Source organism: Amphiura filiformis, chromosome 9, assembly GCF_039555335.1.
Source record: "Amphiura filiformis chromosome 9, Afil_fr2py, whole genome shotgun sequence".
NCBI classification, from domain to species: Eukaryota; Metazoa; Echinodermata; class Ophiuroidea; order Amphilepidida; family Amphiuridae; genus Amphiura; species Amphiura filiformis.
This window is the reverse complement of record NC_092636.1, coordinates 9,148,751-9,220,839: the sequence shown is the minus strand read 5'-3', so window position 1 is coordinate 9,220,839 and position 72,089 is coordinate 9,148,751. Positions and strand designations below refer to the sequence as shown.

The following is a 72,089-nucleotide window of genomic DNA, read 5'->3' as shown; positions in this document are numbered from 1 at the left end:
TAATTCGCCGAATGTTACTCTTTTCCTTAGAGGTATTTTGTGATTCTGGCATGCTCTTGAATGAATGAAAGGCTAATTTTTACAAGAATTTCATTTAATTGGGACGTGGAAGTACAAAAGAGTCGCACAGTGCACGTATTTGAAAGGTTTGATACTTACCCGCTTCTTCTGTTAACATTCAAACTGCAGCTGACGCTAATATCTACACACAGCGATGTTGTGAATGTAGGTCTCAAAATTTGAATGAGAGTGATGTTTTTTGTACAGAATAATGTTAACATGCATTTGCGTAAGGGTATAAAAATGACTACTTCAAACGGTCCCAAGACAATATCACTTTAAATTGTCTCTTCTCTCATAAAATAGTTCAAAATCAAATCCCGTTAGCCCTCTTCATAAAATATATTGTTCATACGAGTATTGATGCTCTGAACGGGAGATTAGATCTCGGAACAAACAAAAGAATTTGCCGCTTTGCTGTATGTCCTGAATCAAAATCGGAGAACACAACTCGATGAAGTCAGCAGAAGCCGGGACATACTTGTCAGTTCTAACATCGTGTGATCAGATTGTATCTCTGTATCATAAAGATGATGGCAGTTTCATGCATGTGCTAACGAAAATTTTATATAAAAATGTCCTATCGCTTCTTTGCACGACTCTCCTCTTGTTGTGAAGATTTTGAAGCCAAATATAGTTTTATCTCAAGAGGAAAGAAGCTATATGGCTAATGCAGAATTGCGTTATAATGTGCAAATTTTCACTTGATTAAACTGTTGGGGTAATGACATATGCCACCATACTGCTACTTGAACGCGTGGTAATGGATGTTCGAAAATCATTCATACCTTCTGTGAAGATGGCTACGTCTTACACAATGACTACGTCTTACCAGACTAGTGAAATAAAATAATATGATATAATATTTTTGAAATGCAGTGAGTGTTATTGCTTTCGTTCATTTTCCAGTCTCTGGGTATTTTAGTACAGCCGCTAATATCCCATACTAGGCGCTACTGTGCACTTTCTGTTAGAAGCATGAGAGTTTCTACACATTATGCCAGTGTCCATAAACATGCAGTCATTATTGGATTGACCTCTGGTGACCGCTAAAAGTTAAATACCAAGGCAGTTAAGCGAATGCCCTGGTGCCGTGTGTCATTACTGCTCATGCACTGATTAACCACACGATAAAAAGATTCGGGAAGCACCGTAAGAAAACTTAGCAAGTGGTGGCAAGAAAGTTTCGCACCACGTACGTCGAAGTTCACTTTTCAAAGGGTCAACTGTTCAGGTCTACTAAATGACCTCAAAAGGTCAAATCTTCTCATTTCGTCTGTGAAAAATAAAATGACGAAATTGCAACAGTGACTGTCACCCTTACGAGTGAAAATACAGCTTATTTAGCCAGTGTCAACATGGGGTCATCGGTTTGAATATTTTCCTAACATATTGGACTAACTCTATAGCTATATGGTTTTTCACAATATAACAGTAAAACTGAAAACTGAAATTGTTCGTCATTTTTCGGCACAAATATTGTTGGCAAAAAATGACGTCACGGACATAAACAACAATCTCTTAATTAGCATAATACTCGCCATTCCTCCAGCTAGCTCGTCCTGTGATTGGTCCTTAGTTATCTGGTTTTTATTCTATATCGCTGGTTAAATACCGCTAATAGGCCTGGGCGATGCATGGAAATACGATCTTGAACTATTTGTTTGTGTGGCATCTGAAAAAGCTATTTTAAAATCGCTGAAATTGACCAAGTTTTACAGCCAAGCAAGCATTTTGGGTTTTTGCCTAGTTGACATCACTGTGTGAAAAATAACCGGCCAATGTGTTTTGTACTCTCTGAAATTCTAGAACTATAGTTTTGTAACAGGTCCTAAATATTTAGCTAGATGTTTGGAAATATTCGCACTTTGGTGATTTAGTAAGGAAGGGCCTGCAAAATTCCCAGTGTAAATCGAATGCAACTTCTACTCACTTGTGGACCGCTCTCTTCCGAAGGGCATTAAAGCTAAACCACTTGACGGATATTTTTTGTACTTGATGTCAATCAAGAATAATATATATAGTACATGTAGGCTAAAAACTGAGTAGGTGGGGCATCTGCAAATGTTCGCACTTCCCTGATATGTAAGTGACAAATAACAGCAAAAACAACTCCCATATCTGTCCATAACTTTGGTCAGTGGAGCGAGTCAGAGAATTTAAAGCATGTCAAGTGGGTGATTATTGATTGGCAAGTGCCATATTTGGGCATAAGTACAGTCCACCATTCAATGTGGAGGATGGGCTAGACTTTATCGATTGATTTTGCTGGAGTAATTTCCTGTTAGCCAGGTTTAAGTACTGCAAAGGTCGAATCATGTTTGATGTGCAGAATAACTGCACTATGCATAATAATCTGTTAATCCAATTGCGACGTCAAAGTGGCCATAACGCATCCGCCACCACCTGATGTTTACGGTTCACTGCGTTACATCAAGAAAAGTCAACCAATGTTGAGTTTTTGATCATTTGACATCTAAATCATCTAGTTTTACCTGATATTGGTTGCGTTTAACTGTGCGAGTTCTGAATATGAGAAAAGTCCACACGTCAACAAGATCGTAGCATTTTCAATCAAATATCAAGTATATATGACCTCCCGTAACCTTAAGCAATCACCAGGGTCAAACCCAAAATGGCTCAAGATTAAAATAATCTAGTGCGCAATACTTCAGGAAAACATCTGTACTGTAACGCGGCTGGGCCGCGGTGGTGAATACTGAGAATCCGGAACCTGGAACGACTGGACAAAAAGACAAACTGTACGAAATGCCATCTAAAATGGTGAACTATTCTTATTGAGCGAATTTCACTGGTTCTTAAAAATATTACTCATGGCGGGAGCTTTCGACTGATGCCAGCTTGTCTATCAGTTTGGCAATTGAGCAATTTAGGCCAATCAGAAGTCAGATTTCTTTGTGATATAAAAATCAATAAATAAATCAGAAAAATAATAGGCTTCAGCCTATTTAATTACTTTTGAAGTCACTGGCAGATTTTCCACGTACTTTCCTTGATTCTGAAAGATAGAACTGCACGATTGATAGAATAAACAGGAAGTTCCTTTTTAATTCATAAAACGACGAGTGTGCCTTTAATTCATAACACCTAAATTAATTCAGAGCCACCATCTGCATGGCATGCATGCACATCATAATGCAAGGCTAAGCTTAGCCTTTCTTGAAGACTAGGAACTTCCCCTTTTATATTCTATCGTAATTAAATTAAGATCATTAAACCATTGTTTTATCAGTCACGATGAACCAAGATGTCCAAGAGAAGCAGAAGGCCCAAGAGCCTAAGCATGTAAGTAAGCTTAAACTTTCCAGGCCACCTACAGGCGCTAAAAGTCGCAAGGCAGCAGCCTAGGCCACCTAAGCTTACCGATTTATGACGATTTGTGACTGTAAAGATGCTGAAAATGGTGCAGTTCTATAGGCCTATCTTCGAGGGAGACCAAAAATGGGAACCAAAAATTATTAAACTACGAAGTGGAGAAAGCTAGGCTAGCCTTGAAAAAGGCTCGAAGATGACAACCCACTTTACACTGCTGACATGGCTGCATGTCGTCTGCTACATTTTGACCATCATTTTTGGCTGAAAGTTCCCATAAATTGCATTAGGGCCTAAATGTCTTCCACATCGAAGCTGAAATTTAGTGAACCAATGTCAAGGAAAGCGAGGCTACGGCAGTGAGTGGCAATCACTTCCAATGCCCGATGAGTCTCATTTCAAATCTGCTGTGACAGAGCTGACCAGGGGCGTGACTGCCCCTGGCAGCGTCAAACCAAAAAGTGAGCAATTTTGGCGAGCAGCCGCTTTTATAGTGAGCAATTTATCGCGAAAACACGCACAAAACGAGAGTTGAGTGAGCAGAAAAATCACTTTCTTGCTCGCGAGCAATTTATCGTGCTTTCTCGTGAGCAAGAAAACAGCACATTCTGCTCACGAGAACTCACTCACCGAAAAGGTTTCTGATTGACTGAAAAACATGAAAAACAAACGCGGCGCAAACCCAAGCGAGAATCCGACCGTAGACATCCCCAGACGGGGTCGATCTCCAGAATGAAAAGCGAGTTGCCAGGGCCGCAAAATTTGACAGAATCTTTACTAGATTCAGAGAATTAAGCCCAAATCGACAAAGAACTGGCAACATGTAAACAAATAAAAACTTTCCTAGATCGAAAATATGCACGAAACACATCATTTTAAATCAATTAATTTGAGCTGAAATTCAATTCAGATTTCAATAAAAGTAATTTTGATAGTATTTTCACCTGTGCTTTGCTATAAACTTTGATTAATTTGAACAATAACAGAATTTGGATCATAAAAATCTGGTGACAAAATCAGTGACTGGTGAGTAATACAATACTCTTCATTCAGTAAGCTTATAAAAATGCATGACCAGAACATCGAAATCGAGGACTCATCAAAATTGATTATAAAAATCATGATAACTAGTCCAACAGAGATAGGTACGTGTAACAATACAAAAATAAGACCATAAGCCTCACACGAGCTCAAATAACCAATTTTTAGAGAATGAGCGAAAATCCATTTTCGTTACAGTACTACCCAGCAAACACAAAACGTTTTCGACATCATTCGCAAAAGGTTATAAAAGGTTGTCAGAAAACGTTTAAATGTCGGGTTGTATAAAGGTATACATTAATGGTATAAAACGTTTTCATAACATTAAAAAACATTTGTTGGTAATTTACTGCACAGCAAACACAAATGTTTTACAGAAAACATTTAAATGTCGGGTTATATAAAGGGTATAAAAACGTTTACATAACATTCAAAAAACATTTTTGAAATCTTGGTACAAATCATTCTAAACAGAATGTTATTTTGGGGTTGAAAAAAATATTTTGCAAAAAATATTTGCCCAAAATATTTACAATAACGTTTTTTTAATGTTTTCACGACCTTTATATAACCCGACATTTAAATGTTATTAAAACGTTTTGTAAAAATAAATTCAAGAACATTTCTTTGTTTGCTGGGTGCAAATATTTTAACATAATGTTATTTAAGTGTTGACAAAATATTTGGCCAAAAATGTTTGCAAAAATAGTTTACAACGACATATCGAAAACATTTTAAAAATATTGTTGTAGTGTGTTTTCATATAAAACGTTTAAAACCCGACATTTTAATGTATTATAACGTTTTACCTAAACCAAAACCCAAAATATAACTTATTTAAAACGTTTTAAAAACGTTTTTGTGTTTGCTGGGAGATTACAAAAACTTAAGTACTTAAGGGATGGGGTATGAACGTTTGGACCGTATTTATTGTGTGACATTCGAGCACATCAGAAATATCGAATTACATTCTGAATACGAAGAATGTCCTTCTGATATCAAATAATTTTGATTTTTTGAAATTCGCAATGTAATACACATTTTATGGAAATGATTAAAATTGATATTTTGATATTAACAGTACTCAAGTAAACTTTATTGTACTCTGATGATTTATACTTAAAGTGTATGTATGTGGGATGAACAGCCGACTATCAATTGAAAATTTTGTCCATTCGTATTGAAGTTATGGATTTTTTCGCCAATACACCAAAAAGAATTAGGTCTTTTGGGAAAAAAAATCCATATCTTCAATATGAAAGGTCAAAATTTTCAATTGATCGTCGGCTTTTCCTCCCAGCTACATACACTTTAAGAATATATCATTAGATTTATAAAAATTTACTTCAAGGACTATTATATATCAAAAATTTGAAAAATATCATATTTTAATAATTTGTCATAAAATTTGTATTATATCGTGAATTTCAAAAAACGAAAATTATTTGTTATCAGAAAGACATTCTTCGTATTCAGAATGCAATTCGATATGTCTAATGTGCTCTCATGTCCCACACAAAATACTGTCGAAACGCTCAAAACGCTCATTCCAGATCCCTTAACGAAAAGATTTTTACATTTTTCTGCCATTTAATTGATTGATGGGCACCACTTGAAAGCTACACGCTGTAAATATAAATACACACACAATGCAATCAGCGTAACGTAAATTGACAGGTAATGCGCAATTGACACTACTTGAAAGCTACAAGCTGAAAACAAATTTGAAGTGGACATCGGTCGGTAAAATCTTTATACACCATCGACTGATGAAATTTGTTGAAAATCCTTTTACATAACCTGTTAGCTACACGCTGTAAATAATAATAGAACTTTTGTATAGATCCTTTGCACGGTCAGTATCGATTTTTTCCGTCCGCCATTTGTACGGGGCTCGCCGCAGAGCTCTGTCGACTGCTGTTTTACTACGTTTACAATTACACCGGTCGGTAAATGAACTTACATATCACGTGACCGCGATGCCGTACTTTTTTTACTTTTTTCCCTTTATTTGCAAGTAAAAACACATGTTAGACATCAAAATCATTACAATAATATAAAAAACAAATTTACATGTGTACAATAACGCAATTTATGTTGAATTATACAAGAAATAGAAAATATTGACAGCGCGAACTGAACGTTACTCCGGCATATTTCGCGTCCTTTTAAACTTCCGTGTTTACAATTAGAACTGCGTGTGTGAAAAAGCTACAGTAAAACTCCAATTTCTCGCCATGATTTACTCAGAATATTTTAAATCCAAGCTCAAAGGGACCGCCAAAACTCGTTACATTGAAAAAATGAAAAAATGTGGACTGACAACGGACCCGTATTGCCTGAAAGACGATGCTTGGGATGCTAGACCGGAGACAATTCCCAATATCCGACCATGGGATATTTCAGTGTACATGATACATACGCCAAGTCCGTACACCAAAGAAGCAACAAAGGTAAAGAAACAAACATCTTACATTAATTAAATAATATTAATAACTAGCCTGAATTTGCACGAAATCTGAATAGAATTAGGGAAGGAGAAATAATGCTACGACACGCACATTTTTAATTTTACAACATAAATCATGTCACTGTCATGATCATGAGTGTCAGCTCAGATGACATGGACATCACATGATGGATGCACTTGCTAAAGTTACAACCTGAACTGAAGTTGAACATATTACAATTTACATGTTGAAACTTACATGTAACATGATAAGCTTACATTAACTGTCAATGGTCACTACAAGCAGTCCAGTGCAGGGTGATATTAGATAATTAGGTCGGACAACAGCATTATTTCTACTGACCACCTTATATATGCAATGCAAGGATTATTAAGTAAACATCGCAAACATTATACATTTTAGATCTGAGAAGGAGTGGCTTCAAAATATCAACCCTGACAACTGATAACAACAATAGTGTCCTGAGCCTTTCACCATTCTTATTCATGTTTTATCTTCACAGGCGTTCAAGGGGTGTATTGGAGCTGACAATTTTGTCGAGGCAGGTTGGGTGAGGTCCTTCGTCTTCATCAATATGGTGATCGGTTCCTTGTGTCAGCGAGAGTGCGCCATTCTATGGCAGTAAGAGCAACCCTTACCAGTGTGTGGTTTGTGGCAGAGGCAAGCGGTGAAATCATGGCGGCTCACTGTGATTGTATGGCTGGGTAAGCTACATTATTTTGATGCGTTGACCTACAGTGAAAAGTGTGTGTTCTGATGACCAGAGACTTGTGGCAAAAGTGCAGGTTACCTGCAATTGCGACATTTTTATGAATCATACGCGCCTAATCGCATTTTGGACTTTCACCACGAGCCTCAGAAGAAATCAAGCAAGCAGTGTATTTAATATTCTTCCTAAATAATAATTTGTCCAAAAGCAAATTGAACCACAGACAATCAAATGAAATTAAATAATGATCGGGTCCGACACAGCAACTGAATGTTTCAATTATTGTTTTTTAAAAACTTGCCATTTTAGCAATTCCTGTATGATGGAAGCAGTTGGTTAAAAAAATAATAGTAATTTATATTGAACAAACTGACCAAATAATAGTTACTGCACAGTAGTCGGTACCGGTACATTTAATTGTCACTTACGTCTACATGCTAGTTTTTTGTTTATTAGGCCGAAAAAGATATCATTTTAACATTAATGTTTGTTTTGAATTCCAGACTTGGTGAAACTTGTTCGCATGTTGCATGTGCAATGTCAGCTGTTGCCCGGCTGTATTCATTCGGAAGCAAAGTGGATTAGATGCATGCACATCTCAGAAGTGTGAATGGCTTCCACCAACACAAGAGGTGAGTTTTTTATTTTTATTTTTTAATAGTAAACATACAAGCTTGTTCTCAATGTACATGTGTTTGCCCATAATCCTGGCATGCCTTTTAGAATTGAAAATGTATTATTTAAAAAAATAAAATTAAAAAAAATGTATAAAAATAAAATAAACAAATAAATTTAATTATCATTCCTTTAGACATTGTATTACCTTGTACTGCAAAAATGGCTTTGAACAGACCATTACTTTATTTTGCCTTCAAATGCCTTGCAATGTGTCTAATTAAAGGTGTGTGAATAACAAGATCATTTAATGGAGTTTATGTGTTTACTTTATTTTTAGGTATCTGCTGCAATGGTTAGAGATATCGCTTTTGTTCGGCCAAGCACAAAGAAGAAGAAGGCATTAGCATCATCTCCATCCACCCCAGCAAGCAAGCTCCCACGCACCGCCATGACCTCTCCAAATCAGCAGAGGAATAGCGACGCCTTTTCATCTCCATCCACCCCAACTAGGAAGCTCCCACATACCTCCATGACCTCTCCAAATCAGCAGAGGAATAGCGACGCCTTTTCATCTCCTCCAACTACCCCATCGGCAAGGCTAAACTTAAATCCATTCCCCGCCAACTAAAGCTGAACTGGGACGAGTGTTATGCGTCACTGGACAGATGCGAGCAGAAGCCTGCTATTCTACGGGTCTTGGATGACTATGCAAAGAACTTTATTCCTGTAAGCCGTGACTCAAGGTTTCCCGAGCCCTCGGATACCTGTACAACCCAGATACGCTGGAACTTGGCTACTTAGATCTACTGACAGAGTGTGAAAGGGTGTATTCGACTGTGCAGGTAAATAATTTTCTTTGTTGAAAAGTGTGTTTCTAATATTGCATCATGCTTAAGATAAGTATCTACTGTGATGGAGCATTTTGCATAATACCTGGCTTGGTAAAGCAAACAAAAAAGGAACACAGGCAAAATAGTTGTCTTGAAAGTTTTCGCCTGTCGTGATCAGAGTTGTAACTGGGGTTGTAACACACTTATTTATCTACTATATGTGCTATTAACCATTAACCCAAGAGCTGAATTAGTGTAAAACATTTGAATATATCATGCCTGGCAGAATAGTTTAACCATGGCAGGCAATAATGTTCTGCGCCGGTTCTGCGCCACGCCGCCATATTACTGCGTGGCACACTTGTCAATGGTAGAACACACAAAATTATTCTGCCTGGCAAATACAATGCTCTCATCACAATCACCTGTGATGGGAGACTATGAAATTACATGTTCATGTATTTGAATGTGCTGCTATCCTTATCTATTTACAGGTAACAGATGAACAGATCGAGTTGGTGGAGAAAAGCTCCAGGGACCAGGCAAATTGTCATCTATGGTTTCATCAGAGAACTGGACGTGTAACAGCTTCCATCTTTAAGGCAGCATGTTGTACCAACCCAGCCATGCCGGCGCAGAGCCTTGTAAAGCGCATTTGTTATCCAGAAGCACATCGCTTTTCTTCTGCAGCAACTAGGTTGGTATTATTTTAATGTAAATTTACAGTATATGTTGCTGTACTTGACAAAAATCTATTGCATTGTTCTTGGAAAATACTGTGTTTCCCTCAAGTGGTCATTTTGGGTAGGGCAATTATTTGACCACTTTCAAACACCACAACCCCCCCCCCCTCCCCCATGGCAGCAAAACCTTCATTCCTTGCTACTGTAAAACACTTTAATTTAGCAAGGGAATTAAATTTCTCGAATTTGAAATTTGGTACACTGTAAACATTGCAAAATTTTAATTCTGCGGATTCTTGCCTACAGCGAAATTCACGAAATTAAATTGCCCGCAAAATTAACTTGTTTTACAGTATTCGTGCAATACTTGGTATCTTTGAAGTGGCCCCTCAACGTGTATTATGTACTCGGATATGAATCGTGAATGGACTGGTCAAGCGTACTTTTTACCTAAGTATGGCTAGTCAAATGATTACAACAGAATGAGCTCGTATCCATTATAATGGTACCTCTATCAGTGGAATTAAGGCATGTTTATTAACATGTTTTTTTGTTCTTTTCTACTTAGGTACGGTTGTGAACATGAAGATAAAGCAAGAAAGGCTTTCATCGAGAAGCGACTCGCACAGCTGCACGAAAACTTCACCTGTAGAGAAGCAGGTTTACACCTCAGCGCAGAACATCCATTCATAGCAGCCAGCCCAGATGGCATTATAAGTTGTGATTGCTGTGGGGAAGGACTTCTAGAGGTAAAATGCCCCTTTACTTACTGCGACAAGGATCTCCCAAACAAGGAGAACTATGATCATGAGGCGATGAAGACTTTTTGCATGGCACCAGACACCGACTCAGATACTCTAGAATTGAAGCATAACCACCCATACTATTACCAAGTGCAAGCCCAAATGAACGTTTGCAAAAAGCCATATTGCGATTTTGTGATTTGGAATCACAAAGATCTTATCATTAGACGGATTTATCGGGACACTGATTTCTTCGCAGACCAAATCCCTCAGGTGGAACATTTTATCAAATACGGCGTTCTGCCAGAACTGGTTGGCAAATGGCTAACGAGGCAGGTAGTGGCAGGGCATGATGGGATTGTTCTGAAAGATGTAGTTAACCACGAGGAACCAGCTGATAATGACACAGAGGATACTATGGGTAAGCTGGTGTGCTACTGCAACATGCCAGCCCATGATGAGGAGTGCATGCTGAAGTGTGCAAACAAAGACTGTGCAATTAAGTACTTCCACATGGAATGTCTGAGAATACGATGTCCACCCAAGGGAAAGTGGTACTGCCCATATTGCAGAACTTTGCCAAAGTTTAAGAGGGGAAAACAAAACAAAAAGTGACTGTTACAACTCTCTTGAACATTAAAAGACTGGACTCAGGGCAGATGCATAGTTTGTTTTCTCTAATGCATGATATTGAATAGATTCGGTTGGCAGCTGGAACTTCCTTCCTAAACCATTTACTTTTCAGGACTAGAAATTCAACGAGAATCAAGGAATTGAATCGTGCGAGTCACGACGATTCTCTCGACGATCAGATATGAGAATAAATTTCCCTCATTGCATTGTACAGTACATTGACCAATTTTTGTTAAATTTGAATCTCGCATAAAGTGAGGTAATTTCTAGCCCTGCTTTTTGTATGATTTCACAGAAATGTTAACATACACATAGTCCTACTGCCAACATGGTTGATGTTACTAGTATCTGTCATGTACAAATAATAAAATAACATCAGTCAAGTTAGCAGTAGACCTCTAGTGTATATCACAATTAATGAATTTCTGAAATGTTACTATAGGCCTACAATTTTGTTTGATGCAAATTCACACATGGAAACATTGGTGGTTTATTTTCTTCTGGTATTTTATTAATACAGGTCTCTCAAAACTCATTCAATTTATTTCTTCTCAGAAAAATGTTTATCACAGTTTGTACAAGTATTTATAATGCAGAAAATATGAACAATTTGTTATGTGTAAAGTAAATTGAAATAGAACAATTTCAAATATCACAAAGATTTAAGAATAATTGTGTACATTATTTGCTCATCAGGTTTCACAACTTTGTTAAATGTTTTTCAGTGCAGCAATCTGTACACAAGAATACCACAAATAATTTGATTACATTTTCAATTCATCCAATTTGTATTATTACAAATGGATACATGTTCATGTAGCTCTTATGTGTTTGTAAAATAAGAACAAGCTGAGCCTTCGTGTGAGGACTGCATTGAAATTACCATGGTCATAAGCCCATGTTTCTGCCATCCTTCCTCTATAGTTTGCTTTTGTTCATGCTCTTTTTTCAATTTTGCTCAACTAAAATCCTTAAAACCTTATCACAATCAAATTACATGAACATGATGATGAAGGATAGTGGAACATTCAGCTATCACCATGGTAACTTGTCCTTAGTTATAATATAAGCAAGTTTAAATTTCAATAGCATGCAGATTTCTGTGAAAAAAAAAAAGACATTTCAATTTGAATGCCAGTCTGTGAATAAAGATATTAAAGATATTGCAAAACTGAAAATGTTGTTTTAATGCATGATCTTTTCATCATTCCCACCTTTATAATGGTAGTAACTAGTAAGTAAACTACAATAAAATGTCAAGTCACTAGTTCAGCAACATTGAACAAAAATGTTAGAGGAACAATGATATACTGTAAAACACTTTAATTTGAAGGATGTTTCTTTCGTGAATTGAAAATCAGTGACAATTTTTGCGGGAATATAATTTCGCGATTTTGAAATTTGGTACACTGTAAACATTGCAAAATGTTTATTTTATGGATTTTGCCTACCGCTGAAATAAATTCGATGAAATTAACTCAAGTGTTTTACAGTAACAATTTCAACAAGCTGCATGTACAAATGATAACCAGTGTTATCAGAATGAATGCAACTGATCATCTCCAATCCCAATTTATCAATTGATATTATTTCACCAATTTTTTTTTGCCTTATATAAAAGTTTTTCACTATAAGTTTTCATTTTACAAAGTTCTAATGTCTCTAGTCCATTGGCACTATTGGAGGGCAGAGGTTGGTGAGTGCACAGCATACTTTCACAAGTTTATCAATAGGGGCATCACCATTTCCTAACATATCAATACCACCAACCATTGAGAGTGGAAGAGTTCCTTGAAGAATTGAATATTTCTGTTTCACAAGCCCGATCACACGTTCCACATGAATGCGAACAATTGAAAGTTCTCTCGACCAGTCAACCTCCTTCTTTGTTAATTGCGCTTTGGCCCTCGTAAATGGTGGAATTACAATTTAGCACATTGCAAGTCGACAGTAATCGCTCACAGTAAATCCACGGTCAGCTATGATGACGTCTCCTGCTTCTAAATAGTTCAATAGTCCACTTGTCTCGGTGATTTCCTTGTCAGATACCCGCCCTCCCCAACATCTACTTATGAAAGAAACAGTTCCTTGTGGGGTGATGCCAATTAAAAACTTAATGGTGTTGTGGTGCTTATAATTTGACCACGTTTGGGCTCGGGCTAAAAAAAGTCGCTTGGGGTTTCAATAAACACTTCTGTGCAGTCAATAATAACACAAGCCTTTTGTAAAATTTCAAAAATGCAGTAGGCATGCTTGTCCTCAGAGCAAGTCGAGACGGCCAATGTATTAAGTGTCCAAGTCTTACTGACATAGCATCAAGCACACGGTGATAGGTTCTGGAAACTGTAGAAGTACTAACATGAAAGCGATACGCTAAGTCTAGATGTCCAAAATTATGAGTGATTTTCATAAGGAACACTATCATCTGCTCAAATGGTGTCAACTTGCAGTTCGCATTTTTTTCTGGCAAGAATGGTGAGATTAGATTAAACACAGTCATTAAAGTTATCCATGATGGTAATCCAGTATAGTATACCAGCTTTTCCGAATCATCTCTTAATGCCTCTTCAGTCAGAGACATTGACTTGATCACTTTATCCTTCTGTTGCACTGTTCGGGCGCAGCTCTTCACTATCCGCGACTAACTGTCTAAGTTCCTTATCCCACTCAAGGTCAGTCTGGGTTTCTTGCTCCTTTGTCGGCTCTTCCGGTACTTCTGGCGGCGCTTGAGGTGGTTCCTGCTGATGAAAATCGATGAGGGCACATGCAGCTTCATTAGTTTGGATCTGCTTTTTCCTTTTCTTTATTCGCTCATGTCTTTCCACTGCACGCTTTTCCTCCTGACACCGAAGCACTGTTGTGGCCCATGTTGACGGTTGGAATCCAGTCTGGGTGAGTCTTGGATAAGCGGTAGGATGGCTTTCCTGTAAAAACAAAAATTAAACAATAAATTTTAAGTAATTGCTGATTACAGAACTCATCAGTTACGGTATAGAATCTATAGATATGTAGCAAGTTGCACTTTCCGTTATTTATGATCAGTGTGTATCTTTTTACAAGACGCTTCTCTATACAAATGTTGGCAAATGGTCAGGTTACCCAGCCAGAATCACATGAAAGTATCATGGTTGAAGCTTTTTTTAGTCATACATGTTCATGTTGTCATATTCATGTTGTTCACAATTGACAACAAACTTTTTTGCATCGGATCATCATCGCCATCATGATGATCATCTAGTGCCGATACTATTACGCTGACTTTCGTGATTCGGCGAGGAGGACGATTTCGACCTCCTGGTTTGTTTACAAACAGAGAGGTAGACAAAAAACCGTTCCGCGTGTCCAAACACTCAAGTATCAGAAGGATGGTCCACAATATAGGTAACCTAGGCAAACCTTAGTTAACACATTTACTAGTCAGCGAATTCGCCGAGACCGGGCCCCAACACAATGCATATTTACATAGAAATTTGAATTTTTTCGAGAATAGGTGGGTGAAGGAAACCTACATAAATATGTTTTCTATACTTCACTTGACCCAAATATATGATTTTTTATGGTGATAATCAAGTCGCACATGGAATTTTAGAGGATTTTGATAGCAGTTCCATTAAAAAAAGCTGCTATCGCCATGAGACTAAGATCTAGAAACACCCCGAAATGCCGTTTTGGGGAATTTTGCTAGCTGAATCTTTTTGATGAAAGTCAATCTTTGACAAGATGTAACTTTGCTACGGAAAGTGCTATGAAATAAAGGTTTTCAGTTTTGGCTTAGTTTACTCAAGGGCTTTAATTTGATATATAAAATGATGTAATTTGATGGCAAATTTGAATTCACCTAGCATACCTACACAATAGCGTGATTCACGTAACCTGAATAGGGATTAAAAAGCTGTCACGTAGAACCATGTGCTTCTATTGTCCAATTTGCCATCAAGATTTCATATGGAAACAGTTCAGACCCAGTACAAGATCATGTCAGAAATTAATATTTTGTTCTGGGTCTGATTATTCGGACTAATGATCATCATGATGATGATCATCATGATCATGGCTGGGTGACAGGCAAAGGGCTGAAACTAATTTGAACTACATTTTACCTGAATGAAAGTGTACTGAACACACTTTACTGTGTTTAGAAGGTTCCCATGGTTTGTTAGTAGAGGTATTCTTCTCTCGTTTGATGGCAGAAATCCAAGCGGTGCGCCTCTCCGTTGTTATTGCACGTTCATCATCTGCCTGTCTGATGGCTGGTATGGAATAGAAGCTTATCTTTTTCCCACTTTCGTCGACATCTCCGCCCTCATTTGAGCAGCCAATAACACAACAAAAATCAGGCATACTGTAAGTTTATGCTCAACTTAAAATAAGAAGCAAAACTTGTTTGAAAAAGCACCGTTTTATAATTAAAATGAGGAAGATTCTATCGTATTGCGTGTGTGTGTTGACGAAAATCAGCAGATCGAATGGACTTTAAACAACGTGCTGTTCGTGCACTTTGATTTATGTAATCGCGGCGTGGAAAAATACTCATTTTTATTCAAAATGAAAATTAAATAATAAGTCAAGGCTCTTAATATAGTTTTTAATTATTATTATTACATCTGTGTTGATAACAATTTTATTTTGAACGTTTTATTGATAAAAACATTGTTATTTGATTTGCTCAAAGTAACAGACTTCTTCATCAACTATACGGAAAATACTGCTACATGTCTGTGTTTGGAAAACAATACAATATCGTGCATACACAGCGTCCCGTACAAATGGCGGACAGGTGCAAGATCGATACCGTGTGACGTCACGTGCAAGTGATGTATTTCAACTCACAATTGAAATATCACTTCAATTTTACAAAGCAATGAAAAATAATTGCTTTTAATGCATTTTATACTTTTAACGTAATCTTGAAAATACTCGTTTATTCAAATTATTGTGGATATACCATGTATAGACCACTTGGCATGTGACGTCATTGCCCGGCAGTATGCGCGCGCGAATTATGGCAATTTCAATTGTTCTTTTCCTGCAGTGTGCGTAGGCATCGTAGTTTGCTAAGCTAGGCACGTGCATTTTAAATCGCCCGCCACATTTCATATAGCACAAGAAAGCCACTGAACAGTGTAGCGGCTCGTTCAAGCATATCGATAGACCAGTCCCTCGCCTTTGTTGATAAACAGTGATGTCAAGTGGTTTACACAGGGGAAAGAAGAACCACGCATTGCACACCAGCCCACTAACTTGTATTTACAATGGAAACAGGCAAAAAATCCGGACTTCCCTGCCTGTGCGACTAAATCCATATTCGTAATCAGTCTATATGAGATTGAATACTTCAGGGTTACTTAGTATACGGCAGTAAATGGTGCCCTCTGTTTTAGATTAAAGTTAGTGTCCCAATCACACCTGCACAAAATATGCTTCCCATCCGCCTATATTTTATTGCTTCCGCTGCGACTGGACTGCTCTTCTTCTCGTCTTCTTTGTGGTGAGATGTATCCCTCAGTGGCCCAGTATTATCACATTCATGAAGCAAGTGCGGTGCAGAAAAACACAAAAGGTGCAGGAAATAGATGAAGGTGCTGTACATTGCGGCTAAAAACTCCAATGATGCTTAAGGGATGATGTTGGACAGGCCTCCGGAATGCCTCACAGGATGGAGCGGTGACCAAGGAAGCTGGAAGAGCATTCCACATCCGGATGGTATTGGGGGGAGAATACATGTTGGTACACCAAGATGGAGGCTCGATGGATCACAAATCTTAGGTTGTGACTTCTTGTACGTGATGCTAGCAGCACAAGGTGGCATGGTGGCACTGGTATGTCAACAAGACCATAATAGCTCTTATACAACATCACAAGCTTGGACGTGTCTCTGCGTTGCTGGAGAGTTGGCCAGTTAAGCTGACTGAGCATGTTTGATACACTGCTCATGCGGCGATAGTCCCTCATCACAAAACGGACTACACGCCTCTGAACTGATTCCAGCTTATTGATGTCGAATTTATGATGCACAGTGTCAACACTCTGTATTATAAATTTTTTTCCATACAGCTCAATACTCCGTTGAAATCAATATTCTATTATTGACACAGATAAAGAAAGTTTACATATGCATTGTGTTATAGGACGTGCACCTGGAACTTAACTAAATAGGCTAAACGCGTTCCTTTATAGAGGTTGTTAACTTACTTTCAACTTCTTTGGATCCCTCATTGTAAAGGAAGGAGGCAGCTCCCAGGAAATCAAAAGACGCTTGGCTATGGCAAGAACATCATGCTGCCATTGCACTCACAGACATCTGGAAAGATAGAGGAATCTCCAGAACAACAAAGATGAACATCATGGATGCCCGCCCTGGTCTTCCCGATTGCCACATATGGGTCTGAAACATGGGCTATTGGAAGAGCAGATAGATCTAGAATCCAAGCTTTGGAACAGTGGTGCTGGAGGAAAATGTTGAGAATTTACAAAACAAATGAATTTGTCAGAAGCCAGATAGGAGATCACACCTCATTATGCCAGACGATTGACCGGAACAAACTTCAATATTTTGGCCATGTTTCTAGAAGAAACGGAGATTGCTTGGAGAAGATCATTGTTCAAGGTCATGTTGAAGGACATCGCGGAAGAGGTAGACAGAAGACACGTTGGTTGTATGGAATCAAAGAGTGTACAGGACTATCTCCTACTGCAGCCTATAGTCTTGCACAAGACAGAAATAGCTGGAATGACATCATCAAAAGGGTTACAATTTGAAACCCCATTTCTTTTCAATTTTGCCTCATTTTAGGTAGTTACTTTGTACTTGTGTCCACCAAAAGGGTTCATGACCTTTTCACAAATAGAGTGGGACGGTCCATTCTCAACTTAGGGCATATAGACCTTATCGAATTTAACAAAACAAAAATGTCCACCAAGACAAGAGGCCTACACTGGGTAATTTGCATGAAAAAAGTTTTAAAAAAAGTTTTAAAAATATACCTGTTATGAAAGGTTGTGGAATCTGTCCCTCTTACAAACTGCTATTTCAGTTGTCATACCGTTCCAGTTATTGAATAGATCTATGAGTATAGCCTACTGATTCCAGGGAGGTACGGTAATTAAGAATAATTTACTGGGTGGACAATTTAATTTATTTTTGCCCTCAAATTGGGGAAAACAATTTACTGGGTGGGCACTGGCATAATAACACAGACCCTAATGTTGCACAAAATAATAAAAACCCATGTAGAATCACAGTCGAAAATTTCTGTCAACATCTAAAGTTAAGATTGATTGCAGGAAATTATTTTCATAATTAGTATTACCTATTACCTATTTATGCATGCTTAAAGACTTGAAATGAGCAATGTATAAGTATCTGACTGAAGTTCAAGTCTATTTAAAAAAACACGTCTCATTCAAGAACCAAAATTTAGGAGCTCAATGAATTCTTTCAGGTTTTGTGTGGAAATTGCTCAACATATATATTAGTTTTTAGCTTCCTAGACCTATATACCATTGCGTACTGAATGATATTTATTCCTACTTCGAAGCTGTAAACATGGTAAATGAATAAATTAACAGATGTTAAAAAATAGATACATCATTTTCATTATTTAACATCACTTTTAAAATGCAAGTTGATTTCAAAAGATGCACCATGGTAGGGCCTACTAGTTTTATGATAATTATTATATGGTGCCCAATTTTTTGTGGGCAAAATAATTTACTTGGTGGGCACTTTTGGGCAATGGGCAAGTTGAATTTACTGGGTGGGCAAAATAATTTACTGGGTGGTGGGCAAATGGCCACCCAGTTAACATGTTATTTACCTCGCTGACTGATTCATAGCATTTATATTCCGGGACAGTGACATTATTAAAATTATGGATTTCGTTCTTATTTCATTTGTTTGTTTGTTTGTTTGTTTCAACTGGTTTCATCGATACTGTAAATTGAGTTTTGTTTAATTATACCATAATTCCTTCCCAAGAATATCAGCATTCGCTTGAAATTTTCAGATACAGTGACTTTACAAGAATTGTTCTCTGTAACCTAAGTCATTGTTTTAAATAGGGGACTTAATATTTTCTTGTACAAAAGTTCTTTTATTTCCAAATATCCTTCTCATAGTTTGTATTCAAGAAACAAAATAAATGTGTAATTTTATAACAGGCCTACAGGCCTAAGACCCACCCACACTATCAAGAATTAAAATTGTGACCCTCCTAAGGGGGGGGGGGGGGGCTGAAAAAAATGACCACACATTTTCCTGGAAAAATTGAGTTTAGGCCTATACCGTAAAACCTCGTCTACAAGCATATAGAGTGTTTTTGATGAAAGTTAATTAATTACGAGGCAGCCGTAAATATTCAAATACAATAGATTGGTTTTACAATAGTAGGCCTACTTGTTTTGTATATAGGCCTATGCCTTAAGCGGTAATGTACAGTATTTGCTCAAACTCCATAAAGTTATAAATTATTTTGAACTACAATCTAGGCAACTGGACTTACGTTTTTGAGTGGGAAATTTTCACGTTCTATCCTGAACGCATCATCAGCCGACTGATCTTCTGGCGGTAAAAGTTCATTGACCTGCGAAGCGTATGTTGTAGTATCACAGGTCACCTTCGAGTTCAACCTGAGAGGATCTTCCTAATCGCTGAACTGTAGGCCCCGGCCAGAAGTTGTGACGTAGGCCGCCTCCCCTGTTCAGTGAAGGCTCCTCCCGTTTCACGTAAATTGCTTCTTTGACTCCTCTCTCGTACCATTTGCTTTCTCTGTCCAAGATCATAACATCCTTGTTGTCAAAGGAATGTTTGGAACTGTCCAAGTGTGTATAGACGGCTGAGTCTCCACAACCAGTGCTGGCTCGTCTATGTTGGTACATGCGTTTTGCAAGCGTTTGTTTTGTCTCACCAATATACAGTTCTTCACAACCGCTGTCTTGACATTGGATCGCGTAAACAATATTGCTCTGCTTATCCTTGGGTTGTTTGTCTTTAGGGTGGACTAGCGCTTGACGTAGCGTGTTCTTGGGCTTGAAAGACACCGGTACCCCTTTGTCTCGAAAAATCCGGCGGAGTTTTTCTGACAGTCCAGAGACGTAGGGGATGGTGATGTTCTTACCACGTTTGGACAGAGAAAGCAAATGGTACGAGAGAGGAGTCAAAGAAGCAATTTACGTGAAACGGGAGGAGCCTTCACTGAACAGGGGAGGCGGCCTACGTCACAACTTGGCCGGGGCCTACAGTTCAGCGATTAGGAAGATCCCTCTCAGGTTGAACTCGAAGGTGACCTGTGATACTACAACATCCGTTTCACAGGTCAATGAACTTTTACCGCCAGAAGATCAGTCGGGCTGATGATGCGTTCAGGATAGAACGTGAAAATTTCCCACTCAAAAACGTAAGTCCAGTTGCCTAGATTGTAGTTCAAAATAATTTATTATTTACTACCTGGATGAATGATAATCTTCACAAACGTATTCCATAAAGTTATAATTTTATTGAATGATGGCGCCTGGATTAAGTTAGCCTTCATCAAAAGCACTCTATATGCTTGTAGACGAGGTTTTACGGTATGCTTTTCTATGGGGTTGTCAAAAAAAAGGGGGGGCCTGAAATTTTTGATGTCTGAAAAATTTTCTTGCATCAGGCCGCCCCTAACAAGTGTTTGTGAACAGTCCCTAAGGCTGTGCTTTTTTTCTTTGATGACTTTGACCACAGTAGCCTATTATTTATTTTTTCAAATAGGCCTATCTTTAAAAAACAAGAATCAGTTGAACAGACAGTATTAAATACCGGTAGGGCCTATTCAGATAAAAATGGAAAAAAAAATGCAGAATACACAATTTTGTAGTGTTAGAAGTACATTTAACCATATAATTTAAATCAGGAATCAAAATTATAAGAAAAATTAAAAAAAATTCAGTTTCCCGTGCCGGGAATCGAACCCGGGCCGCGTGGGTGAAAACCACGAATCCTAACCACTAGACCACACGGGATCTCTTATCACATTGCCGACATTTTTGTATTATATACTTTTTTTAATGAACCAATGCCTTCAAATGTTGATGATCAAGTTTATTTAAAGGGTGTTTTTCATCTTTATTTCCAATACTCAACTTTTTGTTGTCAGTAAAGAAATATCATCTGTTTCCATTTAAAAATATAGTTAAATTTTGCAAGTCACACTGTGTCAGTGCGCCCTCTAACGGGAATCACCCTGTCAGGTTTTTATTAGTCTCTGGTACATGCTTACCTGACTCATGTTTCTGTATAGCAAACAACAACACCGTTCCGCACATTGTATTTTACAAAAGGCTAGTCTAAACTGGCTTAGGATAAGTGTACTTCTAAAGAGAATACGCAACTAATCCCAAGCCACGTCGCTAACCATTTCGTACAGAGAGGTCTGTATGACTCAGGCTAAAAGTTGTCCAGAAGGCTTTTCGATCGGTAGTGTCATGATGTAGCTAAAAACTGTCGAAATTGTATGTCAAAACTTCAATATTTTACCCAGAATTACGTGATAAAGGACATCAGCGACTTATCTGTAAGTAATAGACATATTGGTGCATAAAATGTTAGCTTCATAATGTGCTTAATTGGTATTGATCACTTATTATGATACATACAATTATGCCTAGAGATGACTGATGAAAGCTTACAAAATTATTATTCTAGTTCATTTAAAAGGGCATGTAGGATACACTGAAAGAAAATATTTTCAAAAAAGTAATCAACATTTTGTGTGTGAAGTTATGTATATTTTCACACCCTGTATCACCACCAGGCTTCCCGTTAGTGTGCGTCATTGCGTCCAGGCGCGTATTTTACAAATTTGGACGCAAGTTAACATGTCATGGCTAATCAAGTATTTTGCGTCCATGTCACATGCATGTGGATTTTGTGGACGCAGACAAAACTTCGAAATTTTATCATTAATTGATGATAAAAATAAGAAATTTTTTTCTTTTATATTTTTAAGATAATAAAAGCCCCAAAATTTTGACCCACCTGCTGAGAATTGAAGTAAATTCTGCAATATTTGTAAATGCAACGTCAGGAAATCGTGCACTTTTTGCATGCTTTCCGAGCGATCCCTGTTTGATGGCTTGGGAAGTCCCGATTGATTTGTTTACATGCAAGCACGTGCCGCTAACGTGCGGTTAATGTTTATTGAATTATTTATCACAACCTGACAATATTCAATTTTATGGTAGTTTCCATTGTTCTTTGCCCTGCAGTGTGCGTACGCATCGTAGTTTGCTAAGGGCACGTGCATTTTAAATCGCCCGCCACATTTCATATCGTACAAGAAAGCCATTGAACATTGTAGCGGCTCGTTCGAAAGCATATCGATAGACGAGTCCCTCGCCTTTATTGATAAACAGTGATGTCAAGTGGACAAGTGGTCTATATTTTCTTACGCACCCTGTATCACCAATTTCATTTTTGCATAGTTGGATTCCTTGGAACATAAGCTTTCCAAAAATGTATAGGTTTGTTGGTGTGAGATGTATAGTTTTAGACATGTAACAATTTAAGTGAAAAGGAGGACAAATGATCAAAACCAGTGCTTGTAATGCAAATGTGCCCCACCATATGACACATGACCTTATGTCTCGTAGAAAAGCACTGCACACTTCACATCATTGATATATCTTTATATTTTAATTTACAGATATTAACAGACTACATGATACTGTATATAACAGTGTCATAAAACTGAGTGGTCCTCATCTCATATGGTATTATCAAGTGCTCCACATGCCAACACAGAGTTTAGAAACACCATGCCTTCCCAGACCAACGAGCCGGTGATAGTTGATGTTTGGCAGAATAATCTAGAGGAGGTTTTCCGGAAGATCAGGGTGATCGTACAGAAGTATAATTATGTTGCTATGGTAAGAAAGAGAATCAGTCAAATGGAATTGACAAACCAGTAATTGAATACGGTACCATTGATGACCCCTGTGCAGAGTGTGCTTCCATAGGTCAGGACTAAATAAAACCAACTTTTCATCTACCATATTTACTCTAACACCCCCTTTTATTAAACGCCAATGTGTTTCTTCAAAGAAAAGGTGATGTACATGTAAGCATCGTAAGTAAGCTTATCGATTCTAACTTGCATATTTTTCATCCAATTCATCGCCACATTATAGTAGAATATTCGTAAGTTTAACTAAAAAATAAATCACATTATGCACTTGCAGATCTAATTTTGTATTATTTTCATATATACAGTAGGGTAATATGTGGTCCCTGTATGTGCCCAGCCATGTTGAATTTCAAACCGGAAATTGTATTTCTCATTTTTCATTGCGATATCACTTCTAAATTATCCCCCGTTTCGAAAATACAATGCGCCTGGGGCATTTAATAGAGTAAAAATGGTACATGTATGTGTACCTGTAGGTGGTCCTAAAACTCATTCATAAAAGCTGGCAAGATAGTATCCAAAATAGTTGTAAAAGGGAACATAAAAATTCAAATTCTTAACAAGTGAGTATGAAACAGTGGGATGTACAAAAATGTATGTTCATACAAGGGGCCGTATGTACATGTATGTGCCATTTCTGTTGGTTATTAATTTTTTGGCATTCTGTTCAAAATACAGGTAAGCAGGATTGCTGGTGAATATTATACCTAGCTACTAATTTATTACAATCCAAATAACACTCCTTAAAATTTGATTTCACCATTCATTTGTAATTTCCTTTATGTAGGACACCGAGTTTCCTGGTATAGTTGCGCGACCAATCGGAGAGTTCCGCAGTAATTCAGAGTACCAGTATCAGTTACATCGTTGCAATGTGGACCTGCTGAAAATCATCCAGCTAGGGATCACATTTTGTGATGAGCACGGGAACTTTCCGTCTGGTGCAGGAGTATTTCAGTTCAATTTCAAATTTAATTTAACGTAAGTAATGCGTTCTGTTGTCCTACATATACTTCATATAAGATTTAAGGGAAGAGGGTGGCGCATTGGTTAGGATATTCGCCTCTGATGGATTGAGGACATAGAATTAAGAATTGACTGTGTACATGCAGTGGAGACAATTGTGCCAAAGTTAGAAGTGGCTTGAAGTTTTAAACTCGCACACAAGTGGCCAGTGTGTTTTCAAGGTCCTCGGAGGTCCAACTGACAAAGTAGGTAAGATTATCAGTAGACTGGCTCTGGCAATCAGTGGCAGCGCCAGGAATGTTTTTCGGGGGTGGGGCATTAGGGGGGGGCAAAGTGAATTTCAGGGGGGGGCAAAATCAACAAATTTTGTGCAAAATTACTGCAAAAAGTGGAAATTTCCGTAATTTTTGTTTTTTCTGGGGGGGCAAGAGTTCTGACTGGGGAGCATTTCCCCCATGCCCCCTGTGGTGCCGCCACTGCTAGCAATGTACTCTTCTTATATTTGTATGTTGCTGGCATTGCGTTTCAAGAACAACCTTCTATTGATTCGGTATAATTCTAACTGAGTTAAATTTAGAACATATCTCTGATAATTAATATAAACAATTTTGATACCTTGAAAATGTTAATACTGAATTCTTTGCACATCTACAGGGAAGACATGTATGCACAGGATTCAATAGACCTGTTAGCCAATTCAGGTATCCTGTTCAAGAAACATGAAGATGAAGGCATAGAGGTGAGCCATTTTGCTGAGCTGCTCATGATGTCTGGTATCATTCTTAGTGACAAAGTCAAGTGGATCACATTTCACAGGTGAGTGTACACCAGAGTTAAAACTGGATAGAATTTAGGGGCGTGATTTTCGGGTAATTTTGTGCCCGGGTACCAGCGCATTTTTAGGCGGGTAACGGGTACCGAAATTGCAAAAAAAAAAAAAAAAAAAAAAATTTTTAAATTTTTTTTCAAAGTTTTTTTCGGTTTTGTAGTGTCTCTGGACCTAGACCTAAATGCTAGGATCATTCATGGTTGACCAGTTGACCTAAAAAAAAAAAAAAAAAATTGAACTAAAAAAAATTTCCGCATTTCTTTTTTTAATCTGAAAATTGATACATAGTTTTCATGTCATATTCTAATAGAATTACATTATATATATTTTTTTTTTTTGGTTTGCAAGAAAAGAGTGGAAATGTCCCAAGCGCCTTGTTCAACAGCCAAAAGTTTGCTTCAAACATGCTGTCTTTTAGATGACCACTCTCATGTAAAGATATATCTTTTTTTCATGCGATTTGCATACAAGACTCCCTCTCTGGGCCCAGGCTGTATACCCACAGGCTGGGTATTATCAAAGACAGAGATAAAAAGATTTTATCGCGTCTCTGACGTCGTCTGTCAATCAAACTCGAGCATGGTTTGTTTACAAGTGTCGTGATGATGACTTGCTGAACGCGACGGTATAACCGGGCGCCTTATTGTTAATTTTGCACCTTCAAACACACAAACCATCTCAAAAGTTAGGTCTTTATAGTAGGAAACTTTCTTTTGCGAAGGCACCATGTCAACAATGCCTAGAAATGTTGTTTTTTGCCTGGTAAAAGTGCATAATTTTTCGCCATTTACTGCTATTCCTTCTCTCCGATCGGCATCACATAAATCGGCCTTCCTTTTACGCGCTATTAACCAATCAAGGATCGTAATCGACAGTAACGTCAGACGCGATAAAATCTTTTTATCTCTGTCTTTGATAATAGACGATAGCGGTCCTATACTCTTAGCGGTCCTAGAAGAATCTTAGTTTAATATCTTATTACATCGACATGAGTGCTTTGGTGTGTCGCAACATCTGTTTGAGCCCCAAGCAGTTATCTGAGCTTGTTCTTCTTAAACAAGCTACAATCCCGGTCATAATTGTTAGAACACTTTGACATGGGTACATCAAATATGCCCCCATTCCCCCGATCAATGTTTTTGGTTGTTTTGGTTTTTTGGTCATGCACCCTAGAAACATCCAACATTGATTGGTGGGGCAGGGGAGGGTTGTAGTAGTAGGAAATGGTTCAGAATTCATGTCAAAGAAAGCGAAATTTTTATATGTCAAGTATATCAGAAATACGGTCCTACTTTGACACAAGTGTTCGAACTATTTAAGTCTTGCGGATTGTAGGTTTATATTCTTCTGAATACATTCTGTGTAAAGTACTACTGCATGTCCATATTATAACAATTCAGGGAATATATCCTAGGTGTGATGGTTATTGTGTTGAAAGCTGATAAGGGTACTGCATAATGTTCCTGCTCAATGATGCCAAAATGGTTTGTAGAGTGGCTTTGGTCACCGAAACATGCTGTATAAATGAAAAGAGCCGTTCACTGAAGCCCGCCCCTTGTCAACAGAGAAAAGGTAATATGTGGTGGCTCTGAAAAGAGCTATTCACTGAGCCAAGTATACTGAACCTGAGTGTGGATTGGGCATAGCACACTACAATTTGCCTATAAAATGGTGTGAGTTGCGAAAACAACTCATTCACTGTACATGTATAACTTTGTGTGTGCTATCAAACAAACTGTTTCATCATTTGCCATCCATGAATTAACAGTAAAAACAGTTTATGGTGAAAGAAATGTTTAGGTAGATGGGTTTTTGATGGCATACTTTTAAACTACATTGTGACTTACCATCCCTTTCCATTATTTTCTTTTTGATGCACTCCCAGTGGTTATGACTTTGCATACTTGTTAAAAGTACTGACAGCTCAAAATCTACCATCAGATGAAACAGAATTCTTTGAGTTACTGCGAATCTATTTTTTCTGCATTTACGATGTCAAGTATCTTATGAAGAGCTGTAAGGATCTCAAGGGAGGTCTCCAAGAAGTAGCAGACATCTTACAAGTAAGTCACTTTTACTTTCACTGGTGCTTAATTTAAAGAAGGTGTAACACTTTGCTCTCACGCAGGATGATTTAAGAACTTCCCATAATGCATTGCAAATGTTTATTGTCAGGATTTCGGGCTCAGAAATCCTCCGCGAATCAATTCGAGCAAAGATTCTCGTAATACTTCCAACTGGGCGAGTCCATGTGGCAGTTTGATAGTTTACAGAAAGAAAAAAGATGTACTCGTGAAGCGCAGCATTTAACTCCCAGTTTGACTACTTATGTCATTTTTTAAGCAACTGAACCCCCAAAATGACAAATTCTAGCCCAATTTACTTCAATCATTAATATATTTTACAATAATACTGATTTTAAGGGGGCATTTTAACAGCAAAAACAGCCATAAGTCAGGTATGATTGGTTTTGGTGGTATTGAATTACCAATTAAGACCCAGCAACTGCTTTTAAATTGGCTAACTTAAAATATAAAATGAAATATGAAATTTTCAATGTTTTACTTTTTTATTAGTATTATTAAAGTTATTTTATTTGTTTGTATTCCAACAGATTCAAAGGATTGGTCCTCAACATCAAGCAGGTAGTGATAGTCTTCTCACAATGATGACATTTCTCAAGATGAGAGAGGTAAGGCAGATTATAATACTTTTTTTTTAACCTGAATTCCTTTTGAAACATCAGTGATGTCTTGCTGTGAACCAAATTTACACATGGTCAGAATTTTGGTGAGAATCAATTCTCGCAAAGATTCTTGTAAACAGATTCTTGTGAATCAAAGTTGATTCTCGCGAACTTTTGTAGTTTACACAGAAGGTGATTGGTACGAATCAAATGATTCCAGCAAGTTTATTCTGCAAGAATCAGGATTGATTCTGATCATGTTTGCATGTTTGCAACTGTATGGTTGCACAACTAAATTGTCTTTCAACAACTCTTCCTATACCTTTGTACAGGAGCCAAGCGTTGTTAATCCGTGATGAATCCACAGTTCAGTAGCGTTTACGCGAATGCAAGGTTACGCGTGTTACGCATAAAATTTGTCATGCCCGGAACGTATGCGTAAACATGAACTCTCTTATGTTGGCCGTAACAGCTAAATATGACAGCTTTATTCTTTAGTTTTATTGCTGATAACAACAGGTAAATACCGCGATCTTCTTGTAAGGTTGAGTGGCAATGACAAACGGACATTCCGAATGAATGAATCATGTGAATTAGACATTGTTTCGTTTTTGAAAGGGATTCAATCATGTTTCCCCGTTGTTCATCACCGATTAACAACTCGCACCAAGTTTATTTGTCAGCAGACTGTAAGTGCATTTTGTGCATAAAAAAATAAAATTACATTACAAACAAAACCTTAGTTGCCATAATGACACAGCTTGAATCTATATTCACACATTTTGGGATTTTGACCCCAAATAGTTGTCATAATCGTGAGTATTTTGCTGCTAAATAATTGACTACTAAAAAATTTGACTAATAATAATATTCATACTAAAATTACATCTTTCAAACTGATGACCTTAAAATTAGTCACTCAGAGTACCGTAGTTGATATGTTTTCCCATAATTTGTGTCTTTACAGAGTTACTTTGAAGACAACATCGATGACGATAAGTACTGTGGTCATCTTTATGGGTTAGGGTCGGCATACGTTCAGAACGGGACAGCGTTTAGTGAAGAAAACAATGCAACAACGTAATACCGGCCCAGAATTGTTTATATATATATTTTTGTCAATATTTTTCATTCATGTTTTGTGTGTTTGTTTTTTGATTCAAAGCAAATGCTTGGTTTTATTTCCTGTCTTTATGATAATGTGTCTGGTAAGAGAAGAAAACATGGTAGAAATGTTAACGCTCTTATGAAGATTCACCACTGTTAAAAGAACTGAAAAATGATCTGTCATCCAGTTATGTCGATGTTAAGGTCCGTTCATACTACCACCGCATTTGCGATGAGGTGCTCTGCGATCGCGAAGAAACGCATCGCAAATGCGGTGGTAGTATGAACAGACCTTTAGGCAGAGGTGTAAAAGGTCCGAAATGTCCAAAATGGATGAGATTACTACAGTGGATCCACTTCAAATGACTTGATCTTTAGCGTAAAAATGCAAATAACTGGTGATGCCACCTATTGTGACTAAATAAGTAGAAATTACATTTGATGCAAGTTGTTTGATTTTAAAAAGGTGGAATCATGTTCTTTTAGATTATTATATCGATCCTTTCATTGGTCAATGAAATCATTGTAATGTCATTTATCAGTTGAGTTAAATCATGCATGATGCACTCCATGACAACAGGCTGTTGAGTTACTACATTGAGGGCATAAATATTTTGTTTCTTTTCAAGTCAAATTTCAGATCAGGATTTGTGAGTTTGAAGATTTTTTTTCTTAAGTGACCAATGAAAGTACCATTTCCCAATTTAACATTTCCGCAAGTTCAGCAGCTTGTGACTATATCACAAAGTCGCAGACTCTGTCCAATAGAGGCCGTCATCCTTTTCCGCGGGATCCGCCATCTTGTGGGTACTGCCGTTCTTCATGTTATGCGTTAGACATTACACCCCTGATTACGCGGAAGTCGCATCGCGTGACGCACCTCTTCAGTCAAGCGTCAACGCAGTGATCTTAGCAACAAGGCACTCCGTACCCACAAGATGGAGGCGTTGACGTCACAATGACTACCTCTATGGGCTGTTCCAGTTGAAATCCATACACCTCTGTGGAAGATGTGACCTTAATGTCCAAAACAGGAGGTGTAGATTTCAAATGGTAACCCCATTTGAAATTTACACTCCCTGTGTAGGAGATTAAGGTTATGTCTTCCATAGGGGATGTATGGATTTAAACTGTAAGAGCCCAATGCCAGCTTGTTGTAGATGAGGCTTATACAGTGAAAGACCTTGCATGAAAAAATGTGTGAAATTGTGGAACTTGATTGATAAGCAGCCACAGATGGTTTGCAGATTTCTTGTCTACCTCAAGGCTTAAATGTTAAACTATATTAGCCAAAGAGAAGACCTGTCTCTTATTTGAAATAAATAACTAGACAAGAAAATGAAATTTTCATTATGTGCTAGCTAAGCTTTGGAAGAAGATGTAATTATGTACAGGACAATTGTAGGATCACAAAGGAAGATAAAGGGTAAAAAATTGATACATATCTCTCACATTCCAATTCAAAACTACACCTTCTTCATCAATTTTAATACATTTAAATGTAATAAAGACAGATCATTCTTCAGTTCGAGTTGGTCGTTAAAAAATTATTGTTCTTAGCGTGGTGAAACCTCATGTTGTAGTTATATGGCTTGTGTTAATCAGCAAAATCTTGTTATTTTCATCAAGAAGACTAAAAAAATCACACAAATATTAGGTACATGTATCACACATTAAAAAAACTTGACCGTGCTGCATGGAAATTAACACGTCAAAATAAGGTCAAATGCTCTTGACAGTGGTGTTTACAAATTCAGTGTAGACAACAAAATGTAAGAGACTTGGTGGTGCTTGTGTGTTGTAAGTGCAATGTATTCAAATGTGTTATGCAACTGAAATTTTCCAAAAGTCTTAAATATCTGAAATTTTTTTCAGATGATGGGGCTCAATCGGTATCATCTTGAATATTTTTAAAGTAGCTATCATAAGTTTCAGATTCGGTGTATCTATGAACATGAGGCATGATTGTGTTTTTAAGGGACTACTTGGGTTAGAGCTTTGAAAATTGCTGAACTATAAATCTCTCTTCTGAGGCTTTGTATGTTCTGGATTACTTGTTAGTGGTTAGAAGAGTTCTAATTCACTCTCCTCAGCAAATTTGTCTTGAGGTGAACCAGTCACCTTTAGTTTTTGGAGATCTTTTAATTGCCCTCCCTAATAGGCCTGGAAAAATGTTATTTCCCCGGAATGTGGAAAAATTTCCCTCTAACATAGCAACTTAATTTCCCTCCAGATTACCAAATTTCCAGGCCTCAAGCCCTATGGCAAGTTTTACTCACTATTCGGCCAACAATAGCTCTTGATTTCAGAAGCTTATATTTCAGTAGCTTATAACTTCATTATAAGCACAAGGGACTGGATCAAATGTGACAGCAGCTAGCAAAATGGGTCATTTGACCCCCTGAGCACTACCTGCCAATCTAACATTGCCTCTGATTGGTCAATTACGCTATATCTTCACTTTATTCACCAATCAGAATGGAGCTTTGCAAATAATTCACCCAAATTTTTTTGCGTGGTGAACAATATTGCTGATTGGTCCAATTGATAATGAAAACTTTTTTGGGGCCAATCGGCAGGTAGTTCTCATAGGGTTAAGCCAAATCAATTTGTTGTTTGTGTGAAAATTCTTGAATGGTTAATAACAGGACTCTTGACTTTGAAACACGGACCAGCCAAAATGCAATTTTGCACTCTATGGAGGCTGAAAATTAAATGCTGCAAATTGCACATTTGTACATGCATAGACGCTGACATCGGGGTACTGACAAACGTCAAATCGCCACCACCCCTGAAAGCGTCCAGCATCGTAACTTTGGAATCGGCAACAAATGACTTATTTTGCTTTTTTGCATCACATTTGTATTCGGTACCTAGAGAAAGTATGATGTAAATGCAAATGTTAATCATGATCTTTTGTTTGTGTAGTTATGCACAGTGAATTCTTGCCTGTTTGCACATCAAATCGCAGTACTTTGAATTCTCACTTGTTTTAAATGGTAAATAACATTAAGTTTTTAAAAGATATGGTAAAAATGATATTCCGTCTTCAAATTTCACCTAAGAAATAAGCAGTGTCAGTAATATGCAGTATCATCCATGACATCCATTCAAATGGTTTAGTTGTAAAATGGGTCCATGATCATAGTGGTGTTTGTAACCTCTGCATATATCGGTGACCATCATGTTAGGAGGTATTCAATTGTTATGTTACTGTTCCAATATCTGTGCTACTACAGACTAACCACAAACAGGAAAAGTCTCAACATCACCTGATAATGAGGGCTGATTGTTCCATAAAGTGCGACATGTGAAACTGCTACTCGCATACTGTGTATTTTTATGGTCTTTTGCGTAAAAGCAAAGACATGCAGCGCTCTAGCGAAGGTATGCAACACTGGTGCGATTGTTAGAAATGCATGATCGAACAATCAGCCCACTTGAATATGGGAATAGATTGATAGTCTGTAGTCGTCTGTAGGGTCACAGGTTAAAATGGAATGGCTGTTTGTTATTCCATAAACCTTCATTGGTCCAGGGATGGTTATTGTTAAGTAAGAAGGGAAACATTTTGTTCCTTCGAATTTATGGTTTAGTAGTGCAATAGAATTGAAAGTACCGTATTTGATGTAATTTAGCGCTGAAGTCGGTCATTTTCGGGGGCGCTTCTTAAAATTATGAAGTGAAAGTTACAAATGGGAATTTAACATTCAAAATAAAGTAACCTGGAAGTGGAAGGTTTAGAAGGTCATTTTATTCAGACATTTGATGGAATTTAGCTTTATAGGTGCCTTGAAAAGGGGGTGATTAGACAATTTTTGTGAAGGGTGCGTATTAGGGCAAATATGGTACATGTAATGTTGGTTAGGCTAATTGATAATGGTACTATTATAGCTGTACATTGTCTGGAGAGTGTTCTTAAGAAATTTAATAGCTCTGCCATGTGGATTATTTTCGCTTATAATGAAAGACAGAAATAAAAAGACAAAATTGCGTCTGCCGTGATTGGTTGCCGATCTGCGCAGTACGGCATTTTCTGTCTAGTTGTCAGAATTTCAGATGCGAACTAGTCTTTTTATCTCTGTCTTTCATTATAACTTGCAATGTTTGGGTTCTGGTATAAGTATGTGTGCTGCAATAGCAAAGCAAAGTTCCCAAGGCAGCTATGGAATTGTTAAATGACTGTCTTTTTGGCACTTGCATGACAATATCCTTCAAAATTACCATATGTCTATAATTTGAATGAGTGTGTGTGTTGTAGCAATGGGATGAAGTGCATATAATGCAAAATCACTAATTTTAATATTAATATTTCTCTGGTTACCAATAATTCTGTCAGGATAAAAAATGGTAATGTAAACTATTGCACATCTTTTTCTCTCTGTACAAATAGTATTAAAGGCACTCTCAGTGATTGGTAAATCAGGAAATCTAAAAAAAAAATCATCAAAAATTAGAAATTGACATATTGGTAGAGTGTAAGTGTGCTAACATACTCTTGTGAGTGATTATGTAATACTTAGCAAGGGTTTTTATTTTCATGCTTGTCATGGTTAAATTTTAGATCCGCTAATGTAAAAGCCCACAAAACTATTTTGTACTAATTTTGTATTAATGTGTGACTGTTTGTAATCGCAAATATAAGCATCTGCTCCAAACAATTCACTTCAACTATAGCTACACACAGTGAAATAGAGCTTCACATTTTTCAACACTGCTGCTTTTGTCCTGTTCAATTTTTTCTCTAAAACCCACCAACATGATTTCATAGATTTATCCAAGTACTTTTAAAGCTATTTCTATAAATGTCAAATATTTGTACCCTTTCGCTGGAATCGCTGATGGTGCCTTTAATGGTGTCAGTTCAGGGCATGTTTTGGGAGCAAGAAGTTCAAAGTTAAGATTATTATGCAGTTTATTGTTCCATCCATACTGTTCAAAGATTTCAGGACAAAACAAGTCAATGTTCAACTTGTGTAATAGACTAGAGGTTGCAATTCAGAACTTGACCGTCAGCATTTCAAGTTGCCAAAGGTGCCAAATTTGAGCCCTGACCACACATGTAGAGATTATACCCTAGAGTACCGACTCTGCCATGTTTGTGTGTCACTCATGGTAGGGCAAGATGTGTGATTAATATGTAGGGCTACACATGCCCCAGCTACACACTCAAACCATTGTAACACTCAAGCTTAAAGATGCAAATATGTGACCCGTTACAGCAAAAGGTACCTTAAGTCGGGAGCTACATATGCCTTATTTTGCTAGTAACAAATGCATTCTAAACCAATCATTAATCCTATTGTTGTAGAGGATAATAAGCTTGTACCTGTCTATAGAACTGTTTGTTATACAGCTCTAGTCTTTATTTGATATGGCTAATCCCTGTTCAAGTAGCATGAGTGGTGGGTTACAAAAGCATTGTATTGTATTTGTATAGGTATGTATTAGCCACCCACTAACAATGAGAGGACATTCCTGAACCTCGTTGACTTGTAGATGATTTGAAATGACCGCCACTTCAGATTGTCATTATTGTTTGATATTTTCTGCCATCATTGGGGAAAAAGAGACACTTGTAGCAGCCGACATAAGGTACCTTTCGCTGTAACGGGTCACATATTCATTCACTTTCAGGTTTTTGGTCTCCAAGTATAACAAACCAAAAATATATGGTGGATTTACCGTAGCATTATACAATTCTCAGCATAATTCGTAGCATTACAGGCAATTCTCAGCGAGTTGATACTCTTCAGGGTTGTAGCTACAGTGGGCGGTGGTGGACTGCAGAGCACACCACTCAGTTTTGGAGCCCACCACTCAGCTGCAATTTTAGCATTGGAGCCCACCACTCAAGAGTCCAAAATTACACAATTTTGTTGAATTAGTTAAGAATTTGATCAACACAAATGGTCATTTATGCAAGATTTTCATCAAATGCCACCCAGCACTAAAAATGTCCTAGCTACAACCCTGGTACTCTTTGACACAAAACTGCTTGCTTGTTTTACATACTTTCATGGAGCTGTTCCAAATCCAGTTCAGAATCTAGTCCATTTGGCAAGGGTAATTTACATTAAGAGATTTACTAGTGTGCTATCAGTACTTTACTATTACAATGTAAAATTTGGTATGATTTTTAACAAGTTAATAATTATTGTGTATCATTTTTTCAGACGTGACTTGTATTTCTGTGTGACTGATTCCAATTGATAAAAATGAAGAAGGGCTACATTTTCATTTTTCTGTTACGGGAATCAATTTGTTTTTATACAGTAAAACCTCATTATAACGAAATCTGATACCCAAAATACAAAATTCTTTTGTTATTTATTGTTTTTACAACCCTGATAATAACGAAATTTGGATATAAAGAACTAATTTCTCTGTCCCTGACAACTTCGTTATAATGAGTTTCCACTGGACTTTCATGTTCACAATCCGTGCAACAGATTTGACCATCTGCTTCAGTTACGATAACATGCATTGTTTTCCATTATCAAGAGACATCTCTGCTTTCTAAAAGAAAAGATCACTGCCAGGTATTCAAGAGTCCCTGTTCTTACAGCATACAATCTGTATCCACCTTATTGAGATTTTTGAAGTTGATAAAACTAGACCTGTCAATTCAAAATCACCTTTTCTGTCATTCTGGCGATTCACAATACAATGCACCGCCAGCAGTTGCTCTGGTCAGTTCAACTTTTGACCTTCATGGTCGACATCGCCGTTCTAGCCACCATTGGAATTTCACGCGATTGTGATAATAATAATGTTGAAAACAGCTCCACAAAGGATTCCGTGTAATCAATAGATAGAAAATGGATCTACTATAATTGTAAATTACTGTTTTACTGCACATTTGCATGTAACATATTGACATTTAAAACATGTGGGCTTTGGATGTTGACATTTTCCCATTATGCACTGCATATTTTGATCTCTTCCCCATCATATTATGAATAGACCAAATTACTGACAAAATCAGATGTTACTGGTCCATTAGAGAAATCATGAAATCATAGGATAATAACTTTTGAAAAATTGGCTCATCTACAGATAAAAGAACAAAGTTTGAACAGTATTAATCCCAATTACTGCATATCCAAAATAATCGAATAGAATGTGTTGTGTAGAATTGACCAACAGGCGTTTGAGTTGTTGGGCTGTGCCAGGCTCAATTGTCCCTTTGTTAGTTCTAATACAATTTCATAGGTTTTTATTGCGAGCTTTTTGATTTATTTGTATTTGTTACATAAATGTGTGTGAAAAGATTGGAAATTTATGTTCTGTAACTTAAGGGCTGGGGTATGAACGTTTGGACAGTATTTATTTTGGGACATTAGAGCACATCAGACTTACCGAATTGCATTCTGAATACGAAGAATGTCATTCTGATATCAAATAATTTTGATTTTTTGAAATTACGCAATTTAATACACATTTTATGGCAAATCATTAAAAATTGATATTTTTGATATTTAACAGTACAAGTAAACTTTATAAATCTGATGATTTATACTTAAAGTGTATGTAGGTGGGGTGAAAAGCCGACGATCAATTGAAAATTTTGACCTTTCGTATTGAAGATATGGATTTTTTTCCCCAAAACACCAAAAAAAATAGGTCTTTTGGGAAAAAAATCCATATCTTCAATATGAAAGGTCAAAATTTTCAATTGACCGTCGGCTTTTCCTCCCTGCTACATACACTTTAAGAATATATCATTAGATTTATATAATTACTTCGAGGACTGTTATATATCAAAATTTGAAAAATATCAAATTTTTATAATTTGTCATAAAATTTGTATTATATTGTAATTTTCAAAAATGAAAATTATTTGATATCAGAAAGACATGCTTCAGTATTCAGAATGCAATTCGATAGGTCTGAGATACTGCATATGTCCCACAAAAAATACTGTCGAAGCATAATAAACGCTCATTTTAGATCCCTTAAGATTTCTGAAAGGTGGTAAAATATTTGTCTACCATTGTGTAACCCTCTGTGTTAGTGGTTGCATGGGTTGTTTTTTATAGGCTGGCAAATATTTATATCATCTTTCGGCAGCGATTGAAAATTTTGAGCACTCAAAATATGTAGCAGTGTTGAATTGATGAAGCTAACCCCTAAAGCCCTTATTATTTTGTTTATTTTCAAGAAAATCAATTTTTATATGAACAAAACGAATATTAATTTTGTGTTTGTATCTTCATGGTTAAACTAATAATGGGAGTGCAAGAAACTGGTATTGTGCAATGACTGTTGTATGTTGGATTTTCAAATTGCATAACAAAATATCAACAACAAAAATTTTGAATGTTCGTGGCCATTGTATTGTATGGCTGAGGTGCTCCAGAAAGGATCTATGCCCCAGCATGCAGTACCGAGTAGTGATACAAGCCAGGGATACAAGGCGGCAGTCCTTGGAGATACAGATTTCTTGCACATACGATATAATGTTACTTGACAACTCGCTCTCAAGCATTTCAAATCGGAAATCAACGCTTCGCTTTGTGCAATAATTTATTTGGGCCAAAAGCTGTAAATGTGACAATTTTGTGGACCACATTACTGCTAAACTTATAGCATACAGTAGTAGCTGTTTTACCAAGTGACATGCATTATACATGGTAGATTTTAAAATGTTCTTAGTTGAAACAATGTGCAACTGGCATTTGGTAGATAAATAATAGTTGAATAACACACCACAAAATATCAAATTTGCTGAAAATAAGTGGTGTATCTTGGCATTTCTCAAGACAGGAAATAAGCTGATCTAACCTGTAGTTATGTGTATTGTAAGATGACCTATGACCTTGATTATCATCTAAGGTCAAAGGTCATGTTATGTTTAGTTACATAATTGTAGAGTGTACTTGTTTTATGCCCTGTAAATAAATTCCCCTTGGTAATGAAAGAAAATAATGTTTCCCGAGCTTCATTTGTGTACTTCTTCCAGCTGGTTCAAAACAAAAACCCGTAGTACTATAGACAATGTGCGCCTTGACAGTGACAAACTTGGTTATATTTGCATTGTTGATGAAGAACTCAGTTATTCGATATTCAGATTAATCATCCAGAAGTTCAAACATTATTTTGTAAATTAAATCTGATACTGGAACTAAAATTTTACAACTCATTTTGCTCACAGCTGCTTTGCCGTATTAGATTTAATCACAGATTTTACCAAATAATGTTTTGCCTTTGGGAATTACCAAACTGGTTTATTGGATCTTGAGAATGTGGGGAACAGGCCTCAAATTTAATTTTTAGTGGCACTCATTTTCAAGGCTACTGGGCAAAGACAATGAAGGGAAACAAGGCCAACAAGTTGACAAAAGTTCAAGGGCACTAAGGCCAAAACTGAAAAAGGGCAGGTAATGGCCTCGGTAGCATCCCTGAAATAATTGATTAGGATATAGTAATAGATTCCCAATTTGCCAGCGAACCCTGATAACTGGATCAGGCACCTTTTAGAATTGGTAGTACATGCCATAGACTTTGTGTTGCGATTATTTCGATCGTAGTGCATAACTCAAAAGCGTGATCCAGTTGACATTGTGATAATCGGATTAAACGTAACACTTCGCTGGCATATTCAGTGTTGGAAAAGACAATTGATGCTTCACCATCAATACAAGCAATGTGTGTCCAGTCCACAGATTATAAATCAGACATGAGAATTTTAGGGTTTTGGAATTCAGGCTATTTTGTTGTCCAAATTTACACACATTTATTTTTGTTCTGCCCTGTACATTCCGCAGAAATTAGGGATATTTTGATGCAAACCCTAAATTGATTTCCATTTAAAGGTAAAGGATACTTTAAATTTTGCATTTAAAATAAAAATAAAAAAAGATACATTTCTTTGTTTTTGACGATAAATAATTGTTTTTCTAACAATCAAGCCAAAGGTAGAAAAATAGTTTATTTACAATCAATCACCATAAAATTGTTAAGGAAACTTAACGTAAGGACACAAAAAAATAATTGTTTGTTTGTCCTCCACAGCTTTGAAAGAGGACGTGCGGGCGGGCGGGCGGATTTTTTTTTTTTTTTTTTTGGATTTGGCGTATTCCTGGACCTAGCTAGAGCTAATTGCTACAATCATTCATGGTGACTTAAAAAAACCAACACTTTGTTTCTTTAATATGAAGTTAAAGCTATAATTTGTGTTCATGTCATAATCTTTTAATGATTTCAAATCCAATGTATTTTGAAATCACTCAAAATAATAGACTATGACATGAACACAAGTTATAATTTTGCATATTGAAGACACAAAATGTTTTTGGGGGCTTTTTTTTTCTTTTAACCATGAAAGATCTTAGTATTTAGCTCTAGCTAGGTCCAGAGATACTCAAATCTGAAAAAAAATTGAATTTTACTTATTTTTATTTAAAAAAAAAAAAATTAAAAAAAAAAAAATATTGGTCGGGCCTTAATCTGAGGAGCGGGCAGTGGAGGACAAACAAACAACTTTTTTTTTTGGCCTAATGGTATATATGGGGACAGCTACAGAGGGGTTGATTTGAATGCATATGGTAGATAAAGGCAAGTTACAAGTTAGAAGCTCTGCATTCTGATAAAAAAAACACGAGGATACTAATAGTGCAAGAAGGCTCCATCTGCAATAGCTGCTACATGTATGTGTCATAGTTTTAGATGTGTTCAAACTTCAATATAGAATGCAGAAATTGTCAAATATCAGGGCAGCTATTTGAGATAGGGCCTTCATACACCAACCCCTTGATAATATACTCAGACACTGTATAAGCCGATGAAGACTGATAGTTAAGTAGTACTGGTAGGTGTTTATTAATAGGGGGCACATTGCCCAACCAACAATGATTTGAAGCTATCAATGTGATCAATTTGATACTTGGCCTCACTATTGAAGTAGCCTTTCAACAAGGCTCTGCCTGGACCACCGTAGTGGGAGCGTCGCGGCTTCGCTGCTCCGTAGGCGCCGCTCGCCCCCCCCCCCAGGATCGCGAGGTCTTTGACAAAGACTACTATTGAAGTATGTACAGTTCTTATGCAAGGTTCTTTCTTAAAACGACACACATGCCCTGTTTATCTTTCAAAAAGAAATGGGTCACATGATGCTATGTGCATTGTTCAGCACAAGAGGTGCCGACATTTTATAATGTGATTCAATAAGCCAATCATGAGCCACTAGCTTACTTACACAATGCACATGTTACATCTGCAAGAAGATGTGTGAAAGAACTCTCACCAATGGTATATAGTGTTTTCATAAAGTCTCTTTCAATATAACAGTATGAGTCAAGCTCTACTTTCATGAGTATAAATTGACAAGTTGTTTACAGAAATGATGCAATGGAAAGCCCATAACATTGTAGTAATCGCCATGGATACCACTAACAAATGTTCCTCCTAATGCTTGGATGCCATAACCACCAGCTTTGTCCCTGAAGGAGAAAATACAAATATAAACACATGAGAAAATACAAATATAAACACATTACTCATTGCAGCAAATTCTGTAACACCAACACACTAAATCCTAAATCCTGAATGATACATAAATGATAGAAGCAAGGCAATAGCCAGAGGCGTATCTTTAGGGTGTCCAATATGGTCAAAAATACCTTATTCTACGAAATCGGGGTGTCCACTTCCTATTCACTCCATTATAAAAATCAGAATTGTAGGGTGTCCAAATTGAAAACAGGATGTCCAAATGACACCTGGACACCCCTCTGCCAAATGCCTTGTATAGAAGACCCTACCAAAATTCTTAGATTGAGTGTCCCATGCATGATATTCCTACAATAGATGAACACCAAAAACATGAAAAAAAATGTGGATATCATACAATTAGCCCACTGCAAAAAGGGTAAATGCTCTCTCTTCTTACCAGGGCTATATTGTGCATTTTAATCATTTCATAATTGAAACCAAGAAGATCCAGATAAATACTTTGAGGAGATGGTAATTCTATTTGTTTAGTCTGAAAGTAGATATCTTGAGAATGATACAAATGGCTTATGAGATTTGGTGTATTTTGGTGGCTATTTGGGTGGCTATTTGGGTGTAGTGAAAAGTATGTGTCAGTGTTCTCTTTAAGGATTTTTAGCTTAGGCCAAATTGGTAATTTTGCCCTAAAATTGGCCCAATGAGTTACAAAATAAAATCTTATTGTTTTTATCTCATATTCTTTAATTTTAACTTAAAAGGTCAATTGAGTTCTAATATGGCCATAGAGGAGGCACTGATCTGCCCTGGTCCTTCAAGAGGCCTTGGCTGAAGATAAAAACTATGTGTAGTGAGGCTGCAGCTTTCAGCCTTGCTTTTTCGGCCTCGCTACTCGGCTTTGCCACTCCGCCAATACCAGGGGTCCTTGAAGGACTAGTCTGCCCTAATACGTCCATTGACTGATTATGTTTCATTTAATTCATAATGACAGCTTATAATATTTGAAAAGGCATGCCCAGAAGTTCTTGAATTCCCAAGCAGGGTAGGTATAAATTTTTCATCAGGTTCGCCGTCGCAAATAATAAAGGAGACAAGTAGCTCGAGATACTCTAGCTAAAATACAGGTTTACATTTACTATCTTACATTATCTTGCTGTATTTCAGCTAGAGCTCCAAACGACAAGCTTCCGGGTTTTTTTGGAAAACAATACTGTTACGTAAGATGAAGAAGAAACCCGCCTCGGAGCCCGCCCTACTCATTATTTCATTGTACTTATTGCAATTTGCCTCTACACATTACGTAATCAACACAAAGCTTTTTTGAGGATTAGTGAGTGGATAAGAAATTGACAGTGGAGGATACGAAGGACACGCCGATTGTTAGTTGTCAATCATGAATTGCCGCAACGTATTAATATTTTACTGCATGGCATTCCGCAAACACCAAGACAAATTATGCCGTATTTTTCCAAAGATCATCTCATATGAAGTAAGCTGAATGCGATCTGTACTTTTGTAACATTCCGATCGCTTTTGATCACCTATTATCGGCGAATTTGCTTGAAAACACGTGAGTTCATGTTGTGTAAACATAATTAGCATAGACACAAATGAAATTACGATGCAATACAATGCAATTTGAATGCGCAGCAGATCTATAGAAATAACGTTGCCCGGTTTTATGCAGAATTAGACCCTGTCTGGAGACAAGTAGAAAAAGTTTTATATAATTCCTGTCGATCACGCCACTGTTTTTCCGTATAGTCCCAAATATGCTAATGAGGAATATAGATTCATTCCGTTGTTGAGTACCAGTGTTACATGTGTGTTAGAGCATGACATTGTATTCATAATCCTCATTAGCATATTTGCGACTTCTATATGAAGCAACAACCCCAAGGAGGTATCTTACTTACATGGGTTCACCAGTGTCAATGTAGCCATTGATGACATCGGTTGACAACTCTGCAAAAGTGACTTCAGTTGACTCATAAAACTGGACAATTTTGAATGGGTCACTGCTACTCTCTGATAAAATAAAATGCAGAATATAGGAAACATAATTTCATTGTGCTGATGATGATGCTAAACCATCCAGAATTTCATGATCAGTGTATTCCTTTGGGATTATAAATATGGCACATAGAGAAACCATTAATTTCACACCCTTTAAGATTTTGGAAAAATGAAATGAGCAGGTGGCATTTATATTGATTTTTATCCCTCCTCCAAGCCGTGTTTTCCAGTGGTTTGGATAATCATGAATAAGCTTAACTGCCAGAGTACAATGTGGTTCAAGAAATTAATCATTTGCACCTGTTTTTATAATAAATATTCACCTGTAGATTTTGAGTGGACTGACTTTCAGTGCCATGTGGACATGTGGGAAACTTAGATACTCCTGACAAGATCTTACCACTGAAGGTAAACTGTCATGCTTGGTGGATCCAACTGTCATGTGCAAATATTCCATTAAATTTTGGATACTTGGTGACACAAGCACTAAAACAACATTGCTATGTGGTACATGTAAATATGTTCTGCAAACCTAACATGGATGCATTACATAGAGTATTTCACAATATTCTTTGATGGAGATGTATCTAATATCCGAGAATTACCTTGTGTGTGATATCGTGTGAGCAGTACAACTCCTGTATGGACCATGTGAGTCTTGCCACTCAGATTACTCAATATCTCAAAGGCATGTCTGGTGCTGTTTGGTTTTTCTAATATCTGATTGCCAAGTGCCTGGAATTACAACAATGATGTCATTATAAATCAATGGGGGGTCCAGGGAGAGTGGATGGGATACTAGTAAAGCTTAGTTAACCCCAGCCCTCCCATCAAATCTTCAAAAACAGCATATTCCAGCCAAGCATCATATCCCATCCTGGCAAATTATCATAAATAAATTATTTAAAAGTAGTTTTTTTGTTTGATACAGGTTTGAGGTCTTGGACTTCTGATACAGTAAATCTGTGTTTTTCCAATGACTTCATCTGATGCCTCCTAGTTTTAATCATCACCACAGCAAATTTACTGAATTTGTTTGTTCTTTATTTCAAGACAGAGATGAAAGTGCAATGTTTGAATCAGGGCCTTAGCTAGGATTTGGCAAGTGCCTATAGATCATTTTCACCAAAACTACCTGTCAAAAATGTGACCATGAAAACATACATGTAAACCAGACCTCTGTCCCTTCTGGGGTGGTCTTGTTTTGGGGTCACAGAACTTCTTATTCAAGCATTACTTTTAGAATTTTGCATGTCACAGGCATTAATTTTGCCTGTCCCAGGAGCAAACTGCCTGTTTTTGGGTGGCCAAGCCTTGAAATAAACATGCGCCAGGAGCAGCTTTGCCCTCGTGAGGCCATCAATTGCTCCTGATCCTTGGTAAAATTTACATGAAGCAGGAGCAATTTTCTAAAACAAATTGCTCCTGGTTCCTGTTTTGAACTTGATGCAGTAGTGCTGGTATGCTGTATTGTGTGTGAAAATTGCTCCTGTTTCTTCAGAAATTGCTCCTGGTTCTTGTAAAATCCCAGTGATCCATAAGCAATGTTGTTGGCAAATCTGGTTGACTACATTGAATCTTATCTCTCAAAAGCAATGCATCACTTTACAAAACCAAAGTGATCAAATTTATAAATTTAGGATATAACACCTTAATACTCACCACAACTGTATCTGCTCCAATAATTAAATCTGGTCTTTGTGGCTGAAATTAGATGAACAAAAGAATATTTTATCTTCTCAGCTTCAGTACTGTGATAATACAAGGCCTGTGGTTGCTTAAAGTTGCTGAAATGTTTAATAGTATTCAAAATTAGACAATACTCATCTTCCCAATTGTATACAATCTGAAACCTATGACTATAGGAGTACATAATGATTCATTGTGTGCATAAACATTCTAGCAGATTCTGTTGTTTGACAAAGATATTTTTTGGCTGTCAATTATGCGTAACATACAAATTCAATGTCCAAATTAAATGAAATTTTGAAAATAGGCTTTTAGGATGCAAACACAAAATATGCCTCTTTAAATGCTCAAACATTAAAAATATTTTTTCAAACGAACTATAAAATCAAAGCATCATTTTCCCAATTAGAAAATTGTGGCCAACAAAACCTTTACTCACAATTATAATGATATTAATGATGATTATTATAGGATGATGATGATGATGATGAAGAAAATAATTATAAATATTAATAATTTCATGATTTTTTAAGGGGGTACTACACCCCTGTGGTAAATTTGTGGCTATTTTTGCATTTTTCTCAAAAAATAATAACACACTGGTAACAAAAGTTGTGTATATTATTGGGGCAAGGAACCAAATTACTACACTGAAATTTCAGTGACTCAAGACAAGCGGTTCAGTATATATGGTTGGAAAAGAGGTACATCCTAGCGGTACCTTATTTCTTATCATAAATAACGAACCGCTTGGCTTGGGTCACTGAAATTCCAGTGTAATAATTGGATTCCTTGCCCCTATAATATACATAAGTTTTGTTACCACTGTGTTATTCGATTTTGAGAAAAATGCAAAAATAGACACAAATTTATCGAGGGGTGTAGTACCCCCTTAATAAACATTCTAGCAGATTCTGTTGTTTGACAAAGATATTTTTTGGCTGTCAATTATGCGTAACATACAAATTCAATGTCCAAATTAAATGAAATTTTGAAAATAGGCTTTTAGGATGCAAACACAAAAGCGCCTCTTTAAATGCTCAAACATTAAAAATATTTTTTCAAACGAACTATAAAATCAAAGCATCATTTTCCCAATTAGAAAATTGTGGCCAACAAAACCTTTACTCACAATTATAATGATATTAATGATGATTATTATAGGATGATGATGATGATGATGAAGAAAATAATTATAAATATTAATAATTTCATGATTTTTTAAGGGGGTACTACACCCCTGTGGTAAATTTGTGGCTATTTTTGCATTTTTCTCAAAAAATAATAACACATTGGTAACAAAAGTTATGTATATTATTGGGGCAAGGAATCCAATTACTACACTGAAATTTCAGTGACTCAAGACAAGCGGTTCAGTATATATGATAGGAAATGAGGTACATTCTAGCGGTACCTCTTTTCTTATCATAAATAACGAACCGCTTGTCTTGGGTCACTGAAATTCCAGTGTAGTAATTGGATTCCTTGCCCCTATAATAGACGTAACTTTTGTTATCACTGTGCTATTAGTTTTGAGAAAAATGAAAATATAGACACAAATTTATCGAGGGGTGTAGTACCCCCTTAAAGAAAAACTACTGAATTATCATTTGTAAAAAAAAAAAGTTAAACAAACACACCAATTTTGATGCAGCAATAAATGTTTAAACATGACCCCTATCCTGTCATTGGAAGCAAATTGGACTAGAACATCTGCAGTATAAATTCAAACGGTATTTGATTTCAAACCACTGTTACAACTTATTCTTACCCCATCTAATCGTGATGCTACCTCCATGGTTTTTCTCAAAGCTGTCTCTCTTGCATAATCTTGAGGTGTGTCAAAGGATGACTCATCCAAATTCTCTTCAAATGTTGATGGGACTACTTCAAATTTTAAACCCTGAAAAAGAGTGAGATAGAGAAAGAGAGAGAGAAGAAAAGATAAGAAAGGAACAACTTCGAAAAATGAAACAAGCAAATCTATTGCCAATATGATAACTTTTGAAACATTCATACAAAAAAGTTACGCCTAAAGAACATTTACAGCAAATGTTCTTTTCTTCTTCACTACGGTAATACATTTTTTATATATTGCTTTATTAAAATACCAAATTCCCTCCTTGAAAGGAGGAAATGGTTGGATACGGCTAAAGAGTTAATAAGCCTAGTACACTTTTCCCTGGTCTGAAAATAGCATGATGTTACCCCAAAAATGCCATCAAAATAGTTTAATTACACTACAAATTTATAATGTAGTGCAAAGGGGCCAGTGCTCAAACAAATACCATGGAATCAATTACTAAAATTTTTCACAGAATTTCAGGATTTTTTATTTGGAGAATTCAAAAGAATTGGACCACTTTTTATTAAATGGAAGTGTGTTCTTTTTATTTATTTGTTTTTTAATCAATTTTATTTTTAGTTAGCGCAAAGGTTACAATTGTAGCGTTGAGGAGTATATTCAAGCACTCAGAAGCAGTTCCAGCAGAAGGTCAATCTTCAAGCTATAGTATAAAGAATAACAGCTACAAGAAATATCCCAACATATTGACACATGCATATGGCATAATGGAATTGTGTTCTGAAATCACACATTGCCTAGTAAATAATAGTAAATGTAGATCTAAAATGTATACATTTTCAATATAAAGCTTAAAAACTTCAATTGTTGAACTCACTATGTTGGCAAGAATTTGTTTCCGTCGTGGTGACCCACTTGCCAAAACTATTCTTTGTGTTGATAACTTGTGGAGAATTGGCTGCAGCATGATAATATCACTTGTAATTCTTGAATTTCTTAGAAATGTACAAAATAAAATTAGGTCAGGTTTGCACAACACACTTTATCAGTCTGGTTTGTTTACCAATAACAGGAAGCACATGGTCGAGATGGGTCGAGGCAGGTCGCGCTGTGATTGGTGGGGTCAATTCCGGGGGTGGATACAATAAATAATTTTGGAAGACCCTGATTTTTAGAAAAACTTTTCTCTGCCATTAAACTGATGTTTTTATCAACCAAATCATTGTATAAATATAATTGTACATTTGAATCACTTTATAAGTGGATGATGCTAAACAAGTTATACAATATCTTAATTTCAAATAAAAATCATCAAAGCTATGTATTACCCAGTAATTTAAGGAAATGTGTTCCCCGGGCCAGAGTGTGCTCTCGATCCAAATGACCTTTTGAACAGATCAGAATTACAAAAGCAGTGACATGTTGACAGTCACGTATTACTTGAACTCGAAACAGCTGTGCAAAGGAACTCAAAAGGTAAGGATTTCTACATTTTAGTATCGTAAATCTAAAACGTAGTTATTTGCAAGCTTTCCGTGCATACTTCCGTCAATAAATTGTGTGAGAAAGCTGCAGAATTGAGCTATTAACATGATTAAAATAAAGCTGTTCATGTACAAAATCATGAAAATCAAAATGGTGCAGAACTCCCACAGTCACCATGGTCACAGTCATGACAGTCATGCAGTGCAGTTTTTCATGTTTTGCGGTGTCACATGCAGGCCTCGAAATAAGCCAGAATTTCTGAGGGCCATTTGGGCCCTTGATCTGAAATGTTTGAGGGCCCTCACAAATTTTTGTGGGCCCAAATTTGGGCCATGCATTGATTTTAACCTATGCAGGGGCTCGGTTTGGACGCGAATCACCGAATCGATTCGCGCCGTGATTCACCTGACTTGGTACATAGGCGAATCAAATTTGATTCCCGTAGAAGAAAGAAGAAGCAAACAAAAATAGTCAAGAAAAATGCAAGAAACATAAAAGAAAAAAAGAAAAAGAAAGGAAAGAAAAGAAAAGAAAGAAACCAAGAGAAAGGAAATAAAAAATTTACATAATTTAACAAACCATTTTTTGCTCACCACCGGGGAATCACCTAGCGATTTATGCATGAGTAGTGAGTACGGTGATGGGGAATCCCCCTCGAAACTGGCCATTTAAACCCAACAAATTTGATGAATCGTCATTTTTAAATTGCGCATAATTTATACATATCAATTTTGGTTATGTAGGCCAGGATGACTCAGCTAGATAATGGTGTACTCATTTAACATGCATGTGGTCAAATCTTTTATTTATTGAGAACACCTTTTCAATGTCCAAAACTGATCCATTTAATGTACTATAGTATTGGACCAGCATGTCGGGTTTTGCGTTCAAAAACTCATCTCTTCTTCCTCAGTGAATATTATTCTAGTAAGAAGTATGTAATGGACATGTGTATTAATGAACGATGACGTTTGAGATGATGCTGGACTGACCGTATAGCTATAGACCTATACTCTAATATCAAGTCATGTTTAAAAGTCTAAATGGAAGCAAACTTGGGTTTGATATATGAACCTTTTACTAGCTGCATCCTTTGGCTTTGTGTGGCCATCAGTCAGGTGACCTTGGGGTGGGTTGAGTTGAGGTTGTGTGGGGGGTGGGGGAGTGTACTGTGTGTATGTATTTCCCTTGGGATAGGCCTGGGCCTGCTATTTTTGTCCCAATTTGTAGTGACATCACACTGCTCTGTATGTTTAACATACCACATTTTACAAATTACTCTTATCATACAACATATTCTTCATGCACATTAGTACCCCCCCCACCCATGTGGGCCCTCCCACATACCGAAGAAGAGGGGGGGGCAAAAATTTAATGAATCATTATTTTTATATTGCGCATTACATACATTGTATATCAATTTCGGTCATGTAGGCCATGTTATTAGGCTAAAAAAAAACTTTGAAAAATGTCTCTCATGTACAAAAGTATAGGAAACTGAAAATTTAAAACCACTTTTTTATGGTGAAGGAAGCACTTTTTCAAAAAAGTCTAAAACAGGTTTTTATGCAAAAAATTGTCTCTTTTGGGGTGCTAAATCTACTCAAATCGCCTGGGCTTAGGTACCTAATTTGCATATTTTACTTTGATTTAATTTGCATAGATTTTGAACATTTCTGGATATATATTTCTTGAAATATTGGTCATAAATTTTATGAAATGGAGGCTCCAAATGAGGCTCAGATTGCACCAGAGAGCATCTAGAACCCCAAATCACACATTTTTGCTTTTTAGACAGGGCCCGCGGAAGGTTTTTGAAAGTGAGAGGGCGAAAATTGTTATACTAAAATGTAATAAATGGCTGCGGAGCGGTCATCGCATTGCGCTTTCGCGATGCAGTGGGTGTCTGAGGGGGGATGTACTGTGCCCCCGCAGAAGTAAGAAACTTTTGCAAAATGAAGACCTAATTGAAGCGATTTGGCGGCCCCATTTTTGGCACTACGACGAGTATATAATATATAGTGTGTAAAATTTTAGTCTGAAAAAGCCGACAATTTTCCATGCCGGGGCTCCATCCATGAAGCCTTTCGTGGACAATTTTTCCGTTATTGTAGGCCTATAAATTGTGTTAAACATAAAATTGGCAAAATTATGTCGAAAGCAGAAGCGAAAATGGGCACTGTTGTTGATGATAAGCTAAAACACGCGCTGCCACAAATACATACAATACAAAAAAAGGTACGGTAATCATTTAAATTTTGTCTTTAAAATTGCTTTTAAGGGGGTACTCTACACCCCTGCCCAATTTTGTGCCTATTTTTGCATTTTTCTCAAAAATTATAGCACATTGGGGACAAGTAAGATATGCATATTATAGGGGCAAGGACTACAACTACTACACTGGAAATTTCATTTCAGCACAGACAACAGTTGTGGAGTTACAGTCAAAAATGAGGGAAAACCAATATTTGATCAATCAATACCGTAACTATTTGCTTTGAGTTGCTGAATTTTCAGTACCGTACAGTAGTTGTAGTCTTTGCCCAGGGGTGTAGTACCCCCTTAATCATCGTAACAATAATACTACATGTAATAAAGGAAACATGGATTATTTATGAAAAAATAAACATAAACATTAAAAACTGAATATTGTCAGGTTGTGATAAAATTAAATAAACATTAGCTGCACGTTAACCGCACATTGTCAGTCCAGCATGCTTGTAAACAAAGTGTCAATTTCATCAATGGGGGGACTTCCCTATCAAACAGCGATCATTTACGGAAAGCAAGCAAAAAGTGCACAATTTCCTGATGTTACATTTACAAATATTGCAGAATTTACTTCTTAGTGGGTAAAAATTTTGGGGCTTTTATTATCTTTTAATATAAAAGAATAGAAATTTCATATTTTTATCATCAATTAATGATTTTTGAAGTTTTGTCTGCGTCCACATGCATGTAACATGAACGCAAAATACTTGATCAGCCATCTGAAACTTGCATCAAAATTTGTAAAAACGCGTCTGGACGCAATGACGCACACTAACGTGAAGCCTGGATACGGCACCATGTAATTTATAAAGTCTATTAGAGAAACGAGCACCCAGCTCATCAAGGTTTTTCTATACAACAATGAATTTAAGACTATTAAAGTCTTTGGGGTGCTACACCCCTACCCAATTTTGTGCCTATTTTTGCATCTTTCTCGAAAAATTATAGAGCATTGGTGATAAGTAAGACATATTATAGGGGCAAGGGCTACAACTGCTACACTGGAAATTTTATTTCAGCACAGACAACAGTTGTGGAGTTACAGTCAAAAATGAGGGAAAACCAATATTTGATCAATAAATCTTGCCTTGCCTTGAGTTGCTGAATATTCATATCATTAACTCACAATGACTCCTGGAACAAGGTGTTGGTCACAGATATGCGCTACAATGACTTCTGCGCGCACATGTGTCTATACGCTAAAAGAAGTATTGCAACGCCCATTCGATGCAGTCGTGCTTCTGTGATTGGTTAGGTTATAACAATAATTAAAACTGTTTATACATGTATGTATTTAACAGCATTTTATGACATAATATGCCATTGTGATTTGTTCAAAATATCAGTTAGACGGTAATGACTGACAATAAGAACTTTGCACCATCTATTTCGAGTTCATTGTGTGAAATTCTCAGGTTTCGTTTTGGGCCTCGGGCGCTACTCGGAAAAATACCTCGGCCCAAAACAAAACCCTCCAATTTCCTACAATGACCTCAAAATAGATGGTAAGCAGTTATTGATTTCTTTTTTAATACCCTGTGGATTTTCAATGGGGTCTTTTGAAATTAAATAAATAAATAGATATTAAAATGAATTAAAATATATAGAATGAATAAATAATGAATAAAAATAAATTTATAATTTATATGAATAAATAATTATTAAATAAATATAACTAAATTCAGGTAAGTTGAAACCATCCAAAAGAAAAGTGCTCAACCCGTTAGGAGAGCATAAACATAAGAATTTGGATTTGGTTGATACTACATAGCTTTACAGAGCTGTTTCGTAAGGGCCAATAGGCCCTCACTCATCAGAAACTTAGTTTATGCCTCATTCTGCATTAAGTTTCTGATGAGTGAGGGCCTATTGGCCCTTACGAACAGCTCTGTAAAGCTATGTAGTATCAACCAAATCCAAATTCTTTAAAATAAATATATAAATAAAATAAATAAATGAATAAATAAACAAACAAACACGCCTCTTCCCAGCCCAGGCATAAACGGAAAATAAAAGCATATCAAACAATTTTGATCCTGCCTAACTCAATGCATGCCATGATAGCATGCTGTGTCCGTGAATGCAGGAGATAATAGTTTTCATTTTAAGTACCTTACATTAAAATTTCTTAATTATCCACAGGCAGGCAGTTTTATCATATGATACATGTAGTGTTGAAAGTGTAAGGTGGTGGAGTACTTACCCAGGCTGACAGCATGTGGGGGAAAGCCAGCAAGTTTGATATTGTGTACAGGAAGCTGTTGCTTACCAATTTCTTCACCAAGGGTTGGGGTAGTCCAAACACACTCAAGAGGTAAATAGAAAATGTCTTGTTTCTTGGTAATAGAGGTTATCCAGTTTACTCATGTGTGATTTCTAACAAAAGGCGCTGATTCCCGTAGTATTCCTCATTCAAACCAATTCAATGCATGATCTCACGAGTTACCTGCATGACTTTGGCTGGCTATTTTGAAAAAGTCATTGTTGCACATGCAGGTACTTCTTTTGAAAGCCCTAAACAATGTAGGCCTATATAGCAGTTGCTGATAGGATATGCAACTTATACTTTATAGAACATGGATAACCTATAGTTACCGTACTGACGCGAGTATAGTCCCACCTTCGAGTAAAGTCCCACCCCAAATTTTCGAAAAATTTCAGAAATTAAAAAAAAAAATATGAAAATTTGTATTCATGTCATACTCTATTAATGGTTTCAAAATGCATTCAAATTCAATGCATTTTGAAATCTTTTTTTTTTTTTGAAATTGAGTATAGTCCCACCCCCAATTTTGAAAAATGTTCACCCAAAAAGCGGGTGGGACTATACTCGCGATCAGTACTGGTAATATGTTGGAAGTAGAGGTACAGAGCATGTTTCACAGAAATGTGTTGTTGCAAATGCGATATATGCCTGACTAGACTTGTATTTGTTGATTTTTGAAGCCTATGGCCTGCATGCAAGGCATTAAATACCCCAATATTTATTTTTATTATAACAGAAAACATTCAAACCTCATATTGTTGTGTTTACAGTCTTTTGAAGTTAACACAAGAATCCTGGTATAGCTATCTTATCTTGATATTGTTATCTGTATTTTCAATATTTTTCTTTTCAGAATATTTGAGTTGGGTAAAATACTGTCAGACAGATCAATATGTCAAGATTTAGTAGATGATAACTACCCAATAACCATTGACAAGGTAAGTAAGTGACCATCAAACTCAGTGGCTGCTCCAAGTGGGGGCCATGGGACCACATTTATAAGAAATAGGACAAAAATGAACTCTTTTGGGATAACAATTCCCAATTGTAGAGAAATGTTCAGATTTTTGTCCCTCCCCTAACATTCATCCCGACAAAAGTTTTTTGGTGCTGCCACTGATCAAACTAGTATGAGGCACTTAGTACTCCCATGTTTCTGTACATGAACTCTCACCCAAAGATTACTTAGATTATTGCCGAAGACCGAGCTGTGGACTCAGACACCTATGTGGCAAGTTAGTAGCATGAGGGATAGATGTTTTTAGCTGAGAATTATGGTTTCTTGAAACAGATTTATCTTGAAACATTTTAATGTTTTAATTCTAATTTTAATGTTTTTTTAATTCTCGGTGAGAGTATTAAAATACTCTCACCGAGAATTAAAAAAACAAGTTTATACAATTTAGTTTCCAAAATGTATACAATTAAAAGCTTTATGTCTATACTCTATCAAATTTAAAAGTTTTTGATAAACCGAAGTTATTGGGATTGAAAAAACAGGTATACACCAGACATCGTAATCCAAATTGTTTTCCTTTCTACCTTGGTTGTAGGATGAGGAGCGTAGAGGATGTCGTATCATCAATGGACATTTCCACTCGCCATTTGCAACCCTGTTGCCTGACATCATGCCACCAGAAGTACAGACAGCCAGGTGGGTGCTGACTTGACTAACTAATATAAAACATTCAACATTAAATCATGATACTACAATCCCGTAAAAAACAGTGTTCAAACACCTACTTAAGTTCCATGGTCTTCTTACTATTGTGCGCACGCTAGAATTATAATAGTGTTACATCGCAATGTTCATCTTACGCGTACCTCCTCCCCTTTCCCCACCAAACAATGTTGGGAGAAGATAAGCATATTGGACATGCTAAAGCTTTGCCTAAAGGGTAAAAATAGATGAAGTTCTAGCTAAAATGGCATGTATAGTTCTGACACCATAGTATTTGTTTTCAGGTTTCAGATGGTGTTACCTCTATCATGGCCCAAACGTTACAAACCTTTATGTATTCACTTGGCTGGGACAGGAGACCATGTAAGTATCACTCGTACTCTTGCAGATATTGTTGTTTATGTTGTTGAATACGGCCAAGATATTATGATTATAATTGGAAATAAAGACTTCACAAAAGTAACGCAACCATTATAGATATGCCTTTAGCTTCAGAACTATTAATCGTATTTCAACACAGAAAGGATGGTTTATTTCCGCGCATTTTGACACTATATTCATCTTATCTTTGTAAAAAAATAAACCTGAATTTAAAATTTGCCTTTTACAGCGATCAATGGGTATTACGCAAGCATTGTGGCATGTAAAGCCCGCCATTATCTTTGCGCTGTATTCAAATCGATACAAATCTAGCTGAAACTTTTTAATTCAGATATTTTTCTTTAAAAACATGTGTTTTTGAACGACATTGGACAAATGGGGTACCAAAATAATTCATCCTTTCTATGTTAAAATATTGTGAAAACGATTATTAGTTCAGAAACTATAGGCATATTTATAATGGCTGCATTACTTTTTGTGAATTCTGATATTTTTCTTTAAAAACATGTGTTTTTGAACGACATTGGACAAAATGGGGTACCAAAATAATTCATCCTTCTTTCTATGTTAAAATATTGTGAAAACGATTATTAGTTCAGAAACTATTGGCATTTATAATGGCTGCATTACTTTTTGTGAATTCTGTATTTGGAACATTAGACTTGCCCTCATACATGTAGACTGCTGTGCTGTTTTGTGTGCATGTACAATCTGCATTAAATTCCTCACCTCGTTAATTACAAGGCTTATGCGTTCCTTTTTTTCTGCTTATTTCAGCATTTCTGGAGACGGCGTGTCCTCATGGCCAGACCTCTCGCCAAGGAGTATGGAATAGGGTCATTGCTTCTAGAAAATCCTTACTATGGCCATAGAAAACCCAAGGACCAATTGTAAGTCATTACTGTAGATTGAATTATATGCTCAGATGTACATATCAGGGATGTGAGAGTTTCTGGTTTCCACAGAAATTCTGTTGGTTTTTTTTTTGGTTTTTGGTTTTTTGCTTCCTTGCGACATGTTTTTATTTGTCCCAAACCTTAAAGGAAAACACTGGCAATCACAACATTATGCCTTATATGAAATGTTAGAAAAACAATTATCAAGCACAAATCACTTGGTTTTATTTAAAACAAACTCATATTGACAATAAAAACGAATAAACATTTTCTAGGGCAATGACCTCATGGTTATTACAAGTGCTATTTGTATATGAGGCTATATGCTGCTACAGTCCAACCTCTCTTATCCTGCCGTAATGGGACCAAGTATTGGCCAGATAAGTGAAAAATCTGGATAAGTGAATTATATGTAATTCTGCATTGAATGTATGAAGTGCTAAAATTGAGACAGCAAAAGGTTACTCAAAATGGGGGTAATAACACTGAAAGATGGTATTTGAGTGCTTGTGCCACGTAGTTATAGCCTTCTAATTGCTTCAGGGCATGAAATCAAGCTCTCAAAGCATTAAAAACTCATTTTTCTATGAAGATCACATGTCCGGATAACAGAGAGATCCATATAAAAGAGTTCCGTTTAACCCTAACCTAACTGAGTCTCACTAAACCTCATTATTAAAACCACTCTGCGTGCATGCATTCCACGTGACTTGATGACGCAATCAGACCAAGTCATATATACGGTGATATACCCAGGGAATTGCTGCCTGGAGCAGCCAAACCTCGGTAGCTACATGTCGGTGATCGTGTGTGTGGCATGCGAGGGGTCCCGGGTTCGAATCCCAGGGGTAAAAAGTGACTTCTTTCTTCACCTTCTCTCCTTTTTCGTTTCTTCTTGCCCTTCCGATAGCAAAAAAACCACGGGTAGGGTTAGGGTTAAGGGAGGCTGGACTGTATATAAAATATATGGTGTAAATATTAATAATTGAAATTTTATAGCTTTCAGATTTGGGTGAAATATGATGAATAGTGGATATTTTAGGTCTTATTTGATGACCAGAGTGATAAAGATTCCTGATAGGAATTGGAATGTTCTGTCTGAGCACTAAATAACTTTTCAATTTGGATCCATACAGCAACCAATACTGTTAAAATATTTTGTTTTAGGTTCCACTCCAGTTTTTGTCTTCTTGTTCCTTTGCAGACTATCCAGCTTAAACAATGTGAGTGACCTGTTTGTGATGGGTGGTGCTCTAATACTGGAAAGCTTAGCTCTCCTTCATTGGTGTGAAAAACAAGGCTATGGACCACTAGGATTGAGTGGAGTGTCTATGGGAGGACATGTGAGTATTGCACACAAATTTAAAACAATGTGAGTTACCCGTTTGTGATGGTTGGTGCTCTAATACTGGAAAGCTTACAGAATGGTCGACTGCAGATCTGTCGGATAACGCTTTTTCAATGGGAAATGAACTTTGCTGCTTGATGTCAGGATGAGGTTAGCATTTATTCCGTATTGAAAAGCGTGTCCCGACGGATCTGCACTCAACCAGCCTCTTAGCACTCCTTCATTGGTGTGAAAAACAAGGCTACGGACCACTAGGATTGAGTGGAGTGTCTATGGGAGGACATGTGAGTATTGCACACCAATTTAAAACAATGTGAGTTACCTGTTTGTGATGGGTGGTGCTCTAATACTGGAAAGCTTAGCACTCCTTCATTGGTGTGAAAAACAAGGCTACGGACCACTAGGATTGAGTGGAGTGTCTATGGGAGGACATGTGAGTATTACACACCAATTTAAAACAATGTGAGTTACCTGTTTGTGTTGGGTGGTGCTCTAATACTGGAAAGCTTACAGAATGGTCGACTGCAGATCTGTCGGATAACACTTTTTCAATGGGAAATGAACTTTGCTGCTTGGATGATGTCAGGATGAGGTTAGCATTTATTCCGTATTGAAAAGCGTGTCCTGATGGATCTGCACTCAACCAGCCTCTTAGCACTCCTTCATTGGTGTGAAAAACAAGGCTACGGACCACTAGGATTGAGTGGAGTGTCTATGGGAGGACATGTGAGTATTACACACAAATTTAAAACAATGTGAGTTACCTGTTTGTGATGGTTGGTGCTCTAATACTGGAAAGCTTACAGAATGGTCGACTGCAGATCTGTCCGATAACGCTTTTCAATGGGAAATGAACTTTGCTGCTTGGATGATGTCAGGATGAGGTTAGCATTTATTCCGTATTGAAAAGCGTGTCCCGACGGATCTGCACTCAACCAGCCTCTTAGCACTCCTTCATTGGTGTGAAAAACAAGGCTATGGACCCTAGGATTGAGTGGAGTGTCTATGGGAGGACATGTGAGTATTGCACACAAATTTAAAACAATGTGAGTTACCCGTTTGTGATGGTTGGTGCTCTAATACTGGAAAGCTTACAGAATGGTCAACTGCAGATCTGTCGGATAACACTTTTTCAATGGGAAATGAACTTTGCTGCTTGGATGATGTCAGGATGAGGTTAGCATTTATTCCGTATTGAAAAGCGTGTCCCGACGGATCTGCACTCAACCAGCCTCTTAGCACTCCTTCATTGGTGTGAAAAACAAGGCTATGGACCACTAGGATTGAGTGGAGTATCTATGGGAGGACATGTGAGTATTGTACACACATATGCATTTTATATACCTTATTAAACCCATTGTCCGTTGCAATGACCCTGGTATTTTAACTAGGCTTTTTAAAACTCTGTGCCGCCCCATTCTTGAGTATGGTGCTCCTGGCTGCCCTATCAACAAAGTCAGATAAACCGTCTTGAAAATGTTCAGAAGAGGTTGGCACGTTCATGCATTCCAGCACCTAGGGGGGAGCTTACTTACCAATTCAGACTGGAAAAACTAGGACTTTCATCACTTGAAAACAGATTTAATTACTTAGCCATAGCTAAGCGCTCTTGAAGAGAAGGTATTATTCCGGATGACTGGATGATTGCCGTAATCTGATTGGTTAAAAATGCAGGCTTAGTTTTGACATAGTTCTGCGTGTGCTTTGTACCCAGTGTAAAATTATATTACACAGGCGTTAATGTTTTCGTGCGCTATAATTACGCGGAAATCGCAGATTGTAAACTGCCTTTCGCATTGATCGATGCTTTTAACCAAACAGATGACAAAAATCTTAAGATTTGGTATATAAAACAAATATTGACTGCTTTTTATTCGGGGGCATGGTTAAAATTATAGGCCTGTGGTGATCTCAAAACCATCCGCGGACCTATAATTTTAACCATGCCCCTCACAGCAGTCAATATTTGTATACTAGGACAGTGTCTGAAAAGATTTAATATCCTAATTAAGTAAATGTTATCACTTCGCAAAAAGAAAGACATCAGTTATTTGAGTGGTCTTCTTGTGATGAAACATTAAAACCAAATAGGGTAGTCAGATTTGAGTGGTCGTTGGTATGAACATTTGGAGCTAGCTGCTGTATGATACTGGATTTGTGTTGAAAACACTAGAGTGATCAAGAAAATATTGAAATTCTGTTTGATTTGAAAAGTTTGAGATGTGTCCGTAGAGACAAAACACAATTTGAAGGCATTGCTCAATTAGACCTATTGACGTTGTCAAATCTTGAAAGATTTCTAAAGACGACTGTCATTTGGTTATTGTGACCATAATAATATTGCTCATCATCATGCAACTGTTGGCATAGCACTGGTTGCACTTTATGTAATGTATGTCATTGGTGAGTGCTTATGTAAATTTATGTGAGCTTAAGGACACTCGCATACATTTTAATACACTGCATAGTGCATATGCACCTGCACATGACTTGGTTTTCCTAACGTTCCCGATGTTGATTTGAAAAGGTCTATTGGTGGATGCTGACCTTGCTAGATCGGATTCAACATTCAAGCAGGTTCAGTTGCCATCTCATACACATTTTGAATACTGGTTCAGTGCATACTGATCTGATATGATATTAGGTTTTTCCCCCAAGTATTTAAGGTAGTATGAACGGCTACGGTGTCATGCTCAGATTTGCTTGAAAATGATACAGAATGTGGAGATGGGTGAGAAAAACTCACCTGCCAATTTTTACACATGGCATGTTTTTGGCATGTTGCCAAGTTCTTCAAATCAGCTTAATTTTTGAAAACAAGTAATTTGTTTAAATGTGATTTTCTCTCCTTTATACCCACTGCATAAATTTGTTTTTTAATTCATTTTATTGCAAAAATGCTACTTAATAAAGGACAGCAATTTTTCCAAGATATTGGCCGTAACAAAGGAGATATAAAATGGTAATGTTAGTACTTTTTTTAATTTTCTTGACTTTTTCTAGAAACACTAAATTACCTAAATTCTAGAATTTTTTTGGAGCTAACTATAGGTCCAATTTCAACAAACAAGGTGTCATATGAAAGGTAATCAAATTTAGAAAATTATCTCGCCAGCTTTTTGTAATTAAGTGTTTCTATTTTAAGTTATAGGTGTTTCTAAATTTCCCTAAAATCAAAAATTTAAAAATTAATTTTCTAAAAAATTAAACACTTTATCCAAAAAAGCTGGCGAGAGAATTTAGATATTAAGCATATACACCACCCCTGAAAGTTTGGAAACCATAGCACACTCCATGTTGGCAAAAAAAATTATAATGTGGAAAAATTTAGGTAATTTTCAAAAAATAAAGAAATACATAAGAAATGGTAAAATTTTTATGAAACTCTATAAATAGGTGGAGTGAAGACTTATCTTTAGTTTGTTCTAAGTTTTAAATTAATACACAATTCCAATTTGCTATTGTGGCTATTTTGCTGCAAGCTTGATTAGCCGTTCATACTACCTTAAAACTGAATACATATAGTCCATCATTATGTGTGCAAGATTTGGAAGTAACAGGATGACTCGTCTTTCCTTTGTATTGCATGTTATTCAGATGGCTACTCTTGCTGCTACCAACTGGCATAAACCAATCCCATTAATCCCATGCCTATCATGGAGCAGTGCCACTCCAGTGTTCACTGACGGTGTAATGAGCGGTGCTTTACCGTGGAATCTTCTGGCAACCCAGTATGTTTGCCACCATGAATATGAGGCGGATATATTGAGGAAGATGCTCAAATGTCCACAGGTAAGCGTATTGAATTATTATTAGAGAATAAAGGTATTGTTTTTAGCCCCTGGAATGCATCTATCATCTCATATAACACGGGCGACATCATTATTTTAAGTAAAACAACGAGGCGAAGCCGAGTTGTTTTACGCCAAAATAATGATGTCGCCCCTGTTATATGAGACGATAGATGCACGACAGCGCTAAAAAACAATACCTTTATTCTCATTCTAAACACTTCAATTCAAATAAAAATATCATACAAATTTTAATCAAATTAAATCCTACATTTTGCAAGGAATTACCCAGGGCTTAAAATCGATCAGTCCCGTTGTTGCTGTGCGCCTCCGATTGGTCCAAATAGCGGGTACGCTTATCGCGTCGACGCACACGCCCTGACCCGTGTGATATTGTGTCATATCACACGGGTTAAGCTGGGTAAGAACCAATAAGATTGCAGGAACGTTCTCAAGTGTTTAAGAATGTACTAATATTATGAGATTCATGTGATATAATTTCAATCTCTTCAGAATTTGATAATACGATAAACTATTTAAACTAAAATTCAAGTTTTGTAGAGCAATGTGCTATTCCAGTTGAAATCCATATACCCTCTATCGTAGACATAATCTTAATCTTCCACATAGGTAGTGCAAATTTCAAATGGGGTTACCTGAATGGGTGACTCCGTTTGAAATCGACACACCCAGTGTGGGAAATTAAGGTCATGTCTTCCATAGGGGGTGTATGGATTTCAACTACAAGTCTGCTTGAGCCTGACAGCCTTTTCACATCAAATGGATGTCGACCATTTTAACATAATGAATAGCATAAACAATGTATAATGAGGAAGAGTTTCACTTATTGCACAACTTGATCGGACCATGTTGAATATTTTATGGTTAACTGGCAGCCATCTTGGATTTGACACCCTTAGCCCATTTGGAAAAAATGGCGCCCTAATTTTTTGAACACTTGACATCCTAAAGACACAAAATCACGTGGAATTTTGCTTGTAACAAGCCTTTTGCACAAGATTACATTGCTGCCCAGACTAACTCATTTGTCTGAAAATAGTATTGCTTTCCTATTCAAAAAGTACCATCTTTTGAAAGTCATCTTCCTCTCTACAAGCTAGGAATGGCAGCAACCAGTGCTGGTATCAATGAATTGTTTAATACAAATTAATAAATTTGATGTTACTGACTGGTAACTATCGTTTCTTTTTTGCCCTGTGTTAATACAGACTGATGCCTTCAAATTAGGCCAAGAATTTGCAAGCAATTTCCCAGAGAGCTGTGAAAGTCTTCAAAAAGTGCAATTACGTCGAGGCCTGGCCAAGATCCATAAACATAATGTCACTGAAAACAGTGATTCTACAAAAACAAATGATAAATCCATAGAGTGCAATGATAGTACATATACAAATTAATAAATTTGATGTTACTGACTGGTAACTATCGTTTCTTTTTTGCCCTGTGTTAATACAGACTGATGCCTTCAAATTAGGCCAAGAATTTGCAAGCAATTTCCCAGAGAGCTGTGAAAGTCTTCAAAAAGTGCAATTACATCGAGGCCTAGCCAAGATCCATAAACATAATGTCACTGAAAACAGTGATTCTACAAAAACAAATGATAAATCCATAGAGTGCAATGATAGTACAAAAACAAGCAATGTCTTGCCTACTGAAGGAAGCAAGAAGGAAGTCCAATCAAACGTGTGCAATGAAAATTCTACCAATCCTGCCAACTATACTACTGCTTCTACTTATAATCACGTTATGACCAACCAATCAGATCGGACCACATACAGCCATGTCGGTGATACCTCCGTATTGATGAAAGAGCATGCTCAGCTTAAAACATTTGGTTCGGGCATGACGCAGCAAAGTCACCCGCACGTGTTGAAGATCGGTGATGAAATGACGGAAAAGGTACTGGGCGAGATCGATAATCTAAGTTTTGTGACCAACCAGAGGGTGGAAGTTTCGGCAGATCAATGCAGCCTTCATCACAATCCCACCAGATCCAAGCTTGAAGATGAGTTTCTCAAGGAGACATCCAATATACCGGTTAATATTGAAAACATTTCCAATGAATCCAAAAATGCTGAAACCGCAAAACCTCGTTCATCGAATGATCATCTGAGGAAAAATACCACAGAGCATCTCCAGTCGAAAAACATGCAGAGTGAAGATAAGCAGAAGGCGCAACAGCAAGCTAAGAACTTTGAAAGTATAGTTCAAAAGAGGTTACAGAAAGGTGAAAGGTTACACATTCTCACAAGAGAGGTTGACTTGGTAAGTGTGAAGGATGAAGCCATGGAATTCATGCATGGAGTAATGGACGCCGCTACGTTTGTTGGCAATTTCTCTACTCCAGTAGATAGCAGCTTGATTACCGTCATAGCAGCAGAGCAAGATGCCTACATACCTCGTGATAAAGTGCCGAGCTTGCAGGACCTTTGGCCTGGGGTTGAGGTAAGCTTTGTAATTTAGTATTAATACCAAGAAAATGAAGCTTTTCATAGTTCCACCGGGCAAATTGACACTTTTTGTGACTATTTTAAATACAAACATAAGTTTTTGTCTTCGAATAGTAGCATTTCATTTTAATTGCCAAAATACATGTTTGAAGCCTTTTTAGCATCATGAAAAAGTAGTACAAAATGACTGAAATACTGTAAAAGTCAATATTTTCGCGAGAAGATATTTTCGCGATTTTGACGATTTTGTAAATAGCTCGAGAATTAAATTTCGCGGTTTTGATATTGATACAATAGAAACCTAATGCAAAAGGTTATTTTCGCCAGTTATTATTTTCGCGATTTTATGTCCACTCGCGAAATTCGCGAAAATAAGAACCTCGCTTTTCTTTAAAAGGTTAAGATACCATCTGAAGGCTCTGGCTACATAAAGTTTATGTGCAAAATATTTCTTGCAGATTCATTTACTCGGTAAGAATACCGACTTAGAGACACATAATCATGCATATCTCGTAAAATTGGAATCAACTGAAATTTAGGGGGAAAAGCTTTTATTGTGAACATCTACTGATACATACCATAAAAAGAATCCTTATGCTAAATCAAAAAATACTCCTTACAGATAAGGTAAATTCTGAATGAACACAATGTGCCATTGTTGACATGCACATATGCATATATGTCTGCTGCAGCCTCCCTCTGGGCGTGTTATGATGGAAGAGTTGCGTGAACATGCACGCAGACCTCGAAATAAGGAGGGTCCAAGGGCCCTCAGCCCCTGAAAATCAGTGAGGGCCTGCAAAAGATACATCCGACAGGCCCAAATGGCCCGCAAAAAATTTACCATTTTTCTCACTTGTTTGTGGGGTTCATAGGTTAAAAAACCAATGGCCCAAATTTGGGCCCACAAAAATCTGTGAGGGCCCTCAAACATTTAAGATCGAGGGCCCAAATGGCCCCCAGAAATTCTGGCTTATTTCGAGGCCTGCATGCACGTTCGTCTCGCTGTGTTCAGTCAATTGCCCATCGGAGTATAGTATACTAAGACAATATTTGCCGTGGTATCAACATCCGAATTTATACGTATCTGCTTGTATTCAACAGGTACGCTACATAAACAGTGGACATGTGAGGGCTATTCTCTTCATGCAAGACCATTTCAGGTAGGTCAAATTATTGAATTATCCGCCATTTGAAACCACCAAATTGGTATGCCATTATACCGTTCTCAACAGAGCACTTTTCATCAGTTCAGCCCCGTGGCATAGCCATGGTGTAGCTACCCCCTGTTAGAAGTCTTGCTGCCCCCGTATGGGATGCTGGCTGCCCTGATATTTAAGATTTTAAAGCCTTTTTTGTGCTTTTTAGCTCATTCTTGACCATTTAACCCCCACCTGAAAGTTACCTTTTCCTCCATTTACCCCTCTGAAAATGTCCTGGCTGTGCCACTGGTGCAGGGTAGGCTTTGTACAAATGTGTGCCTAAAGGTTTGGTGCCAGTTGACTAGATTTTATACATAGGCCTTTTTATTCAAACTAATTTTTAAAAGGAATTGAAAACCTAATAAATCTCAATATAATTGATCACACACTCAGACTCCTGTTTTAACTGTAATAATTGGAGACTGGATTTAATAAATACTAGCTTGCATCTGATGTCACCTGTCAATCAAACTTAGTAACAACTTGCTTACGATTTGTTGTGATGATTGGAATTTCTGAATGCAGTAGTAAAACAGTTTGTCCTATGACTAGTTTTTTGCCTTCAAACATACAAACCATCTCAAAAGTTAGGTGTTAGTATTTAAAAAACTTTCTCTCCTGTTGGTACCAATTCAACAATGCCTAGCTGGAAAGTTGCTTTTGCCTTGTAAAAGTCCAATCATATTTCACAATTTTCTGTGATTCCTTTTCTCCAATGAAGGCACTAGATGAATCGACAGAATGGGATTAGTTGATCATCAGATGCAAAGTAGTCAGACTCTGATTATATCATGTATCTTTTATTTTCCCATGTGTACAGGAAAGCAATCGATGATACCTTCACCAAGTTCCTGATCAAGTATCCAGATATGTATTGAACCTGCTGATGACCTGCTGATAAGTATATACCATCTACACAAGAATGTATTGAATTGTAACTTTGTTACAGCAGAGTTTATTGAATCACATAGTTAATACATACATTCAGGGTTGCCATAATGCAGCAGGCGGTGCTCAATTCGAGCCCCAATCAAAGAAAAATGCACCGAAAATCTTAATATGTTGGTGCTTCAACTCATTTAGCAACAAAATCAATCTCAATTGGGCAGGTGATAATCATTGAACTGAAACATGTGTTTGTACATACAGATTATAAGCGGTTATGAAACACTTGAAACTGGTAATTCACCACTTTGATGATTGGAAACACATGTGAAAATCAGCAATGTAGAAGGAAATTCCATCAAACAATGACAGGTTTCAACTTGCAAAGTAGCCCAACTTTTGCAGCAACTTTTCTTAACCTATCCCAATTGTGCAGGTGGCAACGCTGTATGACGTTACATTGATACGACCAGGAATACTCTTGACTCCGCCATGTTTGTGTATCACTCATGGAGGAGAAAAAGTGTACCAAGATGTCAGTGGTATCTGAAAAGGCTGCCTTGTGTGACTTTTATTAATGTCAAGGTACACCGTAAAATGAATATTATATATTAATTTTGAGGTATTATTACAATATTATTACAATCCCATGACCATTCTTAAAGGAGAGAAGCATGCTGAAATATCAAATAACAACATGAAATATACAACAACGATATAAAATCACACAGGGCAGCCTTTTGAGATTTGACAGTTTGTGATGCACAAACCTTTCTAGCACTTTATCATTCAGAGTTCAAGCTTTCTCTCGAAAAATGCTGGAGTGTACTTTTTTCCCCTCAGTCAGTGACAATCTAGCAAGTGGCGATTTCTCATATTTTGAGATATATTTTGTTGGATGATCTATCAGCAGAATGCTGCATGCTCTGCTAATTGCAGACACTGTGCTAAGATACCTCAATACATCAACTATCTACCAATAGTCGTCTTAAACAAACCAATCAGGATATCTGTTACATCGATGATTTATATACGTTTTGATATTATGTTTAAATACTGATATATTATATCCTTATAAATAGGGCTCTTTCTAAAGGTATAAAGCAAAGTTGATTTATAGTGTACTATGCCAAACCCACAGGCTACAGCACACTTTACTACTGGAAGTGGCTGATCACTGTGGTCCAATATACACCATATTAAACCATTTGGTATTATTCAGGGATGCAGCTCTGTAATAGGTGCAGAACCTTAATCAGCCTACCCATAGAATAACCATTGTAACCAGGATCAGCATCCATGTAAAAGGAGAAATATAAGCAGATAGTTCCTTCTCCAGTGAAATTAAATACATTAATTTGATAGTGATTAATTTCACAATCACTGACACTATAAAAACTAAGTTATTAACATTTGAGCATGGCCAACTCTCATAATCTGTATCATAAGGCGTTGTAAAATCATTGGTAAAGTGCTCAACTTCCCCACTAAATTGATAAAGTTGACCTACCTTTGACACGTAACTTGAACCAAAATAACCCCCAGAATAATAACCTTAATGGGTGATAACTTGATTGATCGTCATTCATGATTGATCGTCTTTCTTATAAAAAGTAGAACTATACAACAACATGTACTAACTTGGAGGATATATAATGCCTTCATGCCAGTCTTCTGGCTTTGGTATCAGTCCATGTAATGAATCTTTGTCATTGAAACCATCTGCCCCCCCTTGTTGGGCATTGTAGGCTTTGAGGTCAGACAAACCATAGCATCCAAGTGGGACTGGATACACGCTGTCATCGACTAACTCCTCCAACTTTGACGTAAGGGCAATCATTTGTGAGGTAAACATTTCGTCAAGTTGGTGAAGCCCCAACTTATTCTCTAATCAAAATATGCAAATAAAAATATTAAGTGATTTGTTCCATCATATTAAAAAATAAATAAAAGTCGGGATTAAAGATACAAGCTTGTGTGTGACATCCTTTGGTCACATGTCAATCAAGCTCATACACTGATTGTTTATGATTTGTAGTAACTGTTGAAATTTCTAAATGCAGCGGAAACACAGCGTTCCCTGTAGATAGATTCTCACCATCAAATATACAAAGACTCTTAAATGGGCCTTATAGTCTGTATACCTTCCTCTAGTCATCTTCATTGTGGCAAATATTGATATCAACAAACTTTTCTTTATTTGTAATTGTCTTCCCGTAGGCCAAATCAAGTTTCGGCCACAATGGCATGATTTGGACCTTTATCTCCAGCTCGATGTGCGTCTATATACTACTCTGTTGCTAAAATTGACGAAACAAGTGCTTGGTTGATATTCAATGACTTCATAGATAGTTGTCACCTTGAGACTGTGGTGTAGGTACCATTTCAGCAGAGGTGTTATTAACATGACCTTTGGTCCCGTCATGCCACCTATGAGAGTATGTCTTGGCTGTTGGAGTAATCCTGGTTTTCTGGAATCCTTTGAATGTATGGACCTGTTGGCATTTCTTGCATCAGTAACCAGAGATAAAGGGCATTGGCGTTTCACATTTCTTTGGCCCGTTTCAGATGTTTGTAACATCTTTCTTGTGGTACCGGTGAAAAATCACTGATGGTCCTCCAACGATATTTTGAAGTAATTTATAATACAAGTCCTTGCCCCATCCTTTAAAAAGGGTGAACAATTCCTGTTTCGGAAGTGTGTCAAACAAATACTTCAGCATCAATCATCAGAAGTCTCATCTTCTTGAATTTTGGTACATGGCCATAGATTATAGAAATTATAGAAGCAGAAACTCTCTTTTTTTTCTCTCTTTTTAAATTTTAACATATACTATTTCAAGTATGTTTTATTAAATGTCATAGCAGTAAAAACCGAATTGCGACACAATTTACAAACATAAAAATTTACACATTAATTAATACAATAAAAATATATATTTATGTACAATTTCAAAGTAATATATTACTACATCAAAAACATGTTAAAAGAAAACACAATTACAAAAACACAATTTAAATCAAATTTATAAAGAAGTCGAAGAGAGAACAGTAGTGCACTTGTAGAGAAGCTCAATTATTGCACAAAAACATTTTATATTATTAATTGGAAAGATATATTGCACATTTGATATTAAGAGTTATAATATGAAAATATGAAAGTTATTTTGTTTTCCTTTCTTTAGCAATCCTTTCAAGAAAACGTTCTAAAGTATCTTCTGATTTGCATAAAGTACTCTTATTTATTATCACTGATGGTCCTCCGACGATATTTTGACTTAATTTATAATACAAGTCCTTGTCCCATCCTTTTAAAAGGGTGAAGAAGATCTTTGTTTGGCCATTGGCCCTGGAATGCTGCATAGCTCACCACATCGTTGCATGAGCAGTTCTCCATACATTCTCCTCTTCTATTGGGTATGGTTTGAGCTGTGATGCTTGCTCCACTGTAAAAACAGACTCGCTGGCTAGGATCTCATAGCGCATGAAATAACATTACCTATATCCAATGTCTTTTGGCATAATGAAGAAGTGCATCAGTGAGTAAATCTATACGATGAGAAGGAGTCATCTCCTTTACTATATGGGAGAACTGTCTTAAGTAATGCCACATCTGTTTAATGTTTTTCCTTTAATCGCATGAAATAAGATTACCTATATCCAATGTCTTTCTCATGTCATAATGAAGAAGTGCATCAGTGAGTAAATCTATACGATGAGAAGGAGTCATCTCCTTTGTTATGTGGGAGAACTATCTTAAGTAACTCCACGTCCATTCCATCTCTTCCCCATCTGTCACACAGCTGCCCTAAGTGCTGCTTCTTCCTTGGTATGGAAATGTGTTGGTCCAGGGAGGAAGGGATTTGTGCTGCTATCAGACCTTACAAGTTTCATGTGCTGATAGCCAGTACTTGTGACGAATAGCCTGCCTATTATTGTAGGTTGTGTCAATACCAAACTTTGATTTTGGAAGCTTTTTGTGCTGGACTGAGATGTTGCCATTCCTCAATTTGAATGTAGAATTCATGACATTCCGGAGCAAGTCTATATGTTCCTTGGCCATAGTAAGTGTCCTATGCACATCCCTTTATGATCACTCACAATAATGTTTGTACAAGTCAGTTGCCTGAGACCATGTACATTTTCAGACATTTCCGGATGACGCAGACTTGATTCTCTTTATTTCATCTTTCAGATGTATGTGTAAGCTTTTGGAAGCGTTGTTGTAAACATACTTTTGCGAACCCCATATATTTTCTGTACTTATGGCAGTATGCCATGTTTCATAATCTTGTACATGTTTACAAAAAATACTGAAAAAATTGTGGATTCCATTTCTTTCTTAATTCAAGTAGCTTTGTATCAAAACTCTCCACAGAATCACTGTCAAGCAAGCCCAGTGTTGTTGTTTTTTTTGGTTTTTTCAAATGGCTCCCAAAGATATCATCCATCGTCTGTCTTCTTACTGCATCAGGTACTTGAAGCTCTATTTCCAGTTGGCAGGAGATATCTTCCCTCATGTGCCAAGTACGGAACACAAAATTTGCCCTCTGAAAAACCAGCTCCAGACCATTCATCTTGGCTTTGTTGTGGTCTCATCCAATTACAAAGACACCATCAACTAAATTGTTCAGTTTCTTTATATTAGTGCTTTGGCAAAATACACAAACTGGGCTCCATCTTCCTTGCTATATGGATCAGTGCTGGTGCAAGGAGGAAGGGTGAAATGGCGCTTGTATGAAAGACTGTTATAGTACACCCGGACACAACCTGATTGACCACACACTATTTTTGTGGTTGTTTTGGTGGTAATTTTGTGGGAATGCTTAAGATGATCCTACCGTTGCTTTAATGATGGAAAAAATCTTAAGACATTTAAAGCAGCTTAAAGCCATTACACTAGAGACAAAACATCTATAGACCTACTTTGTATAATTTGTAATTGCTCCAGAACTTTAGTTTGTAACCAGTTTGGTGTCTGTCTGGTAATATTTCTTTCACACTTTCTTGGTCTAAGAGTTGGAATGCGGCCATATCAATTCCATGTTCTGAAGGAGAAAAAACCAGGGCATATAATTAATATTCAAATGTTCTACATTGTCCTTCACCTTCATCTAAGTGCCATATGCACATCCCTTTGTGATCGCTCACAATATTGTTTGTACATGTTGGTTCCCTGAGACCTTGTACATTTTCAGACTTTTCCGGATGATGCAGATGTTAACTTGATTCTCAGATATTTCATCTTGTAGTTTTGTGTGTAAGCTTTCGGATCACTGAGGTATTCATATGTGATTTTAAAGAGCTCTTTTAGTTTTTGAGAGAGAAATTGCACTGGTAAACAGACACTTTATATTTGGATACTTTTTTCTGATGGTAATCCCGACAACTCCTCCTTCATGGATAATGGTTTCAGTAAATATGCTCTTGCCGTTGGAAGTACGACAGCTGGCACATTGCACATTGTATTTTTAATTGTATCCTGCCCCAAGGATCACAAATTCCAAATCCTCAATTGAATAACTCACACAGACTCAGACTAAGGGTTCACTCACTTCACTGGCAGTCTGGCACTGCATGCACAAGCAATTTATTACATGAATAAGCTGATCATAGGCAGCTCTCACTTCAACATTTGTCTTAACTCTTTTTTCAAATTACTGTTGTGAGTTTTCACTAAGTGAATGAATATGATTTACCAATACTATATAGTAAATTGAATTGTTTATGAGTTTTATGTCTTACAGTCTTCCAATGTGATTATCAAAACTTAGTATGGTATCGGTATACCATATCAAAATCAAAGGAACATCACACTCGGCTATAGAGGCCGTCAGCGTGAGGTCATATGCCGCCATCTTGTGGGTACACGCTGTGATGGTCATTCGATCTCCATGCGTGAACAGCAAAATCACCGCGTTGATGCGCGATAACAGGTGCGTGGCAAGCTGCGCGTAGTGTCCGACGCATGAACATACAGATCATTTGTACCCACAAGATGGCGAAAGGCTGATGGCCTCTATTATGAGTATAGGCATCTCCATTCTTCAACTTCCAAGCTAGATGTCATCATGTCAATATCTTTAAATAATTTAGAACTGTTTATGAGTTAATGACTTTCATAAAGTGATTGCCAGTTGCCAATGCCACTGTCAAAAGAGTACCATATCAAACTTAAGGAACACTGAAAAGTACCATATCAAACACTGAAGAGTACCATCAGGTCAAACTTTAAGGAATACTGAAGTACAATATCAAACTTTAAGGAACATTTGAAGAGTACCATATCAAACTGTAAGGAACACTGGAACATCAATGAATCTATAGCTATGATCAACATAAGCATAGCTCCACACAACTGATAATTTTTTATCCAAGTTAGATGTTCTGAGCTTATTGTTTTTGCCTTTTTTTTGTTACTACTGCTTCCACAAAGTAATGGCCCTATCAAAATCAAATTCTTCAAGGGGAATATCACATGAAGCTACTATCATAAGATTCTCCCAAGTTTTTGACACTAAGCCTGCTTCTGAATTTTGATTTGATTCTGTTCTGCCGAGAAAACTCGCGCTCACAAGCGACACTTGTCATGAGGATGGTGATAGCGATAGCTAACAACTTAGCAATATTGGGGTAAACATCCTTATAAGTAAGAATGCATGTCAGCTCTTCAATCTTTGCATTCTTCGGCTTGTACACACTTTGGATCACATTTCTCACTGTTTTCGCTGCTGCATGATCTGCATCAATAGGCAAATCTAGTGATGAAAAAAGGTAATTGTGAAAAATTTATTAAATGTTATTATGTATTACTATTAGAATCAAAAATGCATTACACAAATTGTTTAGCAAAACTTGTATACAGATTCATTCATTGTATTGAAGTTTAACCATACCTTCAGTGTCATCTCTGCAGTAGTGCTCTGCCAACTGATTTATCTCCATACGACCATAGCGTCCACTCCCTTGGATCTCTCTGGATGGTGTGTTATGCAGACTGAAGATACCGAAACACTTCAAGATTGAAATGTCCTCCTTGCACAAATGATCGTCTAGTGCTTGATTAAGGTTGTCGCCGAAATTGGCCCATTTCAATGTTGAAGTATTCAATACTATTATCAATGTCAGTTTCATCATACCTTGCCAGAACTGCAGACACCAGCACGTGCAAGATCACAAGATCTCGTCAAATTGTTTGTCCCTACATGCAGAACCACTGCCACGGCACTGTGGCATTTCAGAGTTCTAAAAGTAGCTCCTTTGCTCTTCTAAGGTCTCAAACTTGCACAGGTTTGCCAATTGGCCAAGTCGAAGGAGAAACTTGTTTTGTTTGCTTGCTGCGACGCTTCAAAAAATATCTATCGTATAGTACATTTCTTGTGGGTGAGAAACGTTCTCCTAATTTCTCCATTATCGTCTTTCAGCTGTTCGTCAGTATGCGAGAGGAGATCCTGCCATGATTGCCCTCAGTGCAGCTCTCTCCCTCTCGGACACCATAAGTAAAAGGAAGACAGTGCCAGCTCTGTGGATACATCACATGTATCCACCAGCAGCAGCACCCCCCCTGTGGAAATTTTGACATTTTAAAGCATAAATAGTGCATGTGCCTATTTCTCCTCTTGCATCCATTAAAAGTTATCAAAACCTATATTTTTGCTTAAGTAGGTCTATTACAGCCTTGTACACTGTACAATAAATATTATAAACAGTTCAAATAAAATACTCAAAACTTGAAACTTCTTGTACATAATGTATATCATTTTGTGGTGTACATTCATCCTTACCGCATTTTTCAGCTCCTTGGTTCCATTTC

General features: G+C 37.0%; 5 protein-coding genes and 1 non-coding gene across 6 annotated transcripts; 3 read left to right on the top strand and 3 right to left on the bottom strand.

Moving 5' to 3' along the window:
- Positions 1–8,896: 8,896 nt before the first annotated feature.
- On the top strand, positions 8,897–11,260 carry LOC140160597 (uncharacterized). Its single transcript, XM_072183838.1, has 3 exons — positions 8,897–9,074; positions 9,557–9,759; positions 10,314–11,260. Exons 2-3 carry the CDS (start codon positions 9,689–9,691, stop codon positions 11,101–11,103), a joined length of 861 nt encoding a protein of 286 aa, XP_072039939.1. The 5' UTR covers positions 8,897–9,074; positions 9,557–9,688; the 3' UTR covers positions 11,104–11,260.
- Positions 11,261–13,744: 2,484 nt separating this feature from the next.
- LOC140160269 (THAP domain-containing protein 5-like) lies at positions 13,745–15,623 on the bottom strand. Its single transcript, XM_072183543.1, has 2 exons — positions 15,222–15,623; positions 13,745–14,045 (listed from the first exon to the last, which is right to left on the bottom strand). Exons 1-2 carry the CDS (start codon positions 15,460–15,462, stop codon positions 13,933–13,935), a joined length of 354 nt encoding a protein of 117 aa, XP_072039644.1. The 5' UTR covers positions 15,463–15,623; the 3' UTR covers positions 13,745–13,932.
- A 5,419-nt stretch (positions 15,624–21,042) lies between these two features.
- Trnae-uuc (transfer RNA glutamic acid (anticodon UUC)) lies at positions 21,043–21,114 on the bottom strand. Its single transcript has one exon. It is a non-coding gene; the product is annotated as a tRNA-Glu (tRNA).
- A 422-nt stretch (positions 21,115–21,536) lies between these two features.
- Positions 21,537–28,894, top strand: LOC140160596 (CCR4-NOT transcription complex subunit 7-like). Its single transcript, XM_072183837.1, has 7 exons — positions 21,537–21,665; positions 22,797–23,019; positions 23,845–24,038; positions 24,678–24,839; positions 26,738–26,915; positions 27,467–27,544; positions 28,506–28,894. Exons 2-7 carry the CDS (start codon positions 22,861–22,863, stop codon positions 28,620–28,622), a joined length of 888 nt encoding a protein of 295 aa, XP_072039938.1. The 5' UTR covers positions 21,537–21,665; positions 22,797–22,860; the 3' UTR covers positions 28,623–28,894.
- Positions 28,895–39,445: 10,551 nt separating this feature from the next.
- On the bottom strand, positions 39,446–46,669 carry LOC140160595 (probable bifunctional dTTP/UTP pyrophosphatase/methyltransferase protein). Its single transcript, XM_072183835.1, has 6 exons — positions 46,480–46,669; positions 45,570–45,701; positions 43,772–43,813; positions 42,715–42,844; positions 42,010–42,121; positions 39,446–40,086 (listed from the first exon to the last, which is right to left on the bottom strand). The coding sequence occupies exons 1-6, from the start codon at positions 46,567–46,569 to the stop codon at positions 39,954–39,956; spliced, it is 639 nt and encodes a 212-aa protein (XP_072039936.1). The 5' UTR covers positions 46,570–46,669; the 3' UTR covers positions 39,446–39,953.
- A 4,830-nt stretch (positions 46,670–51,499) lies between these two features.
- Positions 51,500–65,306, top strand: LOC140160594 (protein ABHD18-like). Its single transcript, XM_072183834.1, has 10 exons — positions 51,500–51,672; positions 52,478–52,562; positions 53,178–53,278; positions 53,590–53,668; positions 54,464–54,576; positions 55,787–55,925; positions 59,528–59,722; positions 61,195–62,184; positions 63,294–63,352; positions 64,212–65,306. Exons 1-10 carry the CDS (start codon positions 51,575–51,577, stop codon positions 64,267–64,269), a joined length of 1,917 nt encoding a protein of 638 aa, XP_072039935.1. The 5' UTR covers positions 51,500–51,574; the 3' UTR covers positions 64,270–65,306.
- Positions 65,307–72,089: the final 6,783 nt, after the last annotated feature.

What these genes read in the sequence shown, in the direction of transcription:
- LOC140160596 (XM_072183837.1), top strand. Translation starts at nt 22,861, where the DNA reads ATGGTATTATCAAGTGCTCCACATGCCAACACAGAGTTTAGAAACACC. An exon ending in AGTATAATTATGTTGCTATG is followed by an intron (nt 23,020 to 23,844) that starts GTAAGAAAGAGA and finishes TCCTTTATGTAG; the next exon opens with GACACCGAGTTTCCTGGTAT. An exon ending in AAGTGGATCACATTTCACAG is followed by an intron (nt 24,840 to 26,737) that starts GTGAGTGTACAC and finishes ATGCACTCCCAG; the next exon opens with TGGTTATGACTTTGCATACT.
- LOC140160595 (XM_072183835.1), bottom strand. Translation starts at nt 46,569, where the DNA reads ATGCTGCAGCCAATTCTCCACAAGTTATCAACACAAAGAATAGTTTTG. An exon ending in TTGGAGCAGATACAGTTGTG is followed by an intron (nt 42,845 to 43,771) that starts GTGAGTATTAAG and finishes TTGTAATTCCAG; the next exon opens with GCACTTGGCAATCAGATATT. An exon ending in ATTGACACTGGTGAACCCAT is followed by an intron (nt 40,087 to 42,009) that starts GTAAGTAAGATA and finishes TTTCTCCTTCAG; the next exon opens with GGACAAAGCTGGTGGTTATG.
- LOC140160594 (XM_072183834.1), top strand. Translation starts at nt 51,575, where the DNA reads ATGTGGGGGAAAGCCAGCAAGTTTGATATTGTGTACAGGAAGCTGTTG. An exon ending in TGGCTGGGACAGGAGACCAT is followed by an intron (nt 53,669 to 54,463) that starts GTAAGTATCACT and finishes TGCTTATTTCAG; the next exon opens with CATTTCTGGAGACGGCGTGT. An exon ending in ACCTTTGGCCTGGGGTTGAG is followed by an intron (nt 62,185 to 63,293) that starts GTAAGCTTTGTA and finishes TGTATTCAACAG; the next exon opens with GTACGCTACATAAACAGTGG.
- LOC140160269 (XM_072183543.1), bottom strand. Translation starts at nt 15,462, where the DNA reads ATGCCTGATTTTTGTTGTGTTATTGGCTGCTCAAATGAGGGCGGAGAT. An exon ending in TTCAGTACACTTTCATTCAG is followed by an intron (nt 14,046 to 15,221) that starts GTAAAATGTAGT and finishes TTGTTTTTACAG; the next exon opens with GAAAGCCATCCTACCGCTTA.
- LOC140160597 (XM_072183838.1), top strand. Translation starts at nt 9,689, where the DNA reads ATGCCGGCGCAGAGCCTTGTAAAGCGCATTTGTTATCCAGAAGCACAT. An exon ending in TTTTCTTCTGCAGCAACTAG is followed by an intron (nt 9,760 to 10,313) that starts GTTGGTATTATT and finishes TTTTCTACTTAG; the next exon opens with GTACGGTTGTGAACATGAAG.